The 72,089-nt window shown below is 39.9% G+C and overlaps 2 protein-coding genes, 1 non-coding gene and 1 pseudogene across 3 annotated transcripts; 2 read left to right on the top strand and 2 right to left on the bottom strand.

The window, feature by feature from the left end:
* Nucleotides 1-16,673: 16,673 nt before the first annotated feature.
* LOC121968775 lies at nt 16,674-16,779 on the bottom strand. The gene has a single exon (XR_006108312.1). It is a non-coding gene; the product is annotated as a small nucleolar RNA R71 (small nucleolar RNA).
* A 5,407-nt stretch (nt 16,780-22,186) lies between these two features.
* LOC121968859 lies at nt 22,187-22,258 on the bottom strand (annotated as a pseudogene).
* A 1,151-nt stretch (nt 22,259-23,409) lies between these two features.
* On the top strand, nt 23,410-23,904 carry LOC122054934. Its single transcript, XM_042616347.1, has 2 exons — nt 23,410-23,528; nt 23,610-23,904. The coding sequence occupies exons 1-2, from the start codon at nt 23,410-23,412 to the stop codon at nt 23,902-23,904; spliced, it is 414 nt and encodes a 137-aa protein (XP_042472281.1).
* A 10,879-nt stretch (nt 23,905-34,783) lies between these two features.
* On the top strand, nt 34,784-38,014 carry LOC122056549 (probable xyloglucan glycosyltransferase 5). The gene is made up of 5 exons (XM_042618551.1): nt 34,784-36,141; nt 36,232-36,540; nt 36,613-36,903; nt 36,979-37,092; nt 37,180-38,014. The coding sequence occupies exons 1-5, from the start codon at nt 35,407-35,409 to the stop codon at nt 37,831-37,833; spliced, it is 2,103 nt and encodes a 700-aa protein (XP_042474485.1). The 5' UTR covers nt 34,784-35,406; the 3' UTR covers nt 37,834-38,014.
* The last annotated feature ends 34,075 nt before the right edge of the window (nt 38,015-72,089 follow it).

The raw sequence follows: 72,089 nt of genomic DNA, 5'->3' as shown, positions 1-72,089 counted from the left end.
ACACTTTGTTGCCTGTGAAATTGTAAAGCGAGGTTGTTATCGGCAGTAGCTTGATTTGGTCGATTTGCAACTAATCAAAGGCCTTCTTGTATATGATGTTCACCAAGCTTCCTGTATCAACAAAAGTTCAATGGATTGTATAATTGGCAATTACCACTCGAATGATCATTACATCATCGTGAGGAATTTCCACTCCCTCTAAATCTATAGGGTCGAAATTGATCTCGGGTCCTTTAGCTCTCTCCTTATTGCAACCAACAATGTAGATCTCGAGTCGCCAAGCATGCGACTTCCTTGCTCAGTTAGAATCTCCGCCCGCCGGCCCGTTGGCGATCATTCCTATCTCTCCTCGAGCAGCGTTACTTTGGTTATCTTCCTCCTGTACTAATGGTCTAATCCACTCGGCAGAGGCTTGGGCGGGACCTAGGTTATTCTTTTTAAGGGGTTGATGATGGTGTGGCTCAATCGTCCTCCTTTCCTCTTTCCTTCGCCCTACAGATCGGCTTCGGTGTTGCCAATCAGGAGATGGTGATCGACGACGATATCCAAGCGGGGCCAATCTGCTGGCTATTGGCATCAGATCATAGCAATCAAACGTATTGTGTGTTGTTGACCGGTGGAAGCACTACAAGAAATTTTGGATTTAACCACACCTGATAGACAATAGTTTTTCAAGAAATTGTTGTCTTTTTTCCATTTAACAACAGTTTTATTGAAAACTGTTGTTGTTCACCATAATGTTTTTTAAATAACAATAGTTTTTCAAAAAAACTATTGTCTAATGTGTGTCAAAGACAACGGTTTTAAAAAAACTATTATCTTTTAGTGTTCCTTATGTGATAATATACAACAATTTTATTAAACTGTTGCCTATTGAATGTTGTTGAATCCTAAAAGTGGGAGTTTATTTATTTAATAACCTACACATATAAATCTAAACAATCTCATGTTTTTCCCCATTCCTCCTCTTCTCCTGCCGATCTCACCGTCACCGCGATCTCCTCTTCATTGCTGACCTCCGACGCAGCCGCTGCTGCCCTCACATTCCTGAAGCCACAGCCATCGCCAGCCGTCGAGGGTCCTGTCGGTTACTCCCAGTCACCGCCGCCCTTTCCCCTCTCCCGTGCCCTAGTTTCCTATTGTAGTCGCACCGCCACCATCGCAGATCATGCTGGCACCACTAGACTACCGCCGCCTCCTCGCACTAGGGCATCGCCATCTGTTCACGGTGTCGAGCCCAGCCTGGCAGTGTCGCCGCATTCCTCTCCACGCGCTGCTCACCCTGGAAAGACACTGCTTCGTCTCGCCGTCTCCACCAGCGTGACCAAGCGGCGATCCGCAAGCGCATAACGCTCCGGCTAGGCAGCGCAAGGTGCAGATCAGTTCTGGCAGAGACATTGAAGGAGAAAAGGAAAGTACATTCTTCTTATATGGGTATGGGATTTGGCTGGACGGGATAGATAATAGGGAAGATTGGTTCTAGGGTTTATTGGTAGGATGTTCGGTTTTATTGAGCTGCGATTTGGGATGTTTGAGGTGTTCTTGTTCAATTTGTTGTTCTTGTTCTTTACTTCTTTTCTCTCGGATTTTTGCAGTAGATTTCGAAGTTTACTTTGTAGGAGTGAATGCTCATTGGGGATCTTTGGGTTGTTTTGAATTCTTATAACAGTTATTCAATTTTGTTGTGAAGAGTTTGTGTGATTTACGGCAAGGGTTCTTTGTACCTGTGTGTGTTTGTGGATTGCAGAGTTCTGGTATGAAAATCGGTACACCAATGGATTTGGTTTTGGATAACTGAAGGTGCTATGCAAGATAACTCGACTATGTTTTGATGGATCGGCTTCCTGATTTTGAGATCTATTTTTCTTTTCCATTTATGGAACTCTTTACTGATCGGATTCTTTGAACGAATTATGTTAGGTGGCTTACTTGATGCTCCTGCTGTATTGGGCTTCCTTTCTTACCAAAGTATTGGTTCTGCTGGAAGGTTGTTTGGAATTGGTGATGGGGTTGTGGCCGAATTTGGGAAGGGTTGTTGATAATGTTCTGGGCTTTAGTGGTTAACTATGAATGGGTGGTATTGTTTGTTAGCTAGGTGTATTCTGTAACTAGGGATATGGTTAATGGATTAATTCTTTTCTTTATTGATGGAATTGTTTTTTTTCTCCGATTTCTAAAGTATATGGCAAACGGTACCTTTATGAAAGAAGTAACAAGTGCAAAGAAAGAGTTGCTTTGATGCTATAACATAATGTTGTCATTGTGTTCTCACTACAAGAAAATCCTCATTCAACAACACTCAAACGACAACGGTTTTATGCCAAATTATTGTCTTTTTGCCTTTTAACAATGGTTTTAACAAAAACCGTTGTCTTTTAGCAGTTTTTTTTGCTTACGACAACGGTTTTTAAAAACCGTTGTCTATTTATGTTTTTTTGGGGCTACGACAATGGTTTTTAAAGGCTATGACAACAGTTTTTAAAAACTGTTGTCTGTGTGTATTTTTTTTGGGATTACGACAATGGTTTTTGAAAACCGTTGTCTATTAAGTGTTGTTCAATACCATTGTTTTTTTCCTTCGCCGTTTTTTCCCTTCGCTATTTTTTGCCGCCGTGTTTTTTCTTTCCCTCTCCTCGAAATTTTTTGCCGCCGCATTCCCCCCTCTACATCCCTAAGCATTTTCGTCCAACCTATAATCTCTTACTTCATGTTTTTTTTCTCCTTCCTCTCCAGGCCCTAAACATGCCGCCCCTTCTCCTTTCCTCTCCCAGCCCTAAATCCATCGCCCTTCACGACTCGTAGCGAACCAGTCGCGGGGAGGGAGAGAGATGGCCAACAGAGACCACAAGCGTAGGAGCAACCAGGGGGGATTAGCAACGGAGGTCGCATTATCCAGAGGACGATGATGAAAAATCCCCAGCTGGAGGGGCTTTAACCGTCCTCCTTGGATAGCTTCAAATCCATGGAGAACGATGATGGAGTTTCTTTGGAAAGTGGCGAAAGAAGTCCTCTGCTGGATAAGGTGGCTCTCAGATCTCCTTTCCTACCGCTTTTTTCATTGTCGTTTTGTTCATGCTGATCATGAATAAAGATGGCGATTTAGCAATTAAATCTTGTTCCGACCTCTGAAGAAACTTGAATTTATTTTGTTTTACTTGTTCTTATAGGTTGGTAAATTCGCTAGTGGGTTCCTAAGAACCCTTTGCCGTCTAGGGTTAATAAGTCCATTCCATGGTTGAAATTTCTATATTTTTCCTGCACTTTTGCTTCATCTATAGTCTCTTTCCCTTATTTTTCCTTTTTTAAAACCTCAGTTGCTTGATCTACAGAACATCTATCTCAATGGGCATTTGGGCGGAATTTCTTGTTTTTACATGCGTAGATTTGTGAGGTTTAACTTTATTTGTGGATAAATTTTATAGGGTAAACCATTGTTCCCTGATTGGCGCACCTTGAGTTGTTGTGAGGATGACTAATTTTACAAGTGCAGTAATGATTTTCTCTCCTTCCTTTGAAGTTCTATAAGCCATTGTTCCTTTATCTTATCGTGAATCTTAGAGTTGTGGCAAGGATAACCAAGTTCATGAAGGAAGCATAGATTCTCTCTCCATACTATGAGTTCTATAAAAATCAAGTGGGATTGAAGGAAAGGATAGATTGATCAAGTTCTTCAAAGCCATCTCACTTTGACCAAATTAAACAGGATTTCATCATTTTAATTCTCAATTTAACCAAATTTTAGTGAGTTGTGTCAATTTTCTAATCTAATCTAACTAATTTCTAGTTAATTTCTTTAAATCTCTCCTTTTTAAAAAACTTCTCAATTTTGTGAGATGATGATTGTTTTTTGAAAACAAAATGAGATAGACTATTGTCGATACTGATCTAACTCGGACAATCCTAGCTACATCATTGTTTCCCTTTATGTATATTTGAAAAGTTAAACAAAATATCATGCAATAGTATTTGGAGTGCTTTTACTGTGACTAGATTCTAGAAGTATGATGATCTCGTATGGACTGGCAAAACAAGATACTAGTTCATTACTTACTAGTTACCTGGACACTCATTGCAGAACCAATCATCAAGGCATTTTGAAGACAATGGTTTTGAGGAGATCGATCAAAGATCTGAGCCACAAAGTGTAACTTCCTATCTCCAAGGCACCACCAATAATCTTAGGTAAGTATCGATTATATTTTTCTCATACTTTATGTGATAGCCTTTGTCTTATCAAGAACGGATACTAACAATATCTGGTAGTGCATCCTATGAAAATTAATTGAACAATCATATATTCCTAAATACTTGAGTGTTAGTAATATGCTATGTTGATGTTGCAGCATTTTCGTTCCTAGAAGGTATTGCTTTCAATGGCATTGGCATAAACTTAGTTTTGTATCTTGGTTCTGTCCTTCATTGGCCTATTTCCTATGCAGACATACATAATCAATTAGTAGATAGGATGAGTGGTGCATCAATTAATCAATTAGTTTTGGTGCCAAGTTGCAATGGGTAATGAATATCTTTAATATCATTTTCAATTGACTATTTTAGTGAATTGTATGCACTAATTTTGTATTTGTGTGTAGTTTCCATTGGAATTTGATTGTCATTAAACCTCATAAGGAGATTGTTTACGTGTTGGATTCTTTAAGTCATCGCATTTGTGATGAAGATTGGAAATATGTTATGGAAATGTGAGTTTATATATGTTTTTTATTATGTATTTAATTTAGTCATAAAACACTTATATATCAACTATGTTGAATGTATATATGAAGGGCGTTAAGATTATTTAATTCGAACAATGGAAGGAAAGGAAGAAAGCATGTACAATGGGAAGTAATCAAGGTATGGGTACTTCTATTTCAATCAAATATTTTAATGTGTATATTTATCATTAACAATATGAATTGCCTTTAACGTAGGCTCCTAGGCAGCCAGATGCGAAACAATGTGGTTATTACGTGATGAGATTTATGAGACAAATTACTGAAGAAATTGCAATTGATGAAGTGCGCTCTGAAATAGCCGAATGCATACAAGATCATATTTATGAATAGGTATATACATGAGTTCATCTTATTGCATTTGACAATGATAATATTCAGTTAAATTGAAATAAATTGGCAATGTTTCAACATAGGAAACCAACGTCTATTTTTTAGGATCTGCTATATGAAAATACTATATGAGAAGTTTAATTTAGAGTATATCACAATGAAGAAAATAATAAACCTTGTTAGCCAGTTGTTGTTATATACTTTACAAACTCTAAAGCTATATATTACTGGAGACTAGCTAGACTTCTTATTGTTGAATTGGATTAAAATCATGTGATTTTTATTTTCACAGGAAGTAAAAGGGTGTTTAATATTAATAAGACAAGAGCAGCTTATTAAGAAAAATAGAAACTCAAGTTGAGAAGGAATTTGAGCAATACTGAACAATTCAAGAACTATAATCTGAAACTAAATTGTTTAGAATTTTACATCTAGTATTAAGACTGGGTACCTAATTTGGAAATTATTGTGTTCAAGATTAAATTGAAAGAAATGTGATGTGAGAATCATTATGTGACCGAATGGTAAAAGGAGATCAGAAGTTAGCCAGATTGTAGAATTATAGTACTGCAGAATCTGAATATAGAAGCTAATTTATAGGAATCAGAATTGAATTGCAGAATGGAAGGAGTTATAGGTTCATAAATTAGAAAATTAAGGAAACAATTGGAAAAGAACTTGGAGTCTGAGTTTTGGAACTGAAAACAGTGAAGACAGCATTTGCAGTATAGTGCAAATTCTATGCAGTGCAGATTCTGTGCAAGTCTTGTAAAGGCTGAGAATTGAATTGAAATGAAGGAAGTATACTTTTAACTGAGAATTAATGAAATGTTTCCCTAGGCATATATCTAAGGAAATCAAGCTCAGGTTTTGAGAACATTAGAAAAAAAAATCAGCTTGAATAATATTGAGATTTTGAGATAAGTTTGCTGTAATACAATGGAAACCAAAATAAAGTTTGTCTTATTAATTTGTTGTTGTTGTTTGTGCCTAGAAAGAAGTATTGTTATCATATTCAATTGTGTACAACATCTTTGTCATCATCATCTTTATGCCATTTACTCTGGGGAAATGACTTAACTTGCAATCATATGCTATTTACCTCAGGGAAAAGATGATGACCATACCCAGAAAGGAGAAGAGAAGAGAAGCTAGGAGGGAGGAGAAAGCACAGGGTGTTTAGAAAGCATATATAAACTCTGCATAATACCTCAGGGAAAAGGCTGCAGTTCTCGATATGGTGTTTAGAAGATGCACAGGGTATTTAGAAGATGCACAGGTAGAGAAGATTTGATCCAACAAAACAAAATATTTTGGACTTCATATATATGTGTGATATATTGTTATGGGTACTATTTAGTTTTGTAAACTTTTGTGATGTTTGGATGTTGATGTTTGGTACTTTAATGATGTTTGGATGATGATGTTTGGTACTTTAATGAAATTTGCACTGGATGATGATGTTTGGATCGGATTGGAGGTTTTTGATATATGATATTTTGTAGATATATTATTTAAATAAAATAATGGTTATTAAATGATGGAAAAAATTCAGTTTTTTATTTATTGTCAAAATATTGTATATTGTACCCAAAGACATCAGTTTAAATATGTGAAACTGTTGTCAATGGCATTAAAAGACAACAGTGAAAAATCATTGTCAAACTGATGTTAAATAACTTTGTTGGCTAAAAAGACAACGGTTTTTAACCGTTGTCAAACCGTTGTCATTGGCTAAAAAGACAACGGTTTTTAGTCGTTGTCGTAGACAGTTCAAAACTATTGTTGAAGAGCCTATTATTAAAGGCATACGTTCAAAGACAACGGTGAACAACTGTTGTCAATGACAAGACAACGGGTTTTCACCGTTGTAAAACTGTTGTCTGTCTTCAAAGACAACGGTTAAAAACTGTTGTCTTTGTCTTCAAAGACAACGGTTAAAAACTGTTGTCTTTGAGCACCCCCTTTAACAACACAGCCTTTAACAACAGTCCGAAAGGGGCTACGACAACGGTGAAAAACCATTGTTGTAAGGCTTTTTTCTTGTAGTGTCTAATTGAATGCTAGGATAGGTTCAGTAAAGGATGTTTTGGTATTTACACCTATAGAAGAGTTTTTACCAACTTCTGATAAGTGTGAACGTATGCTTTTGGAGGAAGAATGTTTGTTCTTTCTACTATTGAGAGTTAATTGTTAGTTGTTTTACTTATCTTTCCTTTGCACCAATTAGAATGTTAGTACTGATAGAATCATCAACCTCACTTTTAGCTCTTTTAGTAGCAGATATAAAATTATGTGGTTCTTCCTTCTAAAGTTAATTATGATCCAATAGAAAACTGCCTTTAGTATTTAATGCAACATGCTAGAGATTTAGTTTTTCTATAATTCTTTCTATACCAATTGCCATGTATGCTAGTTTTATTATTGGAGTTTAGCTCTTTTATAGAAGAAATTCTTTCAGTACCAATTACCATGTTAAGTTAGCTTTATTATTGGAGTTTAGTTCTTTTTACAGATAAACTATCTGTAAAAAGTGATTGTTTGAACAATTTTATAGCATGCATCTTGACAATTAATATAATTTTGAAGATCACTATCAAGGAAGAATGTTCAAAGGAAAGTAAAGGCTAAGGAGAAGAAACCATATACTCCATTCCCTCCTCAGCCACCAAGCAAGGTGAAGTTATTGTTGCAATCTGTGAACATTAAATCTCATATTAGACCTTCACACTTATAGATCATTAGTCCTTTTATTTTCCTTTACTAGTTTGAGAAAAAAGAATTTACTTTTTGTTGTATTGCAATATCTGCAGTGTCGTCTCTTGGATTTGCAATGTTGCCTCTTCATCGACATCTAAGTAGAAAATCTCATTCATTTCCTCCATTCATTTCCTTCCTCATTTTCTTAATTAAAAATGTTTATAATCTACCTTTGATGTAATCACCCACGCATATTCTATGCTTGCAGTTAATGTATTTGTTCTTTGGTCTTATTTCTGAAGTCCATTTCTTCCTCTTAGGAACATCATGTGTTGACAAGTAATGGCCCTATTAATATTTTAGTTTCTGTACATGGTGATCTAGAAAAGCTTACACTTCTTACTTCTCCAAATCTAGAATTAAATCGCAAGTTAGATTAAATTACAATTACTTTATCATTTCTTAGTTTTTTTTCTAACTTACATTTGCAATATTTGCATCTCGATTCATTCGATTATGTTCACTTTGTATTCAACATGAAGCTAAAAGGTGTTTTGTACATATTAAAGACTCTTTGGTGGTTTTTTTAGTTTCAATCTACTACTCTTTTTGACATCTTTATCCTGCTATAATGTTATTCTTTAAGATTATGTTGCATTGATTTCTAAAAGTTGCATGGCGTCTCTCTACTCTGCCTTCAAAACTAACGATTTATGTTGTTTCAGGTAATTACTGCAGCCATTCCTACTATAGTTGGTGAAAACCTTAACGTGTTCATGACTTTAAGAGCCACCATATTGTTTCAAGAGGTTACCATTTATGTTACATAGATAACGCTTTTTGCACTTCTATTAGATGACTAGATCAAATGGTTTTTATGGTTATGTAACATTTATGCAGTGCAATTAGAATCACGCATACAGTTTAGTTTCTAATTTGTAATATATATCTTTATTCGAATAGGTGTCCTCAAGAGTACTGGGAAGAATACCGACAAGCCAAAAAAATGGAGAGACTTTAACAAATTAAGGAGCACTAGGAGCTGCAGACCCTCCTCTTCACCGACATCTAAGTAGAAAATCTCGTGTTATATTGTTCTACCTCTGTTTTAATAGTGTTATCATTTTGTTGGTTGCTTATGAAATTTCTTCAGAATGTTATAGATATTATTTTTGAATGTTAGAAAATTGTATATTAAATTTTATTTTGAAATTTAGTATTTTGAATGATTTATAATATGGGAAATTGTGTATTAATTTTTTTTATTTTCTATCTAAAAAAGACAACGGTTTTTTACCGTTGTCATAGATAGTTTAAAACTGTTTTTGAAGACTCTGCTATTAAAGGTAGACACTTAAAGACAACGGTGAAAAACTGTTGTCTTTGAAGGAAAAGACAACAGTTTTTCACCGTCGTAAAAATGTTGTCTTTGCCTTCAAAGACAACGGTTAAAAACTGTTATATTTGGGAACTCCTTTTAACAACACGGCATTTAACAACAGTTCTAAAGAGGTTACGACAACGGTGAAAAACCGTTGTTGTTAGGCTTTTTTCTTGTAGTGAAGGAACAGAAGAGTGGCGTCCATTCCTTGCCTTTGGTGGCCTTCGGGTGACCAGCCACTACATGTTGTATGGCATGCATCCTTGGCTCTTGGTGGGATTGGGCTCCTCCCGATCGAGGTCCCTTAGGGGGTTGATGGTTGCTCGGCAGACGCCGCTCAGATGCGCTTGCTGGCTCAAAGGGTATCTCCTTCTTCCTTGCTGCTTAGACTTCCTCTATGTTGATGTATTCGTTGGCCTTCTTTTGTAAGTGGCTGAAGTCCCTTGGCGGCTTCCGAATGAGTGACCGGAAGAACTCTCCTTCGGTGAGCCCTTGGGTGAAGGCATTCACCAACACATCCGAGGAGACTACTAGGATGTTCATTGCCACCTGATTGAAGTGCTAGATATAGGGCCTTAATGCCTCTCTAGGCCCTTTCTTCAACGAGAATAGATTCACACTCATCTTCTAGTGGCAACGACTGCTGGAGAAGTGATATAGGAAGGCTGCTCGGAAATCCTTGAAGCTATGGATCGAGCTGCTTGGTAACTGTTTGAACCAACGTTGTGTTGATCCGGCTAGCACAGTGAGGAAAACCCTACACTTCACCCCATTCATATACTGGTGAAGTGTGGTCATGCTAACAAACTTGGCTAAGTGGTTGTCCAGGCCGATTGCTCTATTATATTCCCCGATCGTCAGCGGGTTGTAATGCTTCGGCAAAGGGTCGTCCAGAATCCCCTACGAGAACTATTGATTGACCCGCTTCATCCTAGGAAGATCCCCGGTCTCTATCTGCTCAACCCCTCTCTTCTGATAGAGCCTAGAATAGTGCTCAGTGGAATGGGATCGGCGCATTAAGGGCTTCCCCATATGTGCCGATCGGCTTCTTGTTCGATTCTCGAGTTGAAATTTGTTTCGCTCAGTCTCCTTGCTCTGCTTGACGACCTGCCGCTGAGGTTATAGGCTCCTACGCTTGGTGCTCAGCCAGTGCCTGTTGGTGCTCAGTCATCGCATGTTGTTGCTGTTATTTCACATACCATGTTATCTACAATATAAATTAAATGAACAACTTCATTTAACATAAATGAAGATATTTGACCAACGTGATTCTTAATAAATATTTATACAAAAAGATAGGCTTTTAGTATACATTCTAACAAGTAACTCCTACTATCTTCGTCGCTCGAACTTATATCAACGTATCGAGTGTTAGGATGTATACTAAAAGCCTAGCTTTTAGTATTAACATTTATTTTGAAATAAAAATGACATTGGTCAAATGTCTGCATTTAGTAAAATACAGTTGTCCATTTAATTTATATTATAGATAACATGGTGTGTGGTGTCACACAGAAGATCATGTTATCAGTTTCTTATAAATTATAAATAGTAGCTCACAACCAAGATGGATTGGGACAAACCATTGGAATGGTTTTAGTGTAATTTGGAATTAGTTTATCTTGACTATAAAATTACACTAGTGCACTATGTGTGTATTGAACAGAACCATTTGAGGTTGTTTCTTTTTATACTGAATGCATAAAAGAACATAACCTCTGTTATTATGGATGTGCATACTCTTAATCCCGATATAATAACAAGCACATATATTTAGTATTTATTTCTTTAATTTATCAATGGGTGAGATTTATTCGTTAAATCAATAGGCATGATAAGTTGGAAAATAATATTATTTATATGGTGTGTTGTTGATTATAGAAAGAAATTGTGTCCTAGTTATCTAGGTTGATGATGTCCCCTTGAGGAGGTCATAAGGATTGTCATGTAAACCCTGCAGGTGGACTTAGTTCGACATGACAATGAAGTTGAGCGGTACTACTCTTGGAGCTAGATATTAATTGAGTTGTCAGTAACTCATTTAATTAATGGGCATTCGATATCTTAAATACAGGGAGATTAATGCACTCATGATATGAAGGAGCTCATAATGTAATATGACATTGGTGCGGTAGTTCAATAATAACTCTTTAGTGGTATGAATTATTATTGATGAACTTGAGTTGGGTGTTCGGGTCGAACACAAGAAGCTTAAGCTCATCGGGAGGCCAAAACCAATTTCTCCTCTCGGTCCCTGTTGTAGCCTCTATATATAAAGTCTTGTATCCACCCAAGCCCATCTTCTAGTCCATGTTAGGATTGGCCAAGCACATCTTGGTGTCCAAGATGTGGCCAGCCAAACACATCTTGGTGTCCAAGATGTGGTCGGCCAAGCCTTGCTTGGTGCCCAAGCAAGGGGCCGGCCACAAGGGAATTAAAAGGAAGTTTTAGTTTTTAAAATCTTTCCTTTTATAGTCATCCTTAAAGGGATTTAAAAGAGAGATTTTAATAGTAAAAATCTTTCCTTTTATAGTCATCCTTAAAGGGATTTAAAAGAGAGATTTTAATTATAAATCTTTCCTTTTATAGTCATCCACATGGTTTTAAAAGAGAGTTTTAAATTTTAAAATCTTTCCATTTATAGCTATCTACAAAGGTTTAAAAGAGAGGTTTTAATCTTTCCTTTTTTGTAGTTATCTATAATGTTTAAAAAGAGATATTTTAATTTTGACAAAACTTTCCTTTTTGTAACCATGTTTAAAAGAGAAGTTTTAATTTTAATCTTTCCTTTTTTGTAGCTTTCTACATTGTTTAAAAGAGAGAGATTAATTTTAAAACTTTTCTTTTGTAGCCATTACAATAAGAAATTTAAAAGAGAGATATTTTAATTATTATTAAAATTTTCTTTTTTGTCATGATTGGAATTAAAAGGAAGTTTTAATTATATTTAAAACTTTCCTTTTTAGCCATTACCAAGGATTATAAAAGAGGATAGATGGTGCCTTAGAGGAAGAATAATGATCTACATGATTCCTCTCTTGTTCTATCCTTGGTGGCCGACTCCTCTCTTTTCTTCTAAAGCTTAGGGTCGGTGATGTGCGTAGATCTTATGATCATTTATATATGTTTTGGCGCACATTCAATTACTTTATTCATGTATATTCTATGCATGTTCACCTCTCTTAGCATATATTCATCATAAATACTCTTTTGTTCTGAGATCTGCTCTTTGTTCTGTTTTTTGTTGATAGGGTCAACTTTTGGAGTAAAAACAGCAATTGTCGACGTATCGGAATGAGGCAGAAAATACGGTCGTGCAACCTCGCATGACCGTGTGGCCAAACAGAGGAAGAACATGGCACGACCGTCCAACTCTTGCACGGTCATGTGGCCAAACAGAGGAGGATCCATGCATGGTCGTGCAAACCTGCACGGTCGTGCCTCCACGACCGCAGCCAAGTAATGCACGACCGTGTAATCCTACACGGTCGTACCCCAGAAGCAGAACCCTGGATCCACACGGTCATGCCAATTGGCACGATCGTGCAGCACAACCAGAGACAAAAGAGAACACGACCATGCCAATTGGCATGGCCGTGCAGCGCGACCAGAGTAGAAGGAAGACACGACCATGCGATCTCGCATGGCCGTGCCACTCAACCCGAAGGGAGGAAAGTGTTGGCAGTGCGGATCTCGCACGGCCATGACAAGGGTCATGCGGCGCCCGTGCCCTAACCTATAAAAGGGTTAAGAACCCTATTCTTGGGGGCATCTTTGGTTCGGGACTTTGTCCCTCTCATCGGGAAAGGGTTCTCCCCTTTAGGGGAAACCCTAGAGCTTTATCTACCGTCGTCCCTTGATATTCTATTGTTACAAACCGTAAGTGTACGGTTACATCGTCAGTAATAATAAAAGATATCGTATCCACAGGGATTGTTGATTAAGCACTAGTCAACTTCACACAATGAATTATCTAGACAAACCTAAGATTGGTGAGAAAAGAGAGTAAGAGAAAAAGAAGAGAAAAGAGAGAGAATGGATCTTAAGAGGGATTGAGCTTAGAGGATGGTGGATGATGGATTCTAGGATTTCGGTTTCCTTGTAATGCTAGGTGATGTTACATAGATTGCTTAATTCCTATCCTCTATGTTCATGCTCTTGTAGGAAGTTAGATTCATTACCGACTCTCCCCTGCAGTGGATAAGCCGGCACGATCTCCTACTCCATGTCCTATGCTACTAAATGAGAATGATTCCTATGTTGTCCTTACACGAGCTTGCCTGTCACGTGCGCCCCTCAGATAATTAACATAGAAACCCACTAACACACAATAACATAGATATAGAAATAGTGATTATGCCCGATAACCTACTACCTTGTGGAGATTTGCTTCTCCTTTCAAGGTGATACCCTAAATCATCCTTACACGGGCATGTCTGCCACGTACGTCCCTCGGATAATTGATCTAGGGTATCCCCCCTACGGGATTAACAATTCTACACAACCATTTGATAAAACATGCAAAATATATAAACAAGATTCACACACATATTACATCAAACATGAACAAAGCATCAACAAGTCATTGAATAGAAAACATGGCAAATCTACATAGTTTTACATCACCATCACATCACAAATACTTCCTATATCCTAGATCTAGAGATCTACTCCATTTCTAAAGAAGAACATCCCCAAAACATAAAGAAAAGCATACTTACAACCCTAAATTTGGGAAAAGGGAGAAGAAGAGATGCTTGTCGATAATTCTGATGTCTTGGGGATGCCTCCTTGCTTCGGAGATGGATGGATTGCCAAGTGATGGAGAATAATGAAGCTCTAGGGTTTCCCCCTAAGGGGAGAACCCTTCCCCAAGGAGAGATGAAGTCCCAAACCCAAGATGAGTCAAAGAATGAGGATCTTGACCCTTTTATACCTCCTCCAAACTGCCGAGGAAAACTAGGAAAATAGGGGTCAGGTAAATCGGAGTTTTCACCCACTAAACCAGGTTTTCTCATGATTCACCCTGAACCAAAGTTGTATCTCTTGAAATTATCTTCAATCAAATACTTGGATCGAGCCCTGGCTCTGACCGACCCAAAAGTTATGGCGGTTCAAAGTTTGGTCTGCAGTCTAGGCAGAGGTCCAATTGAACCCACGGTTAGGAGGCACGGCCGTGCCATTTATCATGGGAAGATAAGTCTCTCTCTCTATTGGACCTGAAGAAAAGTTGTAGATCTTGAAGTCAGCTACATTTTGGTTTAAATAACAGCCTGAAACTCCAATGGAGTACAAATTTATGGCCATTTTACGAACGGTCTGCAATCTGCCAGAATTCAGCACAGCTCTGTTTTTGGCGTGACACGGCACGTGTTCTTCATCACACGGCCTCACACGGCTCCCTCCCGAGTTGAGTCACACAGCCGAGTGGATCACACGGCCATGACCTTCTTTGTCTCTGCCAAGGTCACACGACCGTGTGATTTCACATGGCCGTGACCTTCCTCTGCTCTGGAAACTTAAATCACACGGCTGTGACCTTCCTCTGCTCTGGAAACTTAAATCACACGGCTGTGACCTTCCTCTGCTCTGGAAACTTGGCATGGCCGTGCCATTTGGCATGGCCGTGTGTTTCCTGGCCACGGGGAGCTTGGCATGGCCATGTGAGTCACACGGTCATGGCCTTCTTCACATCTGATGCTAGCACGACCGTGCCATTTGGCACAACCAAAACATACCAATGGCCACACGGCTGTATGGCATACATGGCCCAAGCTGGATTTCTTCCGGAGTTTCTCCCGTGTGCATTTTTGCTCTATTTTCACTCCAAATAGCATCCTATCAATCAAAACAAGTAAAGAGCAGATCGTCGAACAAAATATAATGGAAATATGACATTACAATGAAATAGGGTGCAATAAACATAGATTATGCTAATGAAATACAAGTAGATGTGCGTCAAGACATGCATAAAAGTGTATATAACCTACGCACATCATCCGTCCATCTCCAAAGCAAGGAGGCATCCCCAAGACATTGGAAACCTCAGCAAGCATATCTTCTTTCCCTTTTCTCACATCAAGGGTTGTAAGTATGCTTTACTTTATGTTTTGGGGTTGTCCTTCCCTCACAATAGAGTATATCTCCTTTTCTATGGATGTAGGGAGTAGTTTTGGATAGGGTTTGATGTAAGACTCATGTTTGTGCCTTTACTCATTGGATGATTTCTCTTGCTTCAATTATATTTGATATGCATGAGACTTGTTGCCTTGTCATGTTAATTGATTGTGTAGGAATTGCTAATTTCGTAAAGAGGGGATCTTAGATCGTATACCCGAGGGGCCCTAGTGACAGGGGTAACCCGTTCACGGATGTCTAGGATATTCCCTTGAAAGGAGAGGCAACTTCTCCACAAGGAAGTAAGAGATCAAACCAAACCCCTATCTCTATCTCCAATGATACCAATTAGATTTGTATTCTTGTGATCTACCGAGGCGCCCTAGTGACAGGGGTTAACCGTAACAGGATTTCACAGGGATCTTCTCTGATTAGTACTTAAGGATAGTAGTTTTAACATCCGGCGAAGGTATGTTGATTGACAATGAGGAAAAGATAGAACATGATACATCAAGTTCCACTACAATGAAACCGAAATCCTAGAATCCATTTCCCAAAGCTCAATTCCCTCCAAGATTGATGCTCTCATCCTTCTCTTTCTCTCTTCAATCACTCTCGTTAGTTTGCAAGCGTCAAAGCTAACTTTTGACCGTCTAGATAACTTACTTTACGAAATCTCTAGTGCTTAATCAACAGTCCCTGTGGTTCGACAATCTTATATATTACTGACGACGAATCCGTGCCTTACGGAATCGTAATAAATTTTTGGCGCCGTTGTGGGGACTATTCGCATTAACATTAGTAGATTAGTAATTTAGTGTATCTAGACTTGTGAATAGTTTTTTGTTTTCCCATTTTCATAATTCAAAAAAAAATTCTGTATTTTCTTTCTTGTCTTTAAATTCTACATTTATTTTTTTTTTATCAATTAAATTTTGCATTTTGTTTTTTGTTTTTTTTTTCATATAGCATTTTATTTCTTATCTTTAATTCTTCATTTTTGTTTTTACTCAAAATTTTTTTTCTTGAGCACTAACATGTCAAGCAGGCCCTTAAGAGATTTCTCGGTACCTATTTCTGCAAGGTTTATGTTTCCCATTGTGCAGCCTCATATTGAAATAGAAAATTTCCAACTAGACCCAGAGTTGATTTTCATGATACAAGGTCATAAATTTGGAGGAGAAGTATCAAAAAGTCCTTATCTACATCTTGAGACATTTCTAGAACTTTGTGATATGGTGAATTGTGAAGGAGTGTTAGCAGACGCAATTCGATTAATGGCATTTCCTTTTAGCATCAAGGATAAAGCAAGGACTTGGTTGTATTCTCTCCGTCCTCAAAGCATCACAAGTTGGGAACAATTGGAGAAGTAATTTCTAGATCATTTTTCCCTCCAAGTAGAACAATTTATATGAGAAATTGCATCACAAATTTTTCTCAGGCATATGGAGAATCATTATTTGAAGCATGGGACAAATTCAAGAGTCTACAAAGATAGTGCCCTCATCATGGTTTGAAAAAATGGTTAACCCTGCACATATTTTATAGGGGAATTTCTTTCTCAGATAAGTGTTTGTTAGATTCATTAGCTGGAGGTTCTTTTATGGACAAGAGTGTAGATGAAGCATATACATTGATTGATCAAGTGGCATTGAACCTCCATGAATGGTCAAGCAAAAGTTGGATGGAATCTCACTCAGAAATTCAAGAAGTACAAGCCATATATACAAGAGAGCCTGTCAAACAAAATACAATTCAACTATCCAAGAGTTTTAAAATCCACAAGTCACAGAATGAGGAGTTCAAACATTTGGGGGCAAAGATTGATAGCATTATTTCAAAATGGTTCAAACAAGATCCTCCTCCTATATAGACAAGATCTAGTGTAAATGATAATAATTTTAAGTTGAGAAGTGGCAAGAATCATGAAGAACTTTTGAAGAAAGATTTGTTTAGAATTGAGGAGAAGAACAATAGAAGACCTCAAGAACTCAGTTTCATTACTCCAAGAAGTTTTCAAATGCCACAAGTACCTTTCCTTCAATGATTGATCACACCTACACTAGATAAGCAAGTTGGACCTCATCCGCAAGCTCAAAGGGAATATGAGAAAAAGGGAGTACCTTTCCCAAGACCTTCACTAAAGGTTCCTTTTCCACAAAGTCTAGTGTAGATTTCTGGATGTATATGAAGATGAGGACTCTTCTGATGAGGATTGTGATGATAATACAGTGGATAACAAGTTTTCATATTTACCTTCTGGGTTTACAGGGTGTTATGATGAAATTGAATTTTCAGATGATGAATGTGATGTGATGTGGAATCCACACGGCCTCACATGGCTCCCTCTCGGGTTGAGTCACACGACCGTGTGGATCACACGGCCATGACCTTCTTCGTCTCTGCCAAGGTCACATGGCCGTGTGATTTCACACGGTCGTGACCTTCCTCTGCTCTGGAAACTTGGCACGGTCGTGTGCTGCCTGGCCACGGGGAGCTTGGCACGGCCGTGTGAGTCACACGGCCGTGGCCTTCTTCACATCTGCCCAATGGCCACACGGTCGTGTGGCATACACGGCCCGGGCTGGATTTCTTCCGGAGTTGCTCCCGTGTGCATTTTTGCTCCATTTTTACTCCAAATAGCGTCTTATCAATCAAAATAAGCAAAGAGTAGATCTCCAAACAAAATATAATAGAAGTATGATATTACAATAAAATAGGGTGCAATAAACATAGATTATGCTAATGAAATACAAGTATATGTGCGTCAAGACATTCATAAAAATGTATATAACCTACGCATATCATCCGTCCATCTCCAAAGCAAGGAGGCATCCCCAAGACATTGGAAACCTCGGCAAGCATCTCTTCTTCCCCTTCTTCTCACATCAAGGGTTGTAAGTATGTTTTACTTTATGTTTTGGGTTGTTCTTCCCTCACAATGGAGTAGATCTCCTTTTCTATGGATGTAGGGAGTAGTTTTGGATAAGGTTTGATGTAAGACTCATGTTCGTACCTTTACTCGTTGGATGATTTCTCTTGCTTCGTTTTTATTTGATATGCATGAGAGTTGTTTCCTTGTCATGTTAATTGATTGTGTAGAAATTGCTAATTTCGTAAAGAGAGAATCTTAGATCGTATACCCGAGGGGCCCTAGTTACAGGGGTAACCCGTTCACGGATGTCTAGGATATTCCCTTGAAAGGAGAGACAACTTCTCCACAAGGAAGTAAGAGACCAAACCAAACCCCTATCTCTATCTCCAATGATACCGATTAGATTTGTATTCTTATGATCTATCGAGGCACCCTAGTGACAGGGTTTAACTGTAACAAGATTTCATAGGGATCTTCTCTGATTAGTACTTAAGGATAGTAGCTTTAACTTTCGGCGAAGGTATGTTGATTAACAATGAGGAAAAGATAGAACATGATACATCAAGTTCCACCACAACGAAACTAAAATCCTAGAATCCATTTCCCAAAGCTTAATTCCCTCCAAGATTGATTCTCTCATCCTTCTCTTTCTCTCTTCAATCACCCTCGTTAGTTTACAAGCACCAAAGCCAACTTTCGACCGTCTAGATAACTTACTTTGCGACATCTCTAGTGCTTAATCAACAGCCCCTGTGGTTCAACAATCTTATATATTACTGATGATGAATCCGTGCACTTGTGGAATCGTAACAGCCGGAGCCACACTTTTGATTCCATTGATGGTCGGTTGCTTGAAGGAGAAGAAGAAGAGAAGGAGTGATTCTACCTTATATATCCTTGGTGGTCGATGGTTCTTTGATTCCTTGGTCGTCGGCCCTTCTCTCTTTGCCTTCTCCCTTTGTTTTCTTCTCTTAAAGCTAGCGTCACATCAAGCTCCATCTTCTTGTGGCTGGGTTGCTTGGATAAGAAGGAGAAGAGAAGGAAGTTTCCTATTTTGGTATTCTTTGGGTGGCTGAAACTTGTTGGCAAAGAAGAAGGTTTAGGTGGATTTCAGCTTGGTAGATCGTCGCCCACACGACATCTAAGAGGAGGAGAGAAATACAGCAAAAGATCAAGAGGTCTTTGTTTACAAAGAAAGGTATAACTAGTTCTTAATTTCGTAGCGAAACTAGTTTTTCTTTGTATGGATCCTGAAATACCAACACAAGAGGCTAGCAATTTCGTGTTTTATTTTTTGTGTTTCAATTTAGTGTTTTGATCTTGTGCTTCTATTGAGGTTTTTATAGTTAAACCTAGGATTACTGTAAGAAGTTTAAATATCCAATTTCTTTGAAAGGTTTTATCTAGGAAGTGGTGGATGATCCCATACCCAAGAAGGTCGAGTGTCTCGCCATGTTTAACCTAGAAGTCAATCCTTGAAATAGATATTTAATCAACTTCTATAACATGGGATGAACTTGGATTAATAATGTTAAGTATCGTTTGCAATCTAAGTTTTAACTACTGAAGAACATATGAGTTGAACTTAAAGTAAAATGTTAAGTTTCATTTCCAATTCATGTTTAACTCATGAGGAACACATAGGTTGTTAGGAAAGTTCTGTGCTTGTACAAATTTTTATACAGGGGAAGCAGAACGGAATTTCGAGTAGCATCCAACATCGAGATCCTCTTACATCAGCGTTATTATTGTGAATCGTCCAGCGTCTTCCATCTTCTTGTTCTGATGCAGGTTGCTTTCCCACAGACGGTGGCAAAATGATTCTATATGAAAGCGTGAAACTGGAAAGTCGGGGATGTGGCAGCTCTTCTGACTAGATGAAGACCTCGCTCCTTTGCAAAACAAACTGAGACAGGGAAGGGGTCCCTAGCGTTGGCCCTCCGACGCTCAAGTTAGAAACAATAGTAGGAAGAGAAATCGAGAATAATAGAGACAGAGATCAATCTTACCTTCTTCATACTTAGCATACTCTTTTATACCTTTCTTAGTGACCCTCTAATGTGTCCAAATATTATGATCATTTACGCATGTTTTAGCACACATTCATGTACTTTGTGCATATGTATTCGTTGCATGATTGCCTCTTTCATCTTGTATTCATTATATATGCTCTTTTGTTTAGATATCTACTCTTTGTTTGGTTTCGTGTTGACAGGGACAACTTTTGGAGAGAAAACGGCGATTATCGACTCACCGGAACGAGCCAAAGAACAAGGTCGTGCGATCTCACACGGCCGTGCGACCAGACCGAAGAGGGGAAGAGCATGGTCGTGCGACCGAGACCGAGGCAGATCAAGACACGACCGTGCAACCCTGCACGGTCGTCCCACCCCTTGACCGAGACCAGGAAGTGTCCGGTCGTGCATCCTTGCACGGTCGTGCGGCAGGGATCGAGGCCAGACACCATACGGTCATGCCAATTAGCACGGTCGTGCAGCGCCACCAGAGAAGAGACTAAACACAGTCGTGCCACCTTGGCACGGCCGTGTCGCCGCAGCCGAACCCTAGTCTATATAAGGGTTTTAACCCTTTTTCTCGAGGGGGGAGCACGGCGAAGTGAGCCGTCAGTTGGAGAAACGTCATGATGCCATCTCACGCCGTCTTAGACCTCCGTCCAGCGATCTTCCACCACCATATCGACTCCAGAAGAAGAGGATTAGATCCGAAGGACACTCGTCATCATTGTATAAGCATATTCTTTCTTTCTTTCTCCGTGTCTGAAGATTGTATGTTTATCTACCATATGTCTTTGGATATCTCTCTGACACTTATGGAGTAGATCCTTTGTTCTAGGACTAGGGAGTAGTTGTGGTTCGGTTTGATGTAAAACTCGTATTATGCTTATACTTGTTGGATGATCTTTTATACTTTGTCTCAATTGCATGTTGCTTGATTGTATAGAACTTGCTAACCTCGTAGAGGGATTATCCCTATATCGTACACCCGAGGGGCCCTAGTGACAAGGGTAAACCGTAACAGACCTTCTTAGGGTCCTTCTTTATTCTGGCATTTAAGAATAACCGCTTTAGCTTCCGGCAATTACATGTTAAAGGACAGTGAGTGTAGGATAAAACGTGACACATCAATACCACCACAACGAAATCGACCTCCTAGAGCTCCTTATAACCAAGTGAACACTTCGACTCACCAGCTCTCGATTCTTCTTCCTGACCTTTCTTCCCTAGATTATCCACAACCATTGGTAGTCTAGCTAACCCTTAGTGAATAATTGCTAGTGCTTATAACCAATCCCTGTGGGATCGATATTTTTATTACTGACGATGAATCCGTACACTTGCGGTTCGTAACAAGTTTTTGGCACCGTTGCCGGGGACTACCTCTATAACATTAGCAAAATCATATTGGATTAGACTAGGCTTTCTTTTCTTTCCTCAATTTTCTGCATTCATTTTTTTAATTATTTATTTTTTTTATTCCGCTATCATATTTCGTACCTTATTGTTGCATGCGTAGAGCTAACCTTTCAGGACAACTACTACCCTTCAATCCAGAGATTGACAGGACCTTTCTGAGGAGAAGAAATCTACAGAAGGCATTCCAAGCAGCACAAGAATCCTTAGAAATGGTCGACAAACTGCTGAAAGATTACGCGACACCATATGCACGAGGGGTTCGGTCCAGCATCACCCAACCACCCATTGAGGCCAACAACTTTGAAATCAAGCCTGCAGTAATCCTCATGGTCCAGCAAAATCAATTCGGAGGAGGACCATATGAGGACCCAAACCACCACCTAGAGCTGTTCTACGAGATCTGTGACACTATGAAGGTGAACGAGGTCCCTCCAGAATCTGTCAGACTACTTCTCTTCAAGTTTTCCTTGAAAGACAGAGCCAAGCAGTGGCTGAACTCCCTTCCAGCGAACTGTTCATCCTGGGAGCAGTGTGAGCAGAAGTTTCTGGATAAGTTCTACCCACCTAGAAAAACTGCTCACGTGAGGAACCTGATTGCCAGCATCAAACAGATAGACTCAGAATCATTATTTGAATCTTGGGATAGATTCAAGAGTATGCTAAGACAGTGCCCCCATCATGGCCTTGAAAAATAGTTGGTTCTGCACACCTTCTACAATGGGATAAATTATCACACGAAGGTATCTCTTGATTCTGCAGCAGGAGGAGCACTGATGAACAAAAACCTCGATGAAGCTAAAGAGATCATAGAGAATGTGGCGCAGAACCACTATCAATGGGCATCTGAAAGATCCAGTGGCTCTTTTATGGGGAATCCAATTAAAGCGTCAGGGAAATTTGATGTAGATGCAGTTACACTCATGTTTGCAAAGATGGATGTTTTGACCAAGAAATTTGGCGCCATGGGAGGCAACACAGCTAATGCAATAGCATGCGTTTGTGACACCTGTGAAAGTATGGATCACGCTCAAGACACCTGCCCCTTTGCGTTGATGCAGTCACAGATGAACCAACTTGAGCAGTGTGATGCAATAACCAGCTACAATCAGAGGCAGAATAATCCGTACTTCAGTACATACAACCCTAGATGGAGGAATCACCCCAATTTCTCATACCGGAATACTCAGGATCGAGAACCAGCACATCAAAATTATCAGCCTGAGCAACAGAGCCACCAATCTGGACAACAGCAACCTTCACAACTGTCCAGGATTGAAAAGATGCTTGAGAAACGAGATCAAACAACTGACTTAGAGGCTGGAAAACTCTGAAAAAGACCAGAAGATGCAAGACTGCTAGATAGCTCAGATAGCCCAGTCCGCCTCAAGAGCACAAGGTACATTCCCAGGGAAGCCAGATTTGAATCCAGTAGAGCATTGCAACCGCATTGAGCTGAGAAGCGAACGTACTGTGGGAGATCTCCAAATCATTACTCAGAAGGAGCTTGACTCATAAAAAAATCCCTCTCTCCTACTGCCCAATTAGACTCAAAATAGGAATGGAGAAGAAGCTACTAAAAAGATTGAAGAAACTCTTCAAGCTGCCCCATAGAATCAGACGATCCCTTTTCCTCAGAAGCTTATAGCATCCCAGAAAGATAAAGAGTTCAACCGATTCCTGAAGAAGATCAAAGAAATCTGCATAGAAGTACCACTGATAGATGCATTGCACCAAATGCCGAAGTTCGCAAAATTTTTAAAGGGAATTTTATCTAATAGGAGGCAAAAAGGCGACTTCAAGACCGTGACATTGACAGAGAATTGCAACGCTCTCCTTATGGCGAATTCTCCACCAAAACTTCAGGATCCAAGAAGCTTCTCCATACCATGTAAAATTGGTTCTGAACTCATACCGAGAGCTTTCTGCGACTTGGGGGCCAGTGCTAGCCTACTTCCGTACACTTTATGCAAGAAGCTGGGCCTCCAGAATATTAAATTAACCACTATGACACTGTAATTAGTTGACCATTCATGCAGATACCCAATGGGGATAGTGGAAGATATACCAGTTGAAGTGGGTGGATGTATAGTTCCCACAGATTTCATTATCTTGGATATGGAGGAAGACCCTAAGATATCGATTATCCTTGGAAGACCATTCCTTGCCACAGCTGGAGCCATCATCAATGTAAAAAGTCACAGGTTATCCTTGGAGATCGGCAAAGAGAAGATTGAGTTTGATTTATCAGATCCCTCCATCTGTAACCCCTCTTTTCAGGGAAATTTTTGCAAGATCAACATGCACAAAGTCGAGGGAGTGCAATTTCCATGAGAGTTCCCCTCCAGCAAGCACCAAGAAGCACATTTGTCCTGTGAGAGTGAAACTAAAGGCGCCGACTGGAGCATTAACCCCAGGAGGAGAGCCGTCCTTCCACGGGTTTAGTCTGCATTAACTGAAACGGGATCGAGCTAAAGACCTAAAACAAGCACTTCTTGGGAGGCAACCCAAGGATTTTTTTTTCATTTTAGTTCATCATTCCTTTTTATTGTTCTATTTCTCTAGTGAGTTTTAGTCTAGTATTTTATTTTGGGTATTTTATTTTTAGGATGTGCATAGCCCCCACGAGCTGGCCATGAGCGTTTTCATGGGCGTGGAGGCGATGGGGGCCGAAATGACGAAGAATGAACCACTATGAGCTTAAGGGAACCGGCCGTGTGACCTCACACGGCCGTGTGGAGCCAATGTGGAGACTAAAAGCCACGGGCCGTGCAACTCTACACGGCCATGTGGCTTGTGCAGAGAAGAAAGAGGCACAGGTCGTGCCAATTGGCAGGGCCGTGCAGCCATGCCAGAGAGGAAGAAGATCCAGGTCGTGCCAACTGGCACGGTCGTGCGACTCATTTAGAGGAGAAAAAGACAGGGGTCGTGCCAACTGGCACGACCATGCCACTTCGGTCGAGGGGAGAAAGGAGGAGGTCGTGCTAATCAGCACGGTCGTGCAGCATCTCGCTGGACTTGGTCATGTCTATAAGACACGGGTGTGTCTCAACCCGTGTGCGTCGCCTCCTCTTCTAAGAAACCCTATTCCCATCTCCCTCTCTCCCAAAAGCCTTCTCCTCTTCACTACACCTCGTCCACCCCTAATTTCTCACCTCTAGAGCTCACTTTTGCTTAGATCTACGCCTAGATCTAAAACTTCCTCAAGCCACACATCCGAAAAAAGAGAAGAAACTTCCCTATTTTCCCTTCCTTCTCCTCACTATTCCCTTCCTCAAGATCCATTTCCACAAGAAACTCCTCAAAGCCTTGTACCATGTCGCAGATCTTGAAGAGGCTTCATCGAGGAAGTGGTGGATCAGGCGAAGGAGACACACCGAGAGGCGACAAAGGCAAAGGGAAGGCTTCATCATCTAAGGGCAAAGGAAAGCGGGTGGCACGCGATGAAGGTAACGAAAATGAGTTCAATATTATTTTTATAAATCATGAGCAAAAAGCTAGATATGATATTCTTATCGCTAGAAAAATCTTATGTACTAAATACATGGATCCCACTACTATGGATGTGCTAGGAATTAGGAATGACATAGATTGGATGATTAGTGCTTTAGATTGAAACGATATAATGTATGCTCATGCACCGACTTACCCCCGCCTAGTTCTTGAATTTCTGAGCTCGATAGATGTTAAATTCCCTTCTAAGGATGACTACGCAGGGGTCATAACTTTTAAAATGATGAATAAAGAAGTTCGGCGGACCTTTAGTGATTTTAATGATTGTTTAGGGTTACCTACTGGTGGTTTGCATGGATTTGATGGTGGTATTAAGTGGAACGAATTTTGGATGTCGATTACTGGATCACAAGACCCTTATGAACCCTCTAGAGCCAAAACATCCAGGATGCAAAACCCGACCTTTAGATACCTTCACAGAGTGATGAGTAAAATGATTTTTGGTCGAGGAGAGAGTGATGGGGTGGGTAAGAAGATAGAACTCTAATCTCTTTGGGCGATATTAAACAAAGTTGATTTTGATTCGGGGTTTCATTTCTTGTAAACTTTGTGGAAGGCAGCTAAGGCATCCTCGGGGATGATAGTGTTTGGAGGATTAATCACCCAAGTAGCATTCAATCTGGGTTATGCACTTGATGGATTAGAGGTGATTCATGGTAATGACAAGATCAACATCGATTCTTATCTTCCAATGAAAATGATTTGTCGGGATGAGAATGTGTTTGCTTTCCCTAGAACCAATGGTTTTTCATTACCCCTTCCTTGCCCCGAGCGCACTTCAGTTCACGACCTTGCGAATTGGGTGATTACTTATTTACACCTCGAGACTATACCGTCCATTGCAGAACCCGAGTACCACCAAGAGCCCTCGTCATCAGGATTCCCGCAGCCTTCCGGATATCCGGAACCACCTAGACACTCTTTTGCTTATGGCATGGGATCCTCTAGGTTTGATTTTTCTGATTTCCGTACCTCTTTAGACTCCCTTCATGAGAAGCAAAATACCCAACAACGACTGTTGGAGGGTCATTTCAAATTATCTGACGACCAGTTTAGGGAGGTACAGGATCATTTTCAGTTCACTAGGGACTTCTATAGTCAGGTGACGGGGTTCGTTCAGGATTATGATGTTGACCAGAAAAGGATGAGAAATTTTATGGATGATATGGATATCACTAGACAACAAATAGATACCCTATATCAATATCATCAACACCTTGGTCATCTTCCTGGTATGCCTAGATTTCCCCCTGGCTCACATCGAGGACCTCCTTATCCCCCACCCCGCCACTATATTGATTTCATCGAGACGATGAAAAGTCTAAGTCTGGGGGGGGGGGTGTTGTTGCATAACCTGAGTCGAGTCGAGTCTTTCTTTTGTTTTTGCATATTTAATTTGCTTTGTTTTATTTAGTCTTGTTTATTTATTCGCATTTTATTCTACTTGCACCTCATTTGCATTTTCCTTTCCTATCTTTAATTTTGTGGCATATTTGAGAACATCAACTATCCACTTTTTCTGCTACTTGTCCGATAGCAAAATAGCTAGCATTTTCTTAGTTCATGAGTTTCCAGATGGTGTTAGTATGTTTGGTGTATCTTCTTTCTCTATCTTTAGTAGCATGAAATAAGGTAAGTATTGTACGGAGTTGGGTATAAGATTTGGCCTAACCTTAAGGACCTTATTTTCACTACACTTAGTACTTAAGCTTGAATGGTAGATATACTTTTGAAATAGTTATGATTCATCCAAATTATTTAGTACTTTTGTTCCCATGGTGATTCGTTACTTACATTTTGGTTACTGGATAACTTCGGATCATGGAAGCTCATTTGGAAAAATCCAAATCCCAACATATGCATCACATGTGTAATAAGTGCTAACACCTCTATATCACCCAAAAAAAAATGAAAAAAAAAGAAGAAAAAAATAATAAGGGGAAAAAAATAGTTGTCATGAGTGGAAACTAACAATTCACCCCTTTGAGACCGAGTTAGGTTATTGGGGAAATGAATGTTATGTTTCTCTTGATTCCAAGAAGTAACCTTTGAGACCTTGTGTAAATTAAGAAAAACGAACCAAGTGTGTGGAAGGTAAGTGTCTATCACCGGGAGCATTAGGAACTCAATTATATAACGACTTAACTAGGACAAAGAATTGAAACTTGAAGAGTTTGAGCTACTTACTGCACCAAGCACAAAGGACTTATGCTTAGGTCATACTTAGATTACTCCACAGTCATGTTTATCAATGAAACTAGTTGATAGAGTTAGGTGAATGCACTAGGGATTATGAAGCACTGCAGGAACTTATGAATATAGTTTGTAGCGTTTTGCTTGAGGACAAGCAAAGGATCAAGTATGGGGTTTTGATGTGCACAAATATTATGATCATTTACGCATATTTTAGTGCACATTCACGTACTTTGTGCATATGTATTCGTTGCATGATTGCCTCTTTCATCTTGTATTCATTATATATCATCTTTTGTTCGGATATCTGCTCTTTGTTTGGTTTTGTGTTGACAGGGGCAACTTTCGGAGCGAAAACGGCAATTATCGATGCACCGAAACAAGCCAAAGAACATGGTCGTGCGATCTTGCACGGCCGTGTGACCAGACCGAAGAGGGGAAGTGCAAGGCCGTGTAACCCTGCATGGCCGTTCGACCGAGACCAAGGTAGATCAACACACGGCCGTGCAACCATGCACGGCAGTGCCACCCCTTGACTGAGACCAGGAAGTGCCCGGCCGTGCATCCTTGCACGCCCGTGCGGCAAGGACCGAGACCAGACACCACACGGCCGTGCCAATTGGCACGGTCGTACAGCGCCACCAGAGAAGAGACTGAACACGGCCGTGCCACCTTAGCACGATCGTGTCGCCGCAACCGAACCCTAGTCTATATAAGGGTTTTAACCCTTTTTCTCGAGGGGGAGCACGGGGAAGCGAGCCGTCAGTTGGAGAAACATCTTGAATCCATCCCACGCCATCTTGGACCTCCGTCCAGCGATCTTCCACCACCGTATCGACTCCAGAAGCAGAGGATTAGATCCGAAAGTCACTCATCATCATTGGATAAGCATATTCTTTCTTTCTTTCTTTCTCCGTGTCTGAAGATTGTATGTTTATCTACCATATGTCTTTAGATATCTCTCTGACACTTATGGAGTAGATCCTTTGTTCTAGGACTATGGGGTAGTTGTGGTTCGGTTTGATGTAAAACTCATATTATGCTTATACTTGTTGGATGATCTTTTATGCTTTGTCTCAATTGCATGTTGCTTGATTGTGTAGAACTTGTTAACCTCGTAGAGAGATTATCCTTAGATCGTACATCCGAGGGGCCCTAGTGACAGGGGTAACTCGTTCACGGACATCTAGGATACTTCCTTGAAAGGGGAGACAAATTCCCCTCAAGGAAGCGAGAGACCAAACTTAGCTCTTAACCACTATTCTCGACTTACCAATTAGAGTCGTGTCCTCAAGATTTGTTGAGGCACCCTAGTGACAGGGGTAAACCGTAATAAGCCTTCTTAGGGTCCTTCTTTATTCTGGCATTTAAGAATAGCCGCTTTAGCTTCCGGCAATTACATGTTAAATGACAGTGAGTGTAGGATAAAACGTGACACATCAATACCACCATAACGAAACCAACCTCCTAGAGCTCCTCATAACCAAGTGAACACTTCGACTCACCAGCTCTCGATTCTTCTTCCCGACCTTTCTTCCCTAGATTATCCACAACCATTGGTAGTCTAGCTAACCCTTAGTGAACAATTGCTAGTGCTTATAACTAGTCCATGTGGGATCGATATTTTTATTACTGACGACGAATCCGTGCACTTGTGGTTCGTAACACCCTCCACCTTCCCATGTTTAATGATTTTAATTACCGACAGAAGGCATCTTTGTCTTGGCTTCTCACATTCATGGAACTAGTATTAATTATCGGCAGAAGACTATTTTGTTTTGGCTTCTTTGCATTCAATGATAGATAGAATGTTCTCTTTTATTTTCTCTTCCCTTTATTAAGTATCTTAGTCTTTTCTTCTTTTATTATTTTATCGGTTCGTTATTAATACGTACAATGCCATACCCTGAGTTGGACGAGTAGCCCGCTCAGCCCATTCTCCTACCAACCGGGCTGACCAGACACTAGTTCATCTGATTATCCGATCAGATAGTGGTTCATCCGATCGATCGATGTAGCCACCTTCCGCCCGGGTTATGTGGATGAGCCTTGCTTAATCCCTGGCGTTGACCTAAACTGTGGCAATTGACTCCTGCCAGGTAGAGTCTTCCTTATCGTCGCATCACTCAACATCTCAAGCAATGGTTTATCAATTTCATTCATGTTATAGTTCATGAAAAATTGACTGTACCTCTCAGGCAATGACTATAGAATAAGGTCAGTGGCCAATTCTTGATCTAATGGAAATCCCAATCTTTGTATATTCTCCACATACCCAATCATTTTGAGTATATATGATCCTACTGGACTGCCTTCTTGCATCTTGTATTGAAACAAAGCCTTAGAGATCTCAAATCTATCATGCCTTACGTGTCCTTGATATAGTTGTCAAAGATGTTCAACAATATCATAAGCATCCATGTTCTCATGGTGCTTCTAAAGCTGAGAGGTCATGGTGGCAAGTATAAGACATGATTCATCTAATGCATTATCTTAATGTTTCTTATAAACATCCTTATCGGCTCTAATGGTAGTAGTGGGGGGTGGTACGGGAATGGGCTACTCTAGAACATATAGTTTTCTCTCTTGCTTGAGAACTATTCTCAAGATTCGGCACCAATCTAGAAAGTTAATTCCATTGAGCTTGTCCTTATCAAGGATAGATTGTAGTGAGAGTGTATTCAACGTACTAGACGACATGGTGATCTGTAATAATAAAATATAGAAATAATTATCATATTTAGATCATTTAATTAGGACTTTATTTCTCCCACTAAATTTGAAAGCTTTGGTAGGAGTAAGTCATGGATATGGTTTTACCCACACTACTAGCTCCAAATCCAATCATGATGATATTCATGTGGGACAAGATTCATATTATACCTCATCTTGATTTAGCTTTGGCTAATCGCCCAAGACTTAGTATAACTTAGGTAGGCAACGTGTACTAATTATATCCTATGTAACTCTTGTATCATTGGGTGAACAAGACTATTTATTCATTTGTCCATCTTATGAAATCCATATTATAACTCATCTTGAGTTAGCTTTGGCTAATTGCCCAAGACTAATATAATTTGAATTACATCGCATCGGATATGCCTCTAAGTTCTCAATCCAATTAAGATAACTTAGTTAAGTCACACCCAAAGTCTAATAGTCGGACATCACAATTGTCCTATCGCACTCTACCAAGATAAAACGAGTCATTTTACTTTGGCAAAACCTGAGTACAAATGATCGAGGTAGTAGTGAGTACCAAACTTTGGTAGGCATATGAAAGGGACCTAATTACGATTGCTACACATGCATCACATACATTCATGGCATATCATGGAATACATCAACATATATGCTAATTAAACGTGACATAGTTATGACCACATCAACTACTATCTTCTCAAGCCAATGAAAAGATCAGAAGGTCAACCTAGGTTAAAGCATCTTCTCCAAGTACTTCCTTGGTCGTCGTGGGTTGTTGTCCTTCTCCCTTTTCACCATCATCCAGTAGACTAGTTATTTCTCTAATTTATACATTACAAAATTTAAAGAAACTTTGAGTTACATTCGAGGGTAGTCTAAATTTACAATAAGAATGAAAAAGGAGAAGCACGACACGCAAGTCATATTATGAATTACAACACAAACAACTAATCACATTGGGGTTAAGGATCATAGTCATGCATGCATCATGTCATATAACATTCACAATATCTTTATGACATAAAATCTACTATGATTTCAACAAAGATTTATAAGTCGCAATACCACAGTGGTCTTGCTAAAACCTTTGGTCGAAATCTTGCTGTTCACAACAATGTTGGTCGAGACCTTGCTATTCACAATAGTTTCTAGGCCGAGACCGTTGACCGAAATCTAACTCATAATCATGCAAATCATAGTAATATCTCATGTAATTTCTATATCACATATAAAAAACTAACTACAACCTAGTATACAATTTTAAAACTCTCAATTTAATCAAATTTACTAGAATCGATTTTAGGCACTACAGGCTCGGTGCATCCGATAAATGAGGGATTGCGAAAGAGTACGCAGGTGGATGAAAAAGATGCGTGCGGCGCATACAAGGGGCGAGAAGCTGAGAGAAAGTCTGTTCGAGGAGAAGGCTGGAGTTAGGTTCAGGTGAGCTCAACTCTAAATGACCAGAGTATCACCCAAATGTTCAAACGAAAAAACTATCAACTTCTGAGTTGATCATTTTCAAGCTTAGTGCATCCGAGGGGCGAGGGGCTACGAAAGAGTACATAAGTGGATGAGAAGAACGCGTGTGGCGCATCCAAGGGATAAGAAGCGAGGAGAAAGTCTGTTCAAGAAGAAGGCTGGAGTTAGGTTCAGGTCAACTCAACTCTAAATGACTAGAGTATCACCCAAGTGTTTGAACGAGAAAACTATCAACTTCTGACTTGATCATTTTCAAGCGTCTGGATTGAGTCTAGGTGCCTGGATCATTTCCAAGCACTCAAGAAGGGTGGTCATGTCAGCATATCTGTTGTCAAAGAAGATCAACATGGAGTCCATGTCAATAGACGACGATGGGTGAAGCGGGCAAAGGATAATGAAGGTGAAGATGACCGCACATTAAAATGTTCAGTTTTTTTATTTAAATTTTAATTAATTGAATCAATCCATTCTTAGTTTAATATAATTGAACCTAGTTAATATAGTAAATATTAAATTAGGTTATAGTATTAGTTAGAATGGAACCGCATACTATTAAGTTATATTTTACTCTCCATAATCATATAGTCAAAGTTATACGTGATAAATTTAAATCAAACCACCTTATTTTTTGTCCTGGGGCTTTGATATCGTGGTAGGATATTCAGGTTGTCATCCAGGTACTTGCGATTCGATCCCCAGTTATAGCGTATTATAGGAATTTTTCCTCCAAACGAGGGGCGTAACCAAAGGATGTTGGACTTCTAGACTGATTGCTACATGTACTTCTCAATTTATCCTAGTGGTCGGTGAAAAATCGTAAGATTAGACTGATTATCTCAGGAATAATCAATAAGATTAACTGTGATTATTATACTATGATAATTACAATACATTTAAAAATTATTTTAAATATTGATTAAAACGGTTATTGTTGGGGTTGCAAGGTTGCAAACATAGTCCCATATTGAAAACACATGGAAAAGATCATGGGTTTATAAGAGAAAGATATCTCCATTGGCATGAGGCCTTTTGGGTAGAGCCCAAGAGCAAAACCATGAGGGCTTAGGCCCAAAGTGGACAATATCATGTCATTGTGGAGATATCTAAATTCTTTTCGATCCAACAAGTGGTATCAAAGCCCGGACTGCCAGAAGGTTTAACCGCCGACTGTGCACAAGAGCTATGGTCTGATTGAACCATGTGAGTACAATATTGACCTCGAACAAAGAAAGTGGGGGCTCCTATGTTCGGATCAAGAGGACCAGACACCAGGCAGGAAGTCCTAGTAGGTCAGGTGGACCGAGGGGCAGGAAGTCCTAGTTGCGGCTAGGCAAGGAAGTCCTAGTAGGTCAGGTAGACCGAGGGGCAGAAAGTCCTAGTAGGTCAGGTAGACCGAGGGGCAGGAAGACCTGGTGGGTCAAGGATCGGACGTGGGAAGCCCATGGTCCTTTGTTTGAGGGGGGGATTGTTGGGGTTGCAAGGTTGCAAACATAGTCCCATATTGAAAACACATGGAAAAGATCATGGGTTTATAAGAGAAAGATATCTCCATTGGCATGAGGCCTTTTGGGTAGAGCCCAAGAGCAAAACCATGAGGGCTTAGGCCCAAAGTGGACAATATCATGTCATTGTGGAGATATCTAAATTCTTTTCGATCCAACAGTTATAACTTGATAAAAAAAAATAATTTAACTTAATCAAAATTAGTCAAATATTATTATAGCAGTTTTTGACAAAATTAGTATGATTTAACATGGAGCATTTTTTAGTTAAAACTAGGAAAGGTTTATGAGGCTAATTGGGATTATCATTTTTTTAGGAAAAGTTTATGATTAATCAAAATTATTTATAATTATTTTAATTTATTAGGTTTGGCTAAAGTTGTCTCATATTAAACCAATTTTGGTCAATAATTAAAAATAAATTTTAATTTTTGCCTTCCTCTCTAAAAGTAATTTAAACACTTCCAGCTCTAACGCATTAATCAAGAAAGAAATAATTAAAAAGTATATAAAATGATCCCCTTAATATTATAAAATTTAAATGGTTTTTTATATTTATTAATTCTCCTATCAATTAATTCTTAATATCATTCTTAAAAAAACGTTTTATCTCCATTTTTTTTATTTTTGCAATCATCAAAATTTATTAATAAAGTTAAAATGTGCTATAAATTTTATTGTTGACATCTATTTTCTTTGATCATGTATGATTAAAATAGACCTAATTAATGAATTAATATGGGTATAAGATTAAAATATTTTAGTTTTTAATACTTTATAAAAGGAGGATCATGATTATGGCATGCCTCCTTCCACAGCGAAAGAAACCGTCATAATTACCCAATTCAAGTAAGACATTTAACTTAATTGTGACTAAACATAAAACATTTTTTTGAGAGCAAATAATTTTATATTATTTATCTTTTAAAAAACTGTATTTTATAAAATGGGCATTTAACTTTACATAATATTTACAAAAATATAAAACACTTTTAATTATAATGTTTAGAAATTTTAATTGACTAAATATAATTAGGTAAAAATAAAAACGACACTCTAAATTAAAAGAAAACACATCTTTTATTAAAAAAAAAACAAAAGTGTTCCGTGATTTTATCTAAAAATATCCTTTATCCCAATGTTATTATAACAACTCACGATAACTATTTTAATATATAACACTATTTATTACAACATATAAAAATTATCAAATAATTATTAGAGTATTATTTTTTATTTTCAATGCAATTATAGCAACTACAGACTATTATAATACCTGAAAATTATTATGTAGTTACTACACTATGTAGTATCTAATATAATATTATAATAATATGGTGGTAATTATTTAGTAACTTCTACGACTATTTTAAAATGATTTTTTTATACTAAATTGATAAAAAGTATTCAGAATTTAAAATTTAACTATAACAAGTAACAATAATTCAATAATTGTTACAATATAAAAAATTATCTATTTTACTTTAATCAAATTAAAATGTAAACTCATCATGAATAAGTTATAATGGTTACAGAATAATTTCTATATATTATGAAACCGTTTCGGTAACATATAGAAAGTATTCTGAATACTTAAATAAATATAGAGCGGTATTTTTGATGATTTATAAAATGTAAAACGTCCTTTTTCATTTTTACTCATAATTTTAATAATTAAATACTTGTTACCGAAACCGTTCTATATTTATTTATTTATTAATTTTGAGGATGTAAAGTGTTAAATATTTTAGGTTAAAAATTATTATGCAGTAAAACTATAAATTGCCCATGTAAAAGGAAAGAAAAATGGGAAGAACGCACTGAGAAGAAATCAGACAAGTCTGCTGGTCGTTGGCTTCACAAAAGCCTTCTTCATCTTGTGTCTCTTCCACGGTAAAAAAGTTCTGTTCTTGCTTCATCACTGTAACAATGCTCTGGTAAATCTCCCCACTTTTTTCTGCTATTCTACTGAGTTTAATGAATCTCCAATCTCCGTTCGCCATTTCGTGGAGCTCCCCAGATTCTCGCTCGCTGGTAGTCGAGATTTCTTTCGGATTTCAACCATGGTAAGTTTTGGTAATGGTGGAAGCAGGGAGTCGTGGTGTCGTTTTAAGACCATTGATTGATTCCTTCCTCCACTTGCTTTCAAGCTTTACGACTGCGGGTAGTGTACCTTTCCTCATGGAAGATTAGCGAGTGAGGGAGGTCAAGAACAGTAATCCCAGCTCTCTCTCTCTCTCTCGCCTTTTGTGTTCTTCTTCTTCTTCTTCTTCTTCTTCCTTCTTCTTCTTCTTCTTCTTCTTCTTCATCCTCTTCACGGTTTCTGCATTTGCTGAATCCCTTGCATAAAAAGGGGAAAATCCAAGTTTGAGGGTGGAATTTGTAATGGTTGATTGATTGATCGATCGATCTGGAAGCTGCTCGCTTTTTGTACGGTTGTGCAATGGCTCCGAGGTCGGGTTTCTCTGGGTGGTGGGCGAGGGAGAAGCAGCTGCAGAAGGGCACACCGGTGGTAGTGACGATGGAGAACCCTAATTACTCAGTTCTCGAGATCCCTGCCGCGGTTGTTGATGAAGACGAAGCGTTCCCCTCCACCGACAAGGGGCGCGGCAAGAACGCTAAGCAGTTCACTTGGGTGCTGCTCCTCAAGGCCCACCACGCCGCCGGCCGCCTTGCGTCAGCAGCGGCGCTGCTATGGGCGCTGCTATGGGCGCTGCCTGGAGTCGTCGGCAGAAGGTTGTTTTCCCGCCGTCGAGCTGCTGCTTCTTCTGAGAAACCCCATTTGCTGCTGAAGCTAATCAGGGCCTTCTTGTTCTTCTCCCTCGTCGCACTGGCATTCGAGCTCATTGCTCACTGGAACCGGTGGCACTTCCAGCAGCTGCCGGAGAACTTGCATTTGCCGGAGGCCACCGAGATCCAAGGGTGGATGCACTCTACCTACCTCTATTGGCTTTTCTTCCGAGCAAACTACATCGCTTACACAATTCAGACGCTGTCAAACATGTGCATAGTTTTGTTCGTCATCCAATCTCTGGATAGATTGGCCTTGTGCTTTGGTTGCTTCTGGATCAGACTGAAGAAGATCAAACCAAAGATCGAAGAGGAACCTTTCAAAGAAGATGATAGCTACAAGTACCCCATGGTTCTTGTCCAAATTCCTATGTGCAATGAAAGAGAGGTAAAGATCTCTTCCAGTTCTTACAAAAAAAATTGCAGCTTTTTGATCCAAAGCAATGTAATAACTAGTCGTTTGATCGAGTTGATTCAGGTGTATGAGCAATCGATTTCTACGGTTTGCGAAATCGATTGGCCAAGAGATCGGTTGCTGATCCAAGTGCTCGATGATTCTGATGATGAGACCATCCAGCGACTGATCAGCACTGAGGTCTCCAAGTGGAGTCAGAGAGGCGTGAACATCGTCTACCGCCATAGGTTGGTGAGGACCGGTTACAAGGCGGGAAATCTCAAATCCGCTATGAGCTGTGAATATGTCAAAGACTATGAGTTTGTTGCCATATTTGATGCTGACTTTCAACCCAACCCTGATTTCCTCAAGCTTACCATTCCACACTTCAAGGTATTTGAGAATGCTTTGAAGTCGATCTTTTTAGGGATGAATTGTCGACTTCTTCTATATGATGTCGTGCAGGGGAATCCTGAGCTTGGACTGGTCCAGGCGAGATGGAGCTTCATAAACACGAATGAGAATCTATTGACTCGCCTTCAAAACATCAATCTCGCCTTTCACTTTGAAGTGGAGCAACAGGTGAATGGCATCTTCTTGAACTTCTTTGGATTTAACGGGACTGCGGGTGTATGGAGAATCAAGGCGTTAGAGGACTCGGGAGGGTGGCTCGAGAGAACAACGGTCGAGGACATGGATATAGCTGTTCGTGCTCACCTCCATGGTTGGAAGTTCATCTTCTTGAATGATGTAAAGGTAGTTTTTCGATACGAACCTCATATTGTTTGCCTTTTCATTTACATTACTAACACGGATCCATATGCAAGCTAGGTCTTATGTGAAGTCCCTGAATCATTTGAGGCCTATCGGAAACAGCAGCATCGATGGCATTCTGGACCAATGCATCTATTTAGGATATGTCTTCCCGATATTATAACTTCGAAGGTAATTCGATCTTATTCATATACAGAAGTTAAACTGCCTTTGGAAGAATTCAAGTGCCTCACAAGTGCAGTAGTGACTTCATTGCAGATTTCGATATGGAAGAAGGCAAACTTGATCCTTCTCTTCTTTCTTTTACGGAAGTTAGTCCTTCCTTTCTATTCGTTTACGTTGTTTTGTGTAATTCTTCCGTTGTCCATGTTCATCCCCGAGGCCGAATTGCCTTTTTGGGTCATCTGCTATGTGCCCGTTATAATGTCCTTCCTCAACATTCTTCCGGCATTGCAATCCTTCCCCTTCATCGTGCCTTACCTTCTCTTCGAAAACGCCATGTCGGTGACAAAATTCAATGCCATGATCTCAGGGTTATTCAAACTAGGGAGTTCATACGAATGGGTAGTCACCAAAAAGGCCGGCAGGTCATCAGAATCCGATCTCCTGACCGTCGCAGACAAGGAATATTCAAAGAGCTTAAGCCTTCTGCAATTCCACAAACAATCATCAGAAAGCGAACTCATCGAGCTGGCCAAGTTAAGTGAACGACAACAACACTTAAAACCTTCATCTCAACCAAAGAAGTCCAACAAGATTTACAAAAAGGAGCTGGCCCTTTCGCTCCTCCTCCTCACCGCGGCCGCCAGAAGTCTGCTGTCAGCACAGGGGATTCACTTCTACTTTCTGCTCTTCCAGGGAGTGTCATTCCTCGTAATCGGGCTTGATCTCATCGGGGAGCAAATGAGCTGACATGTTGATGAACAAGATTGGAGTTTTTCTTCTTTTTTCTCTATAATTTTATTTTTCTTTGATTTTGTTCATTGGGAAGTTTTTCTACTACAACTCAAACAAGTGATACTAGACAGTTCATTGCATCTCTCTTCAAACAATAAGATCATTGCTTCAAAAGATATATAGAAGCCTTGTATAATCTGTATTCATTCAGTTAATATTACACGGTTGATAATAATAATAATAATAATAATAATAATAAAAAAGAGAAGGTTAGTGTTTTAATCAATTGTGCCCTAAATTTTGTTCTTTGTTGGTGATGATGACTAGGGTTTTTGATGGGGACTCGATGAGGTCTTTCTATAAATTGTCGGTAGGAGCAACGTCGGAGATGAGATCCCGCGCGATGAATAATTGAAGGAGCGAAGAAGACATTTTGCTTCCGACATCTTTGGGACCAGGCTGAACTTGAATTAATATTTAATGATTTTTCAATTTTTTAATATTAAATATTTTTTAAAATAATAAAAAAATAATAATGTTTTTAGATTATTTATATAATTTTATATCGAACGCTTAAAGATCTTGGTATGTTTTTATATTAAAACAGGTCTGGAAACTTCCACTAATGCCAAAGCTCAGTTAATATTTGAACATATTAAAACGGTTAAAAAAAAACGATTAGACCATATTAGATTTATCTCAGTTAATATTTACGACTTGAACATGTGATCGTTAGATCATATGGTAAAATTTTATTATTACGCCAAACTTCTCTCTATATATAATTCTATCCAAAAATTGAAGAGACGGAAAGTTAGAGATATGACACTCATGTACGTCAGTGTTGCAGGTAGGGAAAGGGTCTCCAGCGTTGGCCCTCTGATGCTCAAGTCAGTCATCGACGATGAAGTGGGAAGCGGAGCAACAAGAGATTATTATAGCGTGAACAGTGAATCTCGCATGTATTACGTACCTCCACCAATACTTAGACCCCCTTTATATAGAGCTCCGGTAGCGCGCGTGCACGATTCCCAAGGCGAGCACGCTTCTCAAAGTTTTCCTTGAAAAGACTTGTCGGTAAAGTGTCTCTGACACAGTACCTTAACAGGCCGAACATATCTTTGAAGTGACAGTGGAAGCATCTGCCGTACGATCTTCTGGCAGTCTATGCCCGGTGTCGGCGGCACCAACTCCCAAAAAGGATATCACTGAATATCATCAGAACTGTACTGCTAAGCCGAGCGGGTTGGTCGCTCGGCTGGAATTCCGCCGCCCTGGTGCCTCGTCTGGATGGCCAAAACCTAGCTATTCCTCTATGTGTGTCTGCTCGACCGAAGGTCCACTGTGTTATTGCTGAAGCTTGTTGCCGAGCCGAGCAAGGTAACCGCTTGACCGAAGTCTGTTGCCAGGACGAGCAGAGCAGTCGCTGGACTAAAGTTAAACTTGCATCTCTATTGTTTGACCGAGCGGGGTAGCCGCTTGGCTCGGCTTCTACACATTGTTTCTCTTGAGCGTCGGTTGTTTGATTGCTCCCCGTGTTGAGGAGGGTGTCGGGTCGGAGCCTTCTCCCCGGTCGGAGCATACTTCGCCTGACCGACCAATGTCATTTATGCGTTGACTGCCCTGACTTTGACCTCCTTTGACCTCCACTGTGGCAACAGGGTGGGTCCCTTGATCATTACCGCATCACAAACCTCCCTCTCAAGTCTAGTCAAAGGAGGCTGTAAGTCTGACTGACTGGACAATTGTCTGATTAGGTTTCCTCCCGATCGACCTTCGACATTGTGTGGTTTCTGATCGGAATAAGACCGATCCTAGCCGATCGGCCCGTTGAAGCTTGTCGTTCGGGCGTATGTATGCTCCCTCGATCCGACCGGCATGACGAAGGCTTGCACTTGCAAAATCTCTGCTTAGACTGTCTCGGGCAAGCGCGAGTCAGGCAGGCGTCACCCATATTTCTTGGAAATTGTGCAAATCTCCGCTCATTATGGTTGAGCACGCTTCCATGCTGTCAATAAATGTCGACTCGTGGCGATGAGCCACGTGTCCTGCCCCTGCCGCCGCACGCCCAACGTGATAGGATACTGATGTGGCGTTTGGCAGTTTAAATTCAACGGTCATATTCTTACTTAACTTTGAACCGTGTTGCCATAATCAAAAAGGGGAAGATTGTTGGTGCAAGAAGCATCCGACGATCGAACCTATGTTTTGATTATGTCAAAGGGTTCAAAGTTAAGGTGTTTTGTTATCTGATATGTTGAATGAGCTTTGCAGGAAAGTCCTAAGGGTTCTTGGAGTTCTTGTGGTGGCCAAAACTTGCTTGGAGAAGAAGGAAACTTGGGTGGTTCTCGTCTCGGTAGATCGTCGCCCACACGACGTCCGAGATAGGAAGAGGAATACGATAGAAGATCAAGAGGTTGTTGCTTACAAAGAAAGGTATAACTAGTAATTCTATTCCACATCATACTAGTTTTCTTTGTATAGATTTTGAAATACCAAACACAAGAGGCATATGATTCTAGGTTTCAAATTTGTGATTCGAGTTTGTGTTCTTTTATTTTTTTTCGATCTTGTGATTCGATTATTTTTTTTGGTTAAACCTAGGGTTACTATAAGGACATTAAATATTAAATTTCGTTGAAAGACTTTGTCTAGAAAGTGGTGGATGCTCTCATACCCAAGAAGGCCTAGTGCCTCACCGTGTTTAACCTGGAAGCCAATCTCTGAAATTGATATAACATGGGTGGATTTGGATCAATAATGTTAAGTATTATTTGTGATCCAAGTCTAAACCTCTAAGAAGAGATAAGTTAAATTTAGAATCAATAATGTTAAGTTTCGTTTGTGATTCCTATTTTAATTTTTAAAGAACACAATAGGTTGTTAGGAATGGTTCAGGACTTATACAAAATTTTTGTACAGCGGAACCATTATTATATTTCGAGTATCAACCAACAATTGGTGTCAGAACTAGAGTTTGCCTCTATGTGTTTGGTTTTCAGTTTAATTATGCACATGTCATACATAATTTAGGTAGGATAATAGTAGGATGTGCTAACTCTGTGGTTGCATGCTCCAACTATTATGGCTTATAGATATTGTGTGTGATTGTACCCTTAGACATGTCAAGGGTATTTTATGTGTGTGCATGATTGTATGTATTAAATACAACAAAAGCTGTATTAGTTTTAGGTTTTTACATTTTTGTTTTGATCTAGATTACATGTACATTCCTTTGTGGAATATAGGATCAATAAATGTAAAATTCTATTTTTGTCGCGGATCGTATCCTTGTGAGGCGTGGTACTATTTGTGGACCAGAGGCGAAGCGAAAAAAAAAGCAAGATAGATGCGACGACTAGACCCGATTGTGGTGGCTAAAGAGGGCAGCAGCTAGGGTTGGCAGCATACGGAGGATAGTGATGGAAGAAGCCATAATAGTTGGAAAATTAATTTCCATATTTATTTTTTTATTTACTGTGATGTATGTGTGCATGTGATGTGTGCTTGCATGGTTAAAATTCCTCACCTTAAATAACTAAGTGGGAGAGGGATTAGTAAATAAATTCCACGGTCTCCATTACTGGTTTGTAAGTGATGCGACAAACTTACGTGTTGGCTCTGAGTGTCTCCCTCCCCATCGGATGAGTTTGTTTGCAGATCACTAGATCAAACTTCTTTTATGGATGGTTATAAGATATTATTTAGGAGCGTGTGATCTTCTCCATCTGAAGGGGCACAATCATATTTAATGGACTAAGTATCAAGTAATGGTATACACTTAGGCACATTTAATAGTATCCTCCCCATCGGAGTCACTGCTATTATTTGTGCGACCGAAGGAAAAACCAACTATTAATTTTATTTATCATAAAGTTAGGTTGACAAGAATAAAATTAATGAGTAAAACCTCCTCTTACAAATGTTTGATTTTGTATACGTCCATACTATCGTGGCATGTAAAATTCACGGTGTTTGAGGTGTTGGTAAATTTAAATAATATTGTTTGAGGAATCAATATTATTCTAAATTTAGAGTCTTGACCAAAGTTTATTTTGTGATTCTTAGGATGACTTTCAACCCATTGGCCATTATACTGAAAGAGAACAAACTTACTGGCCAAAACTACATATATTGGAAAAGAAACCTGGACATTGTCCTAACTGCTGAAGGCTATAAGTTTGTACTATTAGAGACCTGCTCTAATGTGCCTAATAGCGATTCTAGTGAAGAGGAGATTGAGTATCATAGTAAATGGGTCAAGACAGATGAGATGACGCGGAGTTACATTTGACTTTTATATCAAATGTGCTGCAACATCAACATCAGACCATGTCTATTGGCCAAGACATGATGTAGAATCCCAAGGAACTCTTCGGACACTAGAATCGGGCTGACAGGCAAGACTGTATGATCTCTAGGTACTGGACTAAAAGCAGGAATGAAAAAGTCGAAAGGCAAGTGCTTTATTTGCAAGTAGTCTGGACATTTGTAGACGGACTGCCCTCGTAGGAAGAGAACAATATAGGTATATCTTATTCTCTAGTAGTTGGAACATGATTAGTGGTGTTATATACCGGTATCTGGCGTGTAGATATGATAACCATCGATTATGTCTACAAATCATTGCAGGGGTTCTAGGAGATTCGACAACTACACGAAGGAGAAATCACTATTTATATGGGCAATGCTATAAAAGTAGCAACTGTTGTAGTGGGAGATGTTTATAGGAATAAAATATTGATTTTAAGAAATTATCTTTACGTACCAAGTTTTAGAAAGAACTTGATTTCAGTTTCTAAACAATACAAGAATGGATATTCTGTCTATTTATGATAGCAAATGTCACGCCCCGGAGGAGTCCCTGTCCGAAGAAATTTCGACAACATCTCCCCTGTATGGCGGACAATCTGAAACTTTCTACAATGCCCTCTGGCTCACATATACCTCGGCCAACACGGCCGGAACAATAACAGATAATAAAACAGTATATATATCCATCACCACGCAGTTAATAATAAATAAACTGTAACAGGGAATATATGACTCAAAAACAACCCTACTCAACTACACCCATAAAGCTCAAATCCGGCGATAAGATCCACTTACCTCTAATGCCGTCCAGGCAGGCATGTAGTAAAACAAATCCAAATAATAAAAAAAAACTCATCGACAATGTCCATATAAGATCCAAGTGTATCAAAATAAAACAAGTCTCAACATAGTCTAGTAAAGAACATCAAAATACAATAAAACATTCTCGTGGACTGCAGGGGACTTGCAACTGGAACTCTCTGGACAGCATCAACCTGAAAATAACAACGGAGGCGGGTGTGAGTCCAACGCTCAGCGGGTAACAACTGATATGCATAATAAAGAATATAACAACTAGCACTAATCATGCATACAGTCTCCTGATACAAGAAAGGTAAATGCAACTGAGGAATGCATGAGAAAACTGTACTAATCAGGACCAAGGTATAAGGATAACAGATCGTCAGACCGAGAGTGTCATAATCTTGAATGCATGTCAATCATATGCATCCATATAAATGCAGCAAGTAAATGCAGCACACACAAACAATAAATGCATCATGCATATGATGCCAATGTCATGGTCACCCTTGATGCCAGTCAGCCAACTCACACACAATGGTGAGACCGAGTGGGTAGGGCTATGACAACCGTGCACTCTGACATCACTACCCCTGATGAGTGACCGAGTGGACGGGATGCTGTCGGAGTACACAAATACTCCTACCCCAAATCATAAATGGGGGAGCGCAATGCTCTCATCTCCCGGTACACGATGACGGGGAGGGATCCCTAAAGTGCTATCACGCTGCGTCACACTACCCATGAGCGGACCAACGGAGCACCGGAAGAGCAAAACTGACGTGCTACCACGCTGTGTCACGCCACCCATGAGCGGACCAACGGAGCACCGACAACGATGAAACTGGCGATGTGCTCAATAATAATGGAGCAAACTATCATACAGCATGCAATCATGCAAGATGATGCATGACACTAAACATGGCAATATCATGAACAGCATAACAATAACCATATATATATATACCAAATGTGTACCACAAGACAAGGAATTAACTCAAAGGTACACAGATTAGATAGGGTATCAAATAAACCCTAGGTCCTGAACATAATATATAATATGGTTGTGTCACTACCTCTATAAGCATGTATGATCAGGTAAATAATAACATGCAGTGCATAATAAATAAACACGCAAACATGTAACAGATCATGTAGTGACCAACCGAAACAAATGGAAAACACAAACATTGCTATATGTTAAACACATTATTATGCATATCAAAAGACATAAGTCAAAGTACCCGCCTCTAAATCGAAAAGTCCAAACCGGTAGTCGAGATACTCATCTCGCGTAAAAGTCCTGTGGTATCAAACATAATGCATAGTTTAGCTAATTTTATCATACAACCATTAGCTAAACTAAATTGTAATCCAATTAAGAAGTTCTAAATTGGATCCAACTAACCAATCCAACACAATTAACGAACCCTAATCAACACATAATCAAAACCCTTCCCTTACCCCAAATTCCACAGCCGTTCTTGCTGTTGGAAATCAAAGAGTTTGCTGGAAGCAGTGACTGCCGGATCCAAGAAAAACCCCACAGCAAGTCTTATCCTCTTCTGGAATTCCAGTACCCTGTTCGGATCAAAAGTGAGGTCAAGAGTGGAGATCACAAATCAAATTCGGAATTCAACCACAGTATAGAATTAAATCCCTATTAACCTAATACCAACCATACTTACCTCCAAGATCCGGCTAGGGCACAGCTCTGTGTTGTCTTCGGCACTATCAAGCAGAGACACAAGAAGGACTCGACACTGCTTGCTCTTGTCTGAAACTAAACCCAAGCAGATACGCACCGGCGAGAGACCAAAACTAGCGCACGACACAAGAGTAAGGATGGCACCGACTTGTTCCGGTGGTCGGCAGTGTCGCTAGGGGAAGAAGGGAGATCGGGGATCGGTAGAGGGCTCAGCGGTGGCCAGCGTTAGGGCTCGGCGGTCGACTGTAGTGGAGCCGTCGCTCGGCGAAATGGCGGAGCAAGGGTGGCGCTGGGTCAGAAAGGAAAGCTCGGCGATGTACTGGGGGGTGGCGCCGTCGGGTGGAGAAAGCTCAGCGGAGAAGATGGCTAGGGCAGAAATGAGAAGAAGAAGCCAAGGAGTTTTGTCGCGAGAGGGGGGAGGAAACTGCTCAAGGAAGGAGGTTAGGGCTCGCGGGCAAAGAGGAAACGGCGAAAAATCAAGAAAAGGGAAAAGAAATAAGAATAAAAAGAAAATCAACATTTCCTCACTTAAACGGGGTAACCCAAAGAGGCTTTCCCGGGGCCCAGTTTCCATTCCCGTAAACTCGTCCATACGAGCTCCGAAAAATTCCCGAAAAATTTCTAAAAATTCTGAAAAATTCCCTTATTATTATTCGCCTATTTTCGGTATTTTACATTCTCCCCCACTAATAAAAATTTGGTCCCCAAATTTTTGTTATCTACCTTCAGCAAGTACTAACAACAGATAGAAAGTATAAATGCTGAACGGAAAATAACCCTCATACCTCAAGTGAAAAGATGGGGATATCGAGCTCAGATAGTATCCTCAAGCTCCCAAGTAGCCTCCTCGTCTGTATGATGCTGACATTCGACTTTAACCAGCCGGATAGTCTTATTCTGCAACTGACGCTCTTTCCGGTCTAGAATCCGTACAGGAATCTCCTCATAAGTGATGTCAGGCTGAACTAGAACTGGGATATCTATCAGCACATGCGTAGGGTCGGGTACGTATCTCCTCAGTATGGATACGTGAAATACATCGTGCACGCCAGCCATGGACGGTGGTAGTGCCAGCCGGTAAGCTACTGCTCCAATCCTCTCCAGGATCTGGAAAGGACCAATGTACCACAGAGCTAGCTTACCTTTGAGGCCAAATGTCTTCACCCCTTTCATGGGTGAAACTCGTAGAAATACATGGTCGCCTGTAGAGAACTCCAAAGGTCTACGTCTCCGATCTGCATAACTCTTCTGGCAGTCCTGAGCCTCTGACATCCTCTGTCTGATAGTACGGACCAACTCTGCCTCATGCTGAGCTCTATGAGGTCCCAACAACTGGGCCTCCCCAACCTCATCCCAGAGGGTGGGTGTCCGACAAGGTCTACCATACAACGCTTCAAACGGTGTCATCTGGATAGCCGAATGAAAGCTGTTGTTGTAGGCAAACTCTACCAATGGCAGATGGCCCTCCCAACTGCCTCCGAAATCCAATACACAAGATTTCAGCAAGTCCTCTAGAGTTTGAATAGTCCGCTCTGACTGTCCATCTGTCTGTGGATGGAAAGCTGTACTAAATCGGAGCTGCGTGCCCAAGGCCTGCTGCAGAGTCTGCCAAAAACGAGACGTGAACCGGGGGTCACTATCCGAAATGATAGTCAAAGGGACACCATGTAATCTAATGATCTCTCGGCAATACAAATCTGCCAATCGATCCAGGGAATCTGTCCTCTGAATCGCTAAAAAGTGCGCGGATTTGGTTAATCGATCAACGACTACCCAAATCGCGTCATGGCCTCGTCGTGTCCTCAGCAAACCCACCACAAAGTCCATGGTAATATGTTCTCATTTCCACTCAGGAATAGGAATCCACTGAAGTAATCCGGCAGGTCTCTGATGCTCAGCCTTCACCTGCTGACAGACAAGACATCTAGCTACAAATTCCGCGATACCTTTCTTCATACCGTTCCACCAGTAGGAACGTCTCAAATCTCGATACATGCGGGTCCCGCCTGGGTGGATCATAAATCGAGAGCGATGAGCCTCCTGAAGTAGCTCCTGTAAGACTGGATGAGACTGAGATACGCATAATCTGCCTCGGAAGTATACAAATCTGCTACCCGGAAGCTATCTGGCTGCCAATAAACTGCAAATGCTAATCACCAGCCTGGGCCTCTCGGATCCTCGTCCTGATCGACGACTGAGCAACCATGGTAACAAGAATACCTTGCTCTGTATGTTCCTGCTCTTCAAGGTCCAACTCGAAGAAACCCTGAACCAAGTCTGTAACTGAAACTCGGTGGCAAGCCAAAGTCCCTCTAGACTTCCTGCTGAGTGCATCTGCAACCACATTAGCTTTCCCCAGGTGGTAGCTAATGGTACAATCGTAATCCTTCAGGAACTCCATCCATCTCCTCTGTCGGAGATTAAGCTCCTTCTGAGTAAAAATATATTTGAGACTCTTATGATCAGTGAGAATATCAAATGTAATGTCGTATAAATGATGCTGCCAAAGCTTCAGAGCAAAGATGATGGCAGCTAACTCTAGATCATGAACTGGGTAGTTCTTCTCATGCTCCTTCAACTGTCGAGAAGCATAGGAGACTACCCTGTCGTGCTGCATCAGAACAGCGCCCAAACCTTGAAGAGACGCGTCGGTATAGAGCACAAATCCGACCTCTCCAGAAGGTAAAATCAAAACTGGAGTCGACACTAATCTTCGCTTCAGCTCCTGAAAGCTGGTCTCGCAATCCTCGGACCACGTGAACTTCACGCCTTTCCTGGTAAGGCGTGTCAGTGGCATAGCAATACGCGAGAAACCCTCGACGAACCGTCTGTAATATCCTGCTAGTCCCAGAAAACTGCGGATCTCCTGTACTGATTTCGGCTGCTCCCAACTGGTGACAGCCTCGATCTTATGAGGATCTACTGAAATACCTCTGCTCGAGACCACATGTCCCAGAAAACCGACTGAGGATAACCAGAATGCACACTTGCTGAACTTCGCGTACAGCTGATGTCGTCTAAGAGTCTCCAAGAGTATACGAAGATGTTGTGTATGCTCCTCCTCGGAATGCGAGTAGACCAATATGTCATTAATGAAAATGATAACAAACTGATCCAGATACTCCAGAAAGATGCGGTTCATCAAGTCCATAAACACCGCTGGAGCATTGGTAAGCCCAAATGGCATTACCAAAAACTCATAATGACCGTATCTCGTACGGAAAGCTGTCTTCTGAATATCTGAGTCTCTGACTCTCAACTGATGATATCCGGATCGCAGATCAATCTTAGAATACACTGATGTACCTCTGAGCTGATCAAACAAATCATCGATCCGTGGTAAAGGATATTTATTTCTAACGGTCACTGCATTCAGCTGTCTGTAGTCAATACATAACCTCATAGTGCCGTCTTTTTTCTTGACAAATAATACCGGAGAACCCCATGGAGAAACACTAGGGCGAATAAATCCCCTATCTAAAAGCCTCTGGAGTTGAACCTTCAGCTCGTTCAACTCTTTTGGTGACATACGATAAGGAGCTTTCGATGCTGGTGCGGTCCCCAGAATCAGCTCAATAGCGAACTCCACTTGCCTTTTGGGAGGCAGACATGGTAGCTCCTCTGGGAATACATCTGGGTACTCTCGGACCACCAGAACGTCAGAAAGCTGCGAACTACTGCTGTCGTTATACTAATCAAAGATAACAGAAAACCCTGACAGCCATGTGACAGCAGCTTCTGAGCCTGAATCGCCGAAATGATCGATATGTCATCGTCTCTGATGCCAGTGGAATCCCACGGGGGTTGATTCGGAGGCCGGAATGTGACCACCCTCGTCTGGCAATCAACAGTGGCATGATATGCTGACAAACAGTCCATGCCAAGTATAATATCAAAATCGACCATTTCCAATACTAAAAGATCCACCGTAAGTATTAGGTTGCCAAAATCTAACGGGCAACCTCTGACCTCTTGGGTGACGCCCAAAGTATCACCGGACGGTAGAGAGACAGTCAATCGCTGGGGTCTGTAAGTGGATAATCTACCAATCTCCCGCATAAAAGTACAAGATATAAAAGAATGCGAGCTACCAGTATCAATGAGCATGTGACTATGGCTCTTTAATTTTTAACCAACTTTAGATAAAGATCAATCTTAGGCCTAGAGATGTAGATCTTTAGGATGTGAGTTCAGTCAGCGTGAGGATGATAAAAAGACAATAGTATATTAAGTGTCTATTAATCAAGAAGTGGCAGCAACTAAGCCCATATCGTATCACATATTTGTTCACCCTAAATGATCTACTTGCGATAAGGAGATGATGTGAAGAGCAGTAAATCAGCTGTTTGGTTATCTTCACTTGAAATATCTAGCATAATCATAGTTAACTACTAATCGAAACTCATACTCAGTGGAGGTCATATGGAGAATGTATTCCTTATAATTATAGGAAGTATCCTGTTTAGACAGGAATTGTCCTTTCGAGAGGGGAAAAGATTCTTGATGCAGCATGCTACTGCTCAAGGTTAGAATAAGTGTAGTGTAGATGCTTGTAAACACTCTAGGGAAGGTAGACAATTGATGCATCAGAAACGTGAAGTTATCTCTACATACTAGGCACATACTATTCTAGTCTATAGCATCTAGAATCAAAACACATCTAGAATCAATCTATTCTCAAGTAGCATATCCTTAATAAATAGATCTACTAACTCACCATCAATTCAATAAATCTAAACATGGATCTAGAATCACATAAATGTGTATATCGCTCCATATCTGTTAAGTTATATCACAGATATCACTACCAATATAACAATCAGAAAATAATATCATACCTATTTACTGTCTGGAAATGTTCCGTCGCTGTCAATCCCCAAATTGACCTCGAAATTCCGTACAAGAAAATCACTGGAAATCCATATAAATCCAAAACGGAAGTCCGAAACATAACATAATGGCAATCCGTGCTAATCCGAAATAAATACTCGGTTTGACTCGCAAACCTGGGCTAACCCAAAAATCCAGAACACCAAAAGCAGGTATCCATAACCCGCTCAGATAAATCTCGAAAATCCGTAACACGAAAATCAAACAAGTATCGCCAACCTTGGCGCTCTGATACCAAATAAATTGTCACGCCCCGGAGGAGTCCCTGTCTGAAGAAATTTCAGCAACATCTCCCCTGTACGGCGGACAATCTGAAACTTTCTACAATGCCCTCTGGGCCACATATACCTCGGCCAACACGAAAGCAGTATATATATCCATCACCACACAGTTAATAATAAATAAATTATAACAGGGAATATATGACTAAAAAACAACCCTACTCAACTACACCCATAAAGCTCAAATCCGACGATAAGATCCACTTACCTCTTCTGCCATCCAGGCAGGCATGTAGTAAAATAAATCCAAATAAAATAAAAAAACTCATCGATAATGTCCATATAAGATCCAAGTGTATCAAAATAAAACAAGTCTCAACATAGTCTAGTAAAGAACATCAAAAGACAATAAAACATTCTCGTGGACTGCAGGGGACTAGCAACTGGAACTCTCTGGACAGCATCAACCTGAAAATAACAACGGAGGCGGGTGTGAGTCCAACGCTCAACGGGTAACAACTGATATGCATAATAAAGAATATAATAACTAGCACTAATCATGCGTACAGCCTCCTGATACAAGAAAGGTAAATGCAACTGAGGAATGCAGGAGAAAACTGTACTAACCAGGACCAAGTATAAGGATAACAGGTCGTCAGACCGAGAGTGTCATAATCCTGTATGCATGTCAATCATATGCATCCATATAAATGCAGCAAGTAAATGCAGCACGCATAAACAATAAATGCATCATGCATATGATGCCAATGTCATGGTCACCCCTGACGCCAGTCAGCCAACTCACACACAATGGTGAGACCGAGTGGGTAGGGCTGTGACAACCGTGCACTCTAACATCACTACCCCTGATAAGTGGCCGAGTGGACGGGATGCTGTCGGAGTACACACATACTCTTACCCCAAATCATAAATGGGGGAGCGCAATGCTCTCATCTCCCGGTACACAATGATGGGGAGGGATCCCTAACGTGCTACCACGCTGCATCACACTGCCCATGAGCGGACCAACAGAGCACCGGAAGAGCAAAACTGACGTGCTACCACGCTGTGTCACGCCACCCATGAGCGGACCAACGGAGCACCGACAGCGATGAAACTAGCGATGTGCTCAACAATAATGGAGCAAACTATCATACAACATGCAATCATGCAAGATGATGCATGACACTAAACATGGCAATATCATGAACAACATAACAATAACCATATATATATACCAAATGTGTACCACAAGGCAAGGAATCAACTCAAAGGTACACAGATCAGATAGGGTATCAAATAAGGCAAAGAGCATCTAGTGTGTAAGCTCAATCAGTCTATTTATGGACTGAAGCAAAGCTTCAAGGTCTTGGAACATCTGGTTTAATAAAATAATCTAGACCTATGGATTTATTCAGTGTCCGGATGAGTCTTGTGTATACAAGAAGTGTGATGGAAATGTGGTGGTATTTCTTGTACTATACGTAGATGATATTTTTGATAGTTAGAAACAATATCAAAGTGTTATCGGAAGTAAGGGTATAGTTGTCCAAGAAATTCGATATGAAGGACTTGGGTGAATGCGCACATATTCTCGGGATCAAAGTAATAAGGGATCACAAGAAAAGAATGTTGTGCTTATCCCGAGCTTCATATATCGATACTATCCTAGCTCGTTTTAGCATGCAAGACTCCATGAAAGGTTTTTGTACCTTTTGGGAATGAAGTATATTTATCTAAAGAGATGTCTCCGAAGACATCAAAAGAGATAGAAGAAATGAAGGCAGTTCCTTATGCTTCAGCTATAGGAAGCCCAATGTATGCAATGCACGAGACCAGATATCTGTTTTGTCATGGCCATGGTTAGCAGATATCAAAGTAACCCAGAACTAGGACACTGGACTTCTGTAAAGTATATATTAAAGTACCTTAGAGGGACTAGAGATTATATGCTAGGACGATGATATGCTTCCTGTGGGTTACACGGATTTTGACTTCCAATCAAATAAGGACAATAGTAAGTTGACCTCGGGGTTTTGTGTTTACTTTAGGAGGTAAAGCCATTACAATGGAGAAATGATAAGCATAGATGCTTTTCGAACTCCACCATGGAAGCTGAGTATGTGGCAGCCTCTGAGACAGCCATAGGAGTTGTATGGCTCAGAGACTTCATGATGGACTTAGATGTGATTCCTGGTTTGCCCAAAATTATTGCAATGTATTGTAATAATAAGTGGTACAGTAGCAAACTCGAAGGATCCACGAGCCCATAAGGCAAGTAAACACATAGAGCGCAAGTACCACCCAATACGAGACATCGTATAACGAGGAGGAGTTGTTGTCGCCTAGATTGCATCAGATGATAACCGGAAGATTCTTTCACTAAGGCCCTTAAGGCAAGAGCTTTTGATGGGCATGATGAAGGAATGAGAATCAGATGTATGGCAACATTTATGGTAGCATAGTCTTTTAGTATAAGTGGGAGATTGCTAGATTGTATACTAAAAGTCTAGCTTTTTGTAAACATTTATTTTGAAATAAAGAATCACATTGGTCAAATGTCTACATTTATATGCTAAGTGTAGTTGTTCAATTAATTTATATTGTAGATAACATGGTGTGTAGTGTCATACACAGAAGATCATGCTATCAAATTCTTATAAATTATAAACAGTAGCTCACGACTAAGATGGAAAGGAACAAACCATTGGAATAGTCATAGTGTAATTTGGTATTAGTTTATCTTAACTATAAAATTACACTAGTACACTCTGAGTATATTGAGCAGGACCATTTAAGATAAGTTCTTTTTATACTAACTGTATAAAAGAACAAGACCTTTGTTATTATGGAAGTGTGGGCTCTTAATCCTGATATAATAACAAGCACATATATCTAGTATTTATTTCTTTGACTTATCAAAGGGTGTAATTTAGTTCGATAAATCAATAGGCCCAATAAGTTGGGAAATGATATTATTTATAGTGTGGGTTGTTGATTATAGAAGGAAATTATGTCCTAGTAATCTAGGTTAATGATTGCCCCAAGAGGAGCTCATAAGGATTGTCATGTAAACCCTGCAGGTGGACTTAGTCCGACATGACGATAAGGTTGAGTGGTACTACTCTTGGAGCTAAATATTAATTAAGTGAGTTGTCAGTTACTCATTTAATTAGTGGGCATTCTATATCTTAAACACAGGGAGACTAACACACTCATGATAAGAAGGAGCCCAAAATGTAATTTGGGATTGGTGCGGTAGTTCAATAATAATTCTTAGTGGTATGAATTATTATTGATGAAATTAAGTTGGGTATTCAGAGCGAACACGGGAAGCTTAATTTCATCGAGAGACCAAAACCAATTCCTCCTCTCGGTCCCTATCATAGCCTCTTATTTATAAAGTATTATACCCACCTATACTCACCTTCTTACCCACCTTAAGGTGGCCGGCCAAGCCTAGCTTGGAGCCCAAGCTTGGGTCGGCCAAACCAAAGTGAGTTGGTTTCATTAGGTGGTCGACCCTAGCTTGAACCCAAACTTGGTGTGGCCGGCCACATTAAAATAAAAGGATTTTATTTTTTAAAATCTTTTCTTATGTGGAAGTCATGGTTTTAAAAAAGAGTTTAAAATTTAAATATTTTCTTTTATAGTTTTCTACAAAAGATTAAGAGAAAGGTTTGATATCTTTCCTTATTTGTAGTTAAAAGGAATATTTTAATTTTTTATAAAACTTTCCTTTTTTGTAACCATCCTTATGATTTTAAAAGAGAGTTTTAAAATTAAATATTTCCTTTTATAGTTTCTACAAAAGATTAAGAAAAGATTTGATATCTTTCCTTATTTGTAGATTGAAAGGAAGATTTTAATTTTAGAGAAAACTTTCCTTTTTGTAAATCATCCACATGTTTTAATAGAGAGATTTTAATTTATAAAAGTTTCCTTTTATGGCCAACCATGAAGGGAATTATCAAAAGAGAAATTTTTATTTAAAAATTTCCAGAAACAAATTAGGAAGTTTTAATTTTGTGTTTAAAACTTTCCTTATTTGGAGGGATTAAGGTGGCCGACCATATATAGTTTGAAAGGGAAATTTTATTAAACTTTCCTTTTCATTGGCAAAGAGAATAAGGAAGTTTTAATAAAATTTTCCTTATTTGCCAAGACCAAGGAATATAAAAGAGAGGGTAGAGGTGCCTCACCTCGTAACAATATCTCTTCTATTATTTCCTCTCTTCCTTAGTTGGTGGTCGGCCCCTCTCTTTCTCTCCCTCTCATATTCTTCTTCCTTGGCCAGCGGCATCTTCATCTCAAGGAGCTTGATTGGTGGTCGGATCTTGCTAAAGGAAGAAGGAGAGATAGGAGGTCTTGTTTCTTAGCATCCCTTGGAACTTGGTGGTGGCCGAACCTCATCTTCTCTTGGAGTTCTCGTGGTGGCCGAAACTTGCTTAGAGAAGAAGGAAGCCTGGGTGGTTCTCATCTCGGTAGATCGTCGCCCACACAACGTCTGAGATAGAAAGATGAATACGATAGAAGATCAAGAGGTTGTTGCTTACAAAGAAAGGTATAACTAGTAATTCTATTCCGCATCATACTAGTTTTCTTTGTATAAATTTTGAATACTAAACACAAGAGGCATATGATTCTAGGTTTCAAATTTATGATTCGAGTTTGTGTTCTTTTGTTTTTTTCGATCTTGTGATTCGATTGTTCCTTTTGGTTAAACCTAGGGTTACTATAAGGAAATTAAATATTAAATTTTGTTGAAAGACTTTGTCTAGGAAGTGGTGGATGCTCCCATACCCAAGAAGGCCTAGTGTCTCGCCATGTTTAACTTGGAAGCCAATCTCTAAAATTAATATTTAATTGAATTTGTAACATGAGTGAATTTGGATCAATAATGTTAAGTATCGTTTGCGATCCAAGTCTAAACCTCTAAGAACAGATAAGTTAAATTTGGAATCAATAATGTTAAGTTCCGTTTACGATTCCTATTTTAATTTCTAAAGAACACAATAGGTTGTTAGGAATGGTTCAGGACTTGTACAAAATTTTTGTACAGGGGAATCGATATGATATTCCGAGTATCAACCAACATGTCCTCTTAGAAAAGAGAACAATAAAGGTATATCTTATTCTCTAGTAGCTAAAATATGTTTAGTGGTGTTATCTACCGGTACCTAGTGTGTAGATATGGGAGCCACTGATCATGTCTGCAAATTCATTGCGGGGTTCCAGGAAACTCGACAACTACATGAAGAGGAGATTACCATCTACATGGGCAATGCTATGAAAGTGACAGTGGGAGATGTTTATCTATCTTTAGATAGGAATAAAATATTGATTTTGAGAAATTATCTTTATGTACCAAGTTTTAGAAAGAATTTGTTTGCAGTTTATAAAATTATGGATGGATATTTTGTTTCTTTTGGTAAAGAAAATAGAGTAGTTATCTATTTTGGTACGTTGGCTGATAATTTGTATACTCTAAATCCAATAACTCTCACGATACAACAAAATTCGTTTTAGGGATATACTCTGTAAACGGCAGTGTATATTCTGAACTTGGTACCTTCTAAGTCAGTACCTTTTACTCCCACAGAATTGTTATGAACCACAAGCTCATGAGTAAAATTATTCTTAAGGAAATAATAAAGGACACATCTAATCTAGTACCAACAGTACAAGATGAGATACCACAAGAAACTGCAACATGTGTCACAAATGATGCACAATTATAGATAATACCTCGTCGTAGTGGGAGGGTTGTTAGGCAACCTGAAAGATTCATGTTTTGGGAGAGTCTTTGGACTTGATTCCTTGTGAACATGAACCTGATCCCCGGACATATGACGAAGCACTCCAAGATAAAGATGCAGCATCTTGACAAAGAGCAATGAATACAGAAATAGAATCTATGTATTCTAATTAAGTCTGGGAGCTTGTAGAACCACCAAATGGTGTAAAAGTCATTGGGTGTGAATAGGTCTACAAAAGAAAAGAGGGACAGACGGGAAGGTGGAAACCTTCAAAGCAAGGCTTGTTGCGAAGGGTATACTCAGAAAGAGGGAATCGATTATGAGGAAACTTTTTCGCAGGTAGCTATGCTTAAGTCTATCCGGATACTTTTATCTATTGCTGCTCATATGAATTATGAGGTTAGGAAAATGGATGTCAAGACAACTTTCCTTAACGGAAGTCTTGAAGAAAGCATCCATATGAAGCAACCAGAGGGGTTCATTGCAAAGGGCAAAAAACATCTTGTATATAAGCTCAATCGGTCTATTTATGGACTGAAGCAAGCTTCAAGATCTTGGAATAATCGGTTTAATGAAGTAATCCAGTCTTATGGATTTATTCAGTGTCCGGATGAGTCTTGTGTATACAAGAAGTGTGACGGAAACATAGTGGTATTTCTTATACTATACGTAGATGACATTTTGATAGTTGGCAACAATATTAAAGTGCTGTCAGAAGTAAGAGTACGGTTGTCCAAGCAATTCGATATGAAGGACTTGGGAGAATGTGGACATATTCTTGGGATCAAAGTAATAAAGGATCGCAAGAAAAGACTGTTGTGCTTATCCCAAGTTTCATATATCGATACTATCCTAGCTCGTTTTAACATGCAAGGCTCCATGAAAGGTTTTCTACCTTTTGGGCATGGAGTATCTTTGTCTAAAGAGATGTCTCCGAAGACATCAAAAGAGATAGAGGAAATGAAGGCAGTTCCTTATGCTTCAGCTGTAGGAAGCCTAATGTATGCAATGTTATACACGAGACCGGATACCTGTTTTGTCGTGAGCATGGTTAACAGATATCAAAATAATCCAAGACAGGGACATTGGACTGCCATAAAGCATATATTAAAGTATCTAAGAAGGACTAGAGATTATATGCTGGTTTACCAAGCAGATAACCTGCTCCCTGTGGATTACACAGATTTAGATTTCCAATCAGATTGGGAAAATAGTAAGTCAATTTCGGAGTTTTGTATTTACTTTAGGAAGTGAAGACATAACAGTGGAGGAGTGTTAAGAAAAAATACGTTTCAGACTCCACTATGAAAGATGAGTATATGGTAGCCTCTGAGGCAGCCATAAAAGCTGTATGACTCAGTAACTTCATGATGGACTTAGATGTGATTCCTGGTTTGCCCAAAATTATTACAGTTTATTGTAATGATAAATGGTGCAGTAGCAAACTCGAAGGAACCATGAGCCCATAAGGCAAGTAAACACATAGAGCACAAGTACCACCCAATACGAGACATCGTATAACGAGAAAAAGTTGTCGCCTAGATTGCATCAGATGATAACCTGAAAGATCCTTTCACTAAGGCCCTAAAGGCAAGAGCTTTTGATGGCTATGTTGAGGGGTTGAGAATCAGATGTATGGCAGGGTATATGGCAGCATAGTCTTTTAGTATAAGTGAGAGATTGTTGGAATGTATACTAAAAGCCTAGCTTTTTGTATAAATATTTATTTAGAAATAAGAATCACATTGGTCAAATGTCTACATTTATGTTAAGTGTAGTTGTCTGTTTAATTTATATTGTAGATAACATGGTGTGACGAGACACACAGAAGTTCATGTTATCAGTTCCTTATAAATTATAAACAGTTGCTCACGACCAAGATAGAATGGGATAAATCATTGGAGTGGTTGTAGTGTAATTAGGTATTAGTTTATCTTGACTAATAAATTACACTAATACACTATGAGTGTATTAAGCAGGACCATTTGAGGTAGTTTCTTTTTATACCGACTATATAAAAGAATAATACCTCTATTATTATGGAAGTACGTACTTTTAATCATGATATAATAACAAGCACGTATACTTAATATTTATTTCTTTAATTTATCAAAGGGTGCGATTTAGTTCGATAAATCAATAGGTCCGATAAGTTGGGAAATGATATTATTTATATGGCGTGTTGTTGATTATAAAATGAAACTGTATCCTACTAATCTAGGTTGATGATGTCCCCTTGAGGAGCGCTCATAAGGATTGTCATGTAAACTGCAGGTGGACTTAGTCCGATATGATAATAAGGTTGAGTGGTACTACTCTTGGAGCTAGATATTAATTAAGTGAGTTGTCAGTAACTCATTTAATTAGTGGGCATTCAATATCTTAAACACAGGGAGACTAACGTACTCATAATAAGAAGGAGCTCATATAATAATATGAGATTGGTGCGGTAGTGCAATAATAACTCTTTAGTGGAATGAGATATTATTGATGTACTTGAGTTGGGTGTTTGGGGCGAACACGGGAAGCTCAAGCTCATCGGAGACCAAAACCAATTCCTCCTCTCAGTCCCTATTGTAGCCTCTTATTTATAAAGTCTTATATCCACCAAAAACACAACTTCTTACCCACTTCTTGGTGGCCAACCAAGCCTAACTTGGAGCCCATGCTAGGGTCGGCCAAACCAAACCAAGATGTGAGCCAAGTTGTGGCCGACCCTAGCTTGGAGCCCAAGCAAGGGTGGCCGGCCACATAAATATTAAAAGGAGTTTTTAAATTTTAAATCTTTCCTTATGTGGAAGTCATGGTTTTAAAAGAGAGTTTTTAAAATTTTAAATCTTTCCTTTTATAGCTTTCTACAAAGGATTAAGAGAAAGGTTTGATATCTTTCCTTATTTGTAGTTAAAAGGAAGATTTTAATTTTTGATAAAACTTTCCTTTTAGCAACCATCCACATATTTTAAAAGAAAGATTTTACTTTATATAATTTTCCTTTTACAACCAACAAGGGATTTAAAGAAAAAAAAATTTAATTAAAATTTCTTACCGGAAACAAATAAGGAAGTTTTAATTTCATGTTTAAAACTTTCCTTATTTGGATTTAAAGGGGTGGTCGACCATGACAAGAAGAAAAGGGAGTTTTAATTTTTTTTATTTTAAAACTTTCCTTTTTAGTCATTGGCAAGGAATATAAGGAAGTTTTAATTATGTTTAAAACTTTCCTTATTTTACAAGACCAAGGAATATAAAAGAGAAGGAGGGGGTGCCTCACCCAATAACACATCTTCTATTCTTCCTCTCTTATTCCTTGTGGCCGGCCCTGCCTCTTCCCCTTTTCTTCTTCTTTGCTGGCCGACAGCATCAACCTTTGTGGAGATATTGGTGGCCAACCTATGCTTGAAGGAGGAGTAGAGAAAGGAGACAGTGTTTCCTAGCATCCCTTGGAGATTGGTTGGTGGCCGGAACTCATCATCCTTGAAGGTTGTTGGTGGCCGAAACTTGGAAGCAAGAAGAGAAGGCTTGGATGGATTTCATCTTGGTAGATCATCGCCCACATGACATCCAAGAGAAGGAGAGGAATACAATAGAAGATCAAGAGGTCTATAAGCTATAAAAGGTATAACTAGTTATTAGTTTCCGCATCATAACTAGTTCATCTTTTGTATAGATCTTGAAAAACCAAACACAAGAGGTTATCGGTTTTAAGTTATCATTTTTGTTATCGATTTTATTTTTCGATTTCATGTTTCGATAATGTGTTTCTATTGAGGTCTCTATAGTTAAACCTAGTTTACTATAAGAAGTTAAATATCCAATTTTTCTGTGAGGCTTTATCTAGGAAGTGGTGGATGATCCCATACCCAAGAAGGCCTAGTGTTTTGCCATATTTAACCTGGAAGTCGATCTTAGAAATAGATATTTGATAACTTCTGTAATATGGTTTAACTTAGGAAGATCACATCGGTTGAACTTGGAGTAAGAATGTTAAGTCTCGTTCCCAATCCAAGTTTAACTTCTAAAAGGAAATTTGGATTAATAATGTTAAGCATCGTTTGCAATCCAAATTTAATTTTAGTAGAGCACATGGGTAGCTAGGATAGTTCTGTTCTTGTACAAATTTTTATACAGGGGAAGTAGGACGGTATTACGAGTAGCAACCAACAATTGGTATCAGAGCTAGGTTTTAACCTCTGTGTGTTTGGTTTTAGTTTAATTATGCACATCTCATACATATTTTAGGTAGGATAATAGTAGGATGAGCAAATAGATTAACTCTGTGGTTGCATACTCCAATTATTATGACCTATTATGATTATGTGTGATTGGACCCTCGGACATTTCGAGGGCATTTTATGTGTGTGCATGATTGTACTTATTAAATACAGCAGGAGCTGTATTAGTTTTAGAATTTTATATTATTGTTCGATCTAGAATCTATGTATATTCCTTTGTGGAATATAGGATCGATATATGTAAAATTTTATTTTTATCGTGGATCGTATCCTTGCGAGGTGTGGTACTATTTGAGGACCAGAGGCGTAGTGGAAAAAAAAACAATATAGATACGACGACTATACCTGATTGCGGTGACGAAAGATGGCAGCAGCTAGGGTTGGCAGCACACGGAGGGCAGTGATGGAAAAGGGTCATAATAGTTGGAAAATTGTGTTTCCATATTTATTGCTTTTATTTTCTGTGATGTGTGTGTGTGCATGATAAAATCCTCATCTTAAATAACTAAGTGGGAGAGGGATTTATAAATAAATTCCACGATCTCTATTACTGGTTTGTAAGTGATGCAACAAACTTGCGCGTTGGCTCTGAGTGCCTCCCTCCACATCGGATGAGTTTGTTTGTGGATCACTAGATCAAACTTCCTTTATAGATGATTATAGGAAATTATTTAGGATGTGTGTGATCTTCTCCAACTGAAGGGGCACAATTCTATTTAGTGGACTTAGTATCAAGTAATGGTATACACATAGGCACATTTAATAGTATCCTCCCCATCAGAGTCACTGCTATTATTTGCGTGATCGAAGAAAAACCAACTATTAATTTGTCATAAAGCAAGGTAAAACCCCCCCTTACAAATGTTTGAATTTGTGTACGTCCACACTATTGTGGCATACAAAATTCAGGGTGTTTGAGGTAATTTTATTTGTCATAAAATTAGGTTGACAAAATAAAATTAATAGGTAAAACCTCCTCTTACAAATAATTGAATTTGTATTTGTCCACACTATCGTGACATACAAAATTCATGGTGTATGAGGTAATTTAAGGTTGACAAGATAATTAATGGGTAAGACCCTCCTCTTATAAATGTTTGAATTTGTATACGTCCACACTAACGTGGCATATAAAATTCACGGTGTTTGAGGTGTTGGTGAATTTAAATGATATTGTTTTGAGGAATCAATATTATTTTAAATTCTAAAGTTTTGACCAAATATTTGACTAAAGACAGACCAAATATTAATTTTATTGTCATAAAGATAGGTTGACAAGACGATAAAATTAATGGATAAAATCTCCTCATACAAATGTTTGAATTTGTATACGTCCACACTAACGTGGCATACAAAATTCACGGAGATTTTGAGGTGTTGGTCTTGACCAAATAATTTTATGATTCTTAGGATTTCAAATATTTTTCAATCCCCTAGATGTTAGAGAATACACTTACTAGTTCCAATTATAATGATTGAAAACAAAACTTGGACACTGAGATGGGCTGTCCTCTCATAAATGAGAACAATAAAGGTGTATTTTATTCATTAGTTGTTGAAACATGTTTAGTAGTGTTATCTACCGGTACCTGGTGTGTAGATACGGGAGTCACTGATCATGTCTGCAATTCATTTTAGGTGTTCCAGGAAACCCGACAACTATATGAAGGGGTAAACACCGTCTACATGGGCACTGCTAAAAAAGTAGCAGCTTTGTAGTGGGAGATGTTTATCTTCTGATAGAAAACATGAATTTTGAGAAATTATCTTTACGTACCAAGTTTTAGAAAGAACTTGATTTCAGTTTCTAAACTATACAAGGATGGATATTCTGTCTATTTTGAAAACAAAGGTGTTATCAAGGAAAATAGGGAAGTCGTCTGTTCTGGTATATTGGTTGGCAATTTATATACTCTAAATCCAATAACTCCCACGATGCAACAAGTAACACATCTTCTAATTCTAATAAGAATTGGGTGGATTTCATCTTGGTAGATCGTCACCCACACGACGTCCAAGAGAAGGAGAGGAATACAATAGAAGATCAAGAGGTCTATAAGCTATAAAAGGTATAACTAGTTATTAGTTTCCGCATCATAACTAGTTCATCTTTTGTATAGATCTTGAAAAATCAAACACAAGAGGTTATCGATTTTAAGTTATCGTTTTTGTTATCGATTTTATTTTTCGATTTCATGTTTCGATAATGTGTTTCTATTGAGGTCTCTATAGTTAAACCTAGTTTACTGTAAGAAGTTAAATATCCAATTTTTCTGTGAGGCTTTATCTAGGAAGTGGTGAATGATCCCATACCCAAGAAGGCCTAGTGCCTCACCATGTTTAACCTGGAAGCCGATCTTAGAAATAGATATTTGATAACTTCTGTAATATGGTTTAACTTAGGAAGATCACATCAGTTGAACTTGGAGTAAGAATGTTAAGTTTCGTTCCCAATCCAAGTTTAACTTCTAAAGAGAAATTTGGATTAATAATGTTAAGTATCATTTGCAATCCAAATTTAACTTTAGTAGAGCACATGTGTAGCTAGGATAGTTCTATGCTTGTACAAATTTTTATACAGGGGAAGTAAGACGGTATTCCGAGTAGCAACCAACACTTGGAACATCCGGTTTAATGAAGTAATCCAGTCTTATGGATTTATTCAGTGACCAGATGGTGCTTGTGTATACAAGAAGAGTGATAGAAACGTGGTGGTATTTCTTGTACTATACGTAGATGACATTTGGCTCATTGGCAACAATGTCAAAGTGATTGTCAGACATAAGGGTATGGTTGTCCAAGTGTTTTGATATGAAGGACTTGGGCAAATGTGGGCATATTCTTGGGATGAAAATAATAAGGGATCGCAAGAAAAGGATATCGTCCTTATCCCAAGCTTCATACATCAATACTATCCTTGCTCGTTTTAGCGTGTAAAACTCCAAGAAAGGTTTCTTACCTTTTCGGTATGGAGTATCCTTATCTAAAGAGATGCCTCCTCAGACATCAAAAGAGATAAAGGGCATGAAGGTAGTTCCTTATGCCTTAGCTGTAGGAAGCCTAATGTATGTGATGCTGTGTACGAGACTGAATATCTGTTTTGTCGTGGGCATGGTTAGCAGATATCAAAGTAACCTAGGACTGGGACATTGGACTGTCGTAAAAGCATATAAGCACTAAAGATTATATGTTAGTTTACAAGGCAGATAATTTGCTCCCTATAGGTTACGTGGATTCAGACTGAATGGGACAATAGTAAGTCGACCTCGGGGTTTTTTGTTTACTTTATGAGGTGGAACCATAACAATGGAGGAGTGTTAAGCAGAAATGCGTTTCAGACTCCACCATGGAAGCTGAGTATGTGGCAACCTCTGAGGCAGCCATAGAAGCTGTATGGCTCAGAAACTTCATGATGGACTTAGATGTGATTCATGGTTTATCCAAAATTATTACAGTTTATTGTGATAATAGTGGTGCAGTAGCAAACTCGAAGGAACCACGAGCCCATAAGGCAAGTAAACACATAGAGCGCAAGTACCACCTAATATGAGGAGAGGTTGTTGTCGCCAAGATTACATCAGTAGATAACCTGGCAGATTCTTTCACTAAGGTCTTACCAGAGAGAGCTTTTGATGGGCATGTTGAGAGGATGGAAATCAGATGTATGACAGTATATATGGTAGCATAGCCTTTTCATATAAGTGGGAGATTGTTACGATGTATACTAAAAGCCTAGCTTTTTGTAAACATTTATTTTAAAATAAGAATCACATTGGTCAAATGTCTATATTTATGTTAAATGTAGTTATCAATTTAATTTATATTGTAGATAATATGGTGTGTGGTGCCACACAAAAGATCATGTTATTAGTTCCTTATAAATTATAAATAATAGCTCACAGCTAAGATGGAATGGGACAAACCATTAGATTGGTTGTAGTGTAATTTGTATTAGTTTATCTTAACTATAAAATTACACTAGTACACTATGTGTGTATTGAGCAAAACCATTTGAGGTTGTTTCTTTTTATAGTGACTACATAAAAGAACAAAACCTCTGTTATTATGGATGTGCGTACTCTTAATCCCGATATAATAGCAAGCACGTATAATTAGTATTTATTTCTTTGATTTATCAATGAGTGAGATTTAGTTCGATAAATCAATAGGCCCGATAAGTTGGGAAATGATATTATTTATATGGTGTGTTGTTGATTATAGAAGAAAATTGTGTCCTAGTAATCTAGGTTAATGATGCCCCCTTGAGGAGCTCATAAGGATTATCATGTAAACCCTGCAGGTGGACTTAGTTCGGCATGATAATGAAGTTGAGTGGTACTACTCTTGGAGCTAGATATTAATTAAGTGACTTGTCAGTAACTCATTTAATTAATGGGCATTCGATATTTTAAAGACAGGGAGATTAATGCACTCATGATAAGAAGGAGCCCATAATGTAATTTGGGATTGGTGCGGTAGTTCAATAATAACTCTTTAGTGGTATGAGTTATTATTGATGAACTTGAGTTGGATGTTCGGGGCGAACATAGGAAGCTCAAGATCATTGGGAGACCAAAATTAATTTCTCCTCTCGGTCCCTGTTGTAGCCTCTATAAATCATTATATCTACCAAGTCCACTTCTTACCCAAGTAATGGGTCGACCACATCCTTGCTTGGAGCAAAGGGGGCCAGCCAAGCATTAGCTTGGAGTCCAAGGGGTGACCAGCCAAGCCATTCTTGGTGTCCAAGAATGAGGCCGGCCACACCATTAGAACTAAAGGGAGATTTTATTTTTTGTTAAAATATTTCCTTTTGTAGTTATTCATGAATGGATTTAAAAGAGAAATTTTAATTTTAAAATTTCCTTTTATAGCCATCCACATGGTTTTAAAAGAGAATTTTAAATTTTAAAAATCTTTCCTTTTATAGCTATATACAAAAGATTAAAGAGATATTTTAATTTTGTTAAAATCTTTCCTTATTTGTAGTTATCTATAATGTTTAAAAGAGATATTTTAATTTTTTATAAAACTTTCCTTTTTTGTAACCATGATTTAAAAAGAGAAGTTTTAATTAATCTTTCCTTTTTATAGTTGTCTACATGTTTTAAAAGAGAGCGATTAATTTTAAAACTTTCCTTTATTGTCATGTACAAAAGGAAATTTAGAAAAGAGAGATTTTAATTGTTATTAAAATTTCCTTTCTAATGGGAGGCCACAAATAAGAAAGTTTTAATTATGTTTAAAATTTTCCTTTTTTGCCATGACCAAGGATTATAAAAGAGAAGGAGAGGGTGCCTCATGAGACATACAACCTAAGTTCCCTCTCTTCCTAATCCCTTGGTGTGGCCGACCCCTTCCCTTCTCCCTTTCTCTTAGGCGACGCCCGACTTATCTCCTCTTTTGCTTCCTTAGGGCCGGTCCTTGTGGCCGGTTGTTTGGAGAGGAAGAAGAAGAAGAAGAGGAGAAGCACTTGGTGGTCGGTTTCTTGGAGGAGAAGAAGAGGAAGAAAGTTTCCTATTTTGGCATCCCTTGGTGGCTCGAGAGTCTTGGAGGAGAAGAAGTGGTTTGGGTGGATTCCATCTTGGTAGATTGTTGCCCACACAACACCCAAGGGGAGGAGAGGAATACAATAGAAGATCAAGAGGTCTTTAGCCACAAAGAAAGGTATAACTAATTAATGGTTTCCGCTTCGAATTAATTAGTTGGTTTTCTTTGCATGGATTCTGAAATACCAACACAAGAGGCCAACAATTTTATGTTTCATATTGATGCTATCGATTTTGTATTTTGATTTTGTGTTTCGATTTTGTGTTTCTATTGTGGTCTCTATAGTTAAACCTAGGGTTATTGTAAGAAGTTAAATATCCAATTTCTTTGAAAGGCTTTGTCTAGGAAGTGGTGGATGATCCCATAACCAAGAAGGCCTAGTGCCTCGCCATGTTTAACCTGAAAGCCAATCTTTGAAATAGATATTTAATCAACTTCTGTAATATGGTTTGACTTAGGAAGATCACATCGGTTAAACTTAGAGTAAAAATGTTAAGTATCATTTTCAATCCAAGTTTAATTTCTGAAGAGCAATTTGGATTAATAATGTTAAACATCGTTTGCAATCCAAGTTTAACTTCAGTAGAGTACATGGGTAGCTAGGAAAAGTTCTGTGCTAGTACAAAATTTTTATACAGGGGAACAGAACGGAATCCAGGTGTAGCAACAAACAGGAACAGTAGGCGTCGGTTCGACCTAGGGTTTCCGGTCGGAAATATGAAGTTAGAACCAGACAGCCCGAAGACTGTCAAACTTATTTTTCTAATATATTATATGTTATGTTCTAACTCTATTTTGCAGGAGACTAACATTTTGTGCAGGAGTAGAACTGACCGAGATCGGTTGACCAAACGTTTGGATCGGTCGACCGAACCCCCAAGCAGCAGGACAGTTTTCCAGTGAGTGGACCGGGCTCAACCAGGGGATCGGTCGACCGAACCTGGTTATCGGTTGACCAAACCAGAGATAGGAGTTGACTAGATCAAAGTGGAGCGAGCGGATCGGGCTGATCGGATGAGGAGGAGATTATCTGACCGGTCGACCGAACGTGGGGATTGGTCGACAGATCCGCTTCGGGTCAAACCTGATCCCGAGTTTCAAGGATCTGGATCAATCTTGCAGAGGCTATAAAAAGGAGCCTCGGGAAGCAGCTTCGAAATGAACTCGAACAGAACAACTTGTGCTCTTATACGTTGCTCTGAACGCCTCAACTGCGCTTTGCTACTCCGACAACTGACGACCATTCTCTTCATCTTTTGTATTGTTGGTATAATAGTTCTTTACTTCAGCACTTGTATTTTAAAGGTGTAAAAGATTTATGGATTAATAGTAATTGCCCGCCAAAAGCGATCAATGATCGCGGGCCTTGGAGTAGGAGTTGCCCAAGGCTCCGAATCAAGTAAACCTTTGTGTCTTTGTGTCTTGTTTCTTTTCTTATTACGCTGTACATTTACTCGATATGATTCCGAAAAGCGTGAAAGCCATGAGTGCTATTCACCTCCCTCTAGCGCTTTTCGATCCAACAATTGGTATAAGAGCCTTTTAAAGAAAATATATATTTAATTTTCTTTTTGAAACCCCTAGCTAAGTGCTACCCTTCAGGAGGAGCTTAGATTTAAATAAAATATTCTTCTATTTTTTCTCTCTACTTATTCTTTTTTATTTATGTCAAAGGGGGAGAGGAAAGTCAAAGTTAAGTAAGGGGAAATATAAGAATTTTTTTTTAAGCATAAGAATAACTGTAATGAAGTAAAAACAAACTTCCTTATGCTCCAAAAAAAATTTTCTTATATTCCCCCTTACTTAACTTTGTTAATGCAGGAAGCATCCGACGATCGAACGTATGTTTTGATTATGTCAAAGGGTTCAAAGTTAAGGTATTTTGTTATATGATATGTTGAATGAGCTTTGCAGGAAAGTCCTAAGGGTTCTTAGGCAAAAATCCTAGCTGATATTAGGCAAGTGGAAAACCCTAGGGGGCGATAACCCTAGGTTCTAGGGGGTGGTAACCCTAGGCGGAAAATCTTGGTGGGTCGGAGCTTCGGTAAAAATCCTAGGGGGGCGGTAACCCTAGGTTGAAAACCTAGTGTCACAAACCAGGTGAAAGTCTGGACGGATCATGGACCGGACGTCCAGCATGAAGACCGGAAGCATCAGACGCTCAGAAAAAGCCCAGTTGGTCTGGAGGACCAAACTAGCAAAAGGTAACTTCTCCTGAGTGGAGTAGGAGAGGGCGCGCTCCCCGAAAGTGGGAACAGTAGACGTCGGTTCGACCTAGGGTTTCCGGTCGGAAATCTAAAGTCAGAACCGGATAGTCCGTAGATTGTCAAACTTATTTTTCTAATATATTATCTGTTATGTTCTAACTCTGTTTTGCAGGCGACTAACATTTTGTGTATGGGTAGAACTGACCGAGATCGGTTGACCGAGCATTTGGATCGGTCGACCGAACCCCCAAGCAGCAAGACAGTTTTCCAACGAGTGGACCGGGCTCCACCAGGGGATCGGTTGACCAAACCTGATTATCGGTTGACCAAACCGGAGATACGAGTTGACCAGATCAAAGTGGAGCGAGCAGATCGGGCGGATCGGATGAGGAGGAGATCATCTGATCGGTCGATCGAACGTGGGGATTGGTCGACCGATCCGCTTCGGGTCAAACCTGATCCCGAATTTTGAGGATCTGGATCAGTCTTGCAGAGACTATAAAAAGGAGCCTCGGGAAGCAGTTTCGAAATGAACTCAAACAGAACAACTTGTGCTCTTGTACGCTGCTCTGAACGCCTCAACTGCGCTTTGCTACTCCGACAACTGACGACCATTCTCTTCATCTTTTGTATTGTTGGTATAATAGTTTTTACTTCAGCACTTGTATTTTAAAGGTGTAAAAGATTTACGGATTAATAGTGATTGCCCACCAAAAGCGATCAATGATCACGGGCCTTGGAGTAGGATTCACCCAAGGCTCCGAACCAAGTAAACCTTTGTGTCTTGTTTATTTTCTTATTCCATTGTGCATTTACTTGATACGATTCCGAAAAGCGTGAAAGCCATGAGCGCTATTCACCTCCCTCTAGCGCTTCTCGATCCAACAATTGGTATTAGAGTCTTTCAAAGAAAATATATATTTAATTTTCTTTTTGAAACCCCTAGCTAAGTGCTACCCTTCAGGGGGAGCTTAGATTTAAATAAAATATTCTTCTATTTTTTCTCTCTACTTATTCTTTTTGATTTATGCCAAAGGGGGAGAGGAAAGTCAAAGCATCCGGCCGGTGGTCTTCCTGCCACCAAAGTCGAAGACCAAGAAGTCAAGCATCCGGTCGACTTCTTCATCACGCCTGTCCGAGCGTTCCACTTCTGGACAGTTTACCCTGAGCGGCTAGTGCCACGTTAGGGCGATTCTACATCTGCCGACCGAGGAGTGGCAAGAATCTGGCGCCGAGTCCCGGGCTCCCAAACATCAAATCATCATCCGAGGGCCACTTGCCAAGATATGGGAAGATGCCCGTGCCCGTGCGGCGGTGATACCTCCGGGGGCACTCGCGAACAGTCATACCCAGATGTCTACTAGGGTAAGTTATTACATTTGCACAGTTTACTTCCGCTCGACGCTCATATCCACTTTGTTGTTTGCAATACTAGGTGGAGAGCCTGGCCATGTGCCACAAGCTCACTTTTTTGGAGGAGGAAGTGAAGCAATTGTAAGTGTTAAGCAGCCAATCCTCCACCGTTCAAGAACAAACAGACGCCAAGGTGGCCAAACTTTGAGTCGCTCTAGAGAAGAGCAACAAATTGCACGAGGCCGAACAGACCAAGAGCGATGGGCAGGCCATGATGCTGGAGCGGCTCAATAAACAGGTCACCACTTTTGACAATAAAATCGAGTCGACCAACGTGCGGAAGAACCGGACCATTGTCGACCTCAAGGAGAAGAATAAGGAAGTCCGGACCCTCACCCAAAAGCTCAAGGAAGGTGATGACTTCCTGGTTGCCGAGCAGCACAGCCGGTCGGCCGAAGAAACGACCCTTCGCAACCAACTTGTCTCCAAGGATACTGCGCTGGCCACCGCTAAGGATGAGTTAGAGGCCTCCCGAGCGGCCCTGAAGACCTATCAAGATTCCGAGCAGAGCTGTTCTGAGATCCTGAAGAAGAATTACCTCTGCTCGAATACTTTTAATGAGCAGGCCACTGATCGGGCTCTGCGCCTTTTTTAATCTGGCCATCGATGGGACAATCGACCAGCTCAAGGAGGGTGGCTATCTACCGGTGGCTCTGACCAGCAGTGTCATCAGCCGTGATAAGCTCACTGTCGCGCTGTCTAATGATGTCCTAGACTATCTTAAGTGAGACTGAGATTTCTGTAAAATGTCAAAAAATTTTGAAGTCTTAATGAATATTCGTCCACTCGGATGAGTTTTATCTCTTTGAATGTTTCTTCGACTCCCCTTTTCCTTGAGCATTGTGCAAACTCATGGCCTCATTACTCCGATCGTCCATAATTAATCTATACAGCTGACCGCTCCTCGTGCATCCGGAGTTCCATTATGATTCTACGGACTTCTGATCAGCCCTAGGAGCATTTCAAAGAATAGTGCCGAATGGTCACTATATTCAAAAGACTTCAAGCTTTTTGAAGACCGCTCGACCCTGAACGAGGGAGATAGGAGAGTCAATATGCTGATCCGAGACCAGTGAAGAGCGTAGACTCGGGTTTAAGGTCACCACTCGACCATTGATGTGACCCGAGTTTAAGGTCACCGCTCGACCGTTGATGTGATCCTGGATTTAAGGTCACCGCTCGACTATTAGTGAAGAATATGTGAAGACTCGAGTTTAAGGTCGCCGCTCGACCGTTGATAAAGACCTGGGTTTTAGGTCGCCGCTCGACCGTTGATGGAGACACGTGTTTAAGGTCGCCGCTCGACCGCTGATGGAGACAATCGTTTAAGGTCACCGCTCGACCGTTGCTGGTGACGCTCGTTTAAGGTCGCCGCTCGACCGTCTATGGAGACAAAGGTTTAAAGTCGTCGTTCGACTGTCGATGGAGACAAGGGTTTAAGGTCGTCGCTCGACCGTTGTTGGAGACATGTGTTTAGGTCATCACTCGACCATTGATGGAGACTCGATATAGACCTGGGTTTAAGGTCGCCGCTCGACCATTATCGTACAGTCGGGCTTAAGGTCGTCGCTCGACCATTGATATGAACTTGGGTTTAAGGTCACCGCTCGACCGTTGAGGGAGATGCACTTCAAGAGGCCTTCGCTTTATATTCAAATTTTTCCCTGCGTTCGAGAGACATACAAAATATACAAGGTATGATATTCACTTGTGCACCTCTCATCCAGCCGTGTAGGGTTGAAGATAATTCACACTCCATGGCCTCTCGAGTTGCCTCCCCTCTTCATGCTCTAGATAGTAAGTACCCGAACAGAGCTTCTGCACGACCTTGAAAGGCTCTGCCCATGGGCCTCGAGCTTGGTGACATCATCGATCGGCTTCACTTTCTTCCAGACGAGATTGCCGACCTAGAAGGACCTCGGGATCACTCTCTGATTTTAGTTTTGTTTCATCCGTTGTCGGTACGTCATTAGTCGAACCGCTGCTTTGGCCTGTGTTTCGTCCACCAAGTCGAGCTCTATAAGCCTTCTTTCGGCGTTTCCTTTGTCGTAGTGTTGCACCCGATCAGATTCTACTCCGACCTCCACGGGGACAACTGCTTCGCCATTGTATACCAAATGGAAGGGGGTTATGTCGGTCGCCTCCTTTGGGGTCGTGCAGAGAGCCCATAACACGCTGGGGAGTTCGTCAACCTAGCTGCCTCCAACATGGTCGAGCCAAGCGCGTAAGATTTTGAAGATCTCCTGATTGGCGACTTCGGCTTGCCTGTTGCCTTAGGAGTAGGCCACAGAGGTGAAGGCTTGCTGGATGTCATAGCCTTCGCACCACTCTCTGAGCCTCTGATCGGCAAACTACCTTCCATTGTCATATACGAGTTGGCATGGGATGTTGAACTGGCAAATGATATTCTACCAAATAAATTTGATAATCATCTGCTCGGTGATTCTCGCAAGTGGCTCGGCATCCACCCACTTAGAGAAGTAGTCGACCACGACAAGAAGGAACTTCTACTGACCGATCACCATTGGAAATGGTCCAATGATATCCACGCCCCATTGGTCGAACGGACATGATATCGTCGACGCCTTCATTTCCTCGGTGCGGCAGGTTGTGATACTTCGACAGGACAAGCAGATGGCCACCATCCGAGCAGCATCCTCCTAGAGGTTCGGCCAGAAATATCTCGCCAGGAGTATCTTATGGGCTAATGCACGACCGCCCAGATGACCTCCGCAAGAGCCTTGGTGCACCTCCTTCAGAATGTACTCGACGTCTTCCGATTCGACGCGCTTGAGGAGAGGCCTGGAGAAGGCTCTTTTGTAAAGCTGGTCCCTGATCAAGGTGAACCGCCGACCCTCTTCTTCAACAAGCGGGCTTCTTCCAGATCGGCAGGTGTAGCTCCTGAACGCAGAAACTCCGCCAAAGTTGTCCTCCAGTCGTTCAGGAAAGTTGTTCCTTCCATTCGGTCGATATGCGCCACCAGCGAGACTTGTTCGATCGGTTGACCTGTGACGATCGACGTCAACGAACTGGCTAGTTTCGCTAACTTATCTGCCACTTGGTACTCCGATCGGGGGATCTTCTGTATAATGACCTTTTGGAAGTTGGCTTTTAGCTTCTCAAAAGCCTCCGCATAGAGCCTTAGCCGAGCGTTGCTTATCTCTAATGTCCCGGAT

This window comes from Zingiber officinale, chromosome 3B (assembly GCF_018446385.1).
Source record: "Zingiber officinale cultivar Zhangliang chromosome 3B, Zo_v1.1, whole genome shotgun sequence".
NCBI classification, from domain to species: domain Eukaryota; kingdom Viridiplantae; phylum Streptophyta; class Magnoliopsida; order Zingiberales; family Zingiberaceae; genus Zingiber; species Zingiber officinale.
Note: the sequence above shows the minus strand (reverse complement) of the source record. Positions and strands in the feature narration are given on the sequence as shown.

Coding starts and splice junctions, on each gene's coding strand:
- LOC122054934 (XM_042616347.1), top strand. CDS start 23,410: ATGGCGAATTCTCCACCAAAACTTCAGGATCCAAGAAGCTTCTCCATA. Junction 23,529..23,609: donor GCCAGTGCTAGCCTACTTCC/GTACACTTTATG, acceptor CCATTCATGCAG/ATACCCAATGGGGATAGTGG.
- LOC122056549 (XM_042618551.1), top strand. CDS start 35,407: ATGGCTCCGAGGTCGGGTTTCTCTGGGTGGTGGGCGAGGGAGAAGCAG. Junction 36,541..36,612: donor TTACCATTCCACACTTCAAG/GTATTTGAGAAT, acceptor GATGTCGTGCAG/GGGAATCCTGAGCTTGGACT. Junction 37,093..37,179: donor CCGATATTATAACTTCGAAG/GTAATTCGATCT, acceptor ACTTCATTGCAG/ATTTCGATATGGAAGAAGGC.